This window comes from Panthera tigris, chromosome F3 (genome assembly GCF_018350195.1).
Source record: "Panthera tigris isolate Pti1 chromosome F3, P.tigris_Pti1_mat1.1, whole genome shotgun sequence".
Taxonomy (NCBI): Eukaryota; Metazoa; Chordata; class Mammalia; order Carnivora; family Felidae; genus Panthera; species Panthera tigris.
In genome coordinates, this window is record NC_056678.1 from 57,282,181 (window position 1) to 57,354,269 (window position 72,089).

Sequence of the window (72,089 nt, forward strand, 5' to 3'; positions counted from 1 at the left end):
CAGGGATGGGGGGGTGGGTGGTATAGATATTTCCTATGTCCTCTGTTGGAAGAGGGTAATAGTGAAATGTCCCAAAGAAGGACACATGAAAAGAAAAGCCCAAAACAACACAAAATTAGGCAAATTCAGTCATGAAGAATGAAGGAACAGAGGTTCTTAATCTGGGACCCAGGGATGCAGGTCAGAATCCCTGCAGGTGTGGGCAGGGCATATGCATGTATGCATCTGTGAGAAAAGAATCTGTAGCTTTTATCAGATCCCAAAGGGTCTGTGGCCCAATGAATACTACTCTACAGGACTTAAAAATGAAAATCAATGAAATTATGAGGCAAACAAAGCCATCTGTTTACACAACAAATATCTTAAGACACCCATGACTCTCGTTAAGCCCAGTACAGCGGACAGGGTCCAGCTTCCTGGGGCAGATAGGAGACCTGGTTATCATCGTCCCCACTACAAGCCTGTATCAACACGGCCACTCTGAGAATTTGCTCCCCGCCCCCCATCCCCTCCCTCCCCTGAAACAATGCAGGCAACAATACCACCAGCCAATTTCCTCCTGCATCTCCAAGCCTAAAAGAACCGGTGTGATGTGCCCGATATTTTTTTTTTTAAGGTTTTATTTATTTTTGAGATACAGACAGAGCATGAGCAGGGGAGGGGCAGAGAGAAAGGGAGACACAGAATCTGAAGCAGGCTCCAGGCTCCGAGCTGTCAGCACAGAGCCCGACGCGGGGCTCAAACTCACGGACCGCGAGATCATGACCTGGGCTGTAGTTGGACGCCTAACCGACTGAGCCACCCAGGCGCCCCAATCAGATATTTTTACTCCATATTGGAGCTCAGTGTTATGGCACAGCCATATTTGCGACCATGTGGTTGAAACTATGAGGCGACAGAGAGTCTGTTCTCCTTTTGCTTCACAAAAAGATGAGAAAATCACGGTTGTGCTTCCAGGCACAGGACACGTCCATTTCCGAGTGTGCTCCTGAATCAGGACCCCAGGCACATAAGGGTTGTAGTCTGTCATCCACAGGAAATCACCCTGTGTGGCGAAGTGAGACACTAACACAGAAAAGGAAGACATTGGCAATAAAACAGAGAGAGAGAGAGAGACCAGAAAGGAAGTAACTTAGTGAACGCAAGTTAAAACTCGAAAAAGTAAAATGTCTCTTGAGCATGAAAGGAATAGGTATGATGATATTCACCCCCCAACTCCCACAACCCTCTATTTACTGGTCTACACAGCCACCGTCCTCACACCCTCTGCTCGTCTAACTTCCGTGGGTTTCCTTGTGCTGGAGAAGATAAGGTTTGAGGGCCAGGCGGGTGAAGGAGCTTCAGTGACAGGCTGACTCTGTCCTTCCTCCCGGAGCAGAGGGAAGCAGGAGGGTTGACAAGAAGTTTGCAAGTGCGGAGGGGCTGGTGGAAAGGCCTCTGCTACAGCACAGACGTGAGGTGATCCAGCCGAACCCGAGAGATGGGGACAGGAACAGAGAAGCGGGGACTGACATCGAGTCCTTGAAGGAAACGTTCACTGAGCACGACGACTAGTTAGACCCAGGATGAGTGAGAGGAAGGCAGCATTAAACACGGCAGCGAGGTCCGAGCAGAAACGCAGCGAGCAAAGCTGAGTGGAGAAGTGGGAGAAACTCCCTGGGAACTGGGAGCATCTGCAGACCCGGAAGACGTGCACAGCTAGTGGAGCTCAGGACTCCCGGCAGGACAGGAGATGAGAAGGCAGAAGCTCCAAACACAGAACAACAAAGCAACACAAAGTTTGCGGGGGAGGGCGTTTGGATAAAACCGGTCCCCGTGAATATTCTAATCCCGGTGTTCCCCAATCGCCCCACCACCACCACCCCCCGCCACGCACACATACAGAAGCTTTGGGGCCAACTAGAAGAATGAAATCTAAGCTTTCAGGGCGGATTGTCCTTTCCCTCTTTCTCCACCCATGGCACTACTCCAAGGCCAATTTCAGTGCCAAGTCTCCTGTGAAGCCTTTCCTCTTCACCCTCACCCAGGTTGATTGTACCTAGTTAGCTTTAAGGCTAGTTAGCTTTAACCGGTGGCTAACTGGCAAAATGGAATTACAGAGATGGGAGGAGGCAGGAGAAGAACAGGAAGAGTGTGAATGCCCGCTGGAAAGTGTAAGAGAACAAAATCAATTGACGTTTAGCTCTGCTCTCCTGTTTCCTAAGGATTCCTACAACAAACCCCCAAGAAGGGGAACACAGACCATCATTTAAAAAAAAAAAAAAAAAGTGCAATGGAGTTAAATGATCTGTCCAAATCCTGTAACTGGTAACACCAAGAGTTGAAACTCTTCGTTCATTCATGTGTTTATTCATTTATTCATTCATTCAATAAATATTTATTGGTGCCAGGTCCCGTGGCACTGTTTCAAGCACGGGATAGGGGCTGAAGAACACAGCTGTGGATCATACACAGCCTTATTCTAGTGGGACAGACAGGAAATAAAGAAGTAAATGTATAATAGAATGTTACAAAGTGACAGTGCTACGGAGAAAAAGGGAGCGGCGGGAGACACCGAGGAGGCAGGGTTCCCCACTAGATGGAGTAGTCAGACATTCTGTACTCTGAGCCCTGAGCTCAGCCCTCTGTCCCTACTGCAGACTCTTCGTGCTGACAGAGTTGATGGTCACGAAACGTATACCTCCATCTCATTTCAAATGCTGCCCAGGGCTTGGCATGTGCACCCCTGAGCACCAGAACCATTCAGCACAAGATCCCCCCCACACACACCAGGCTGTAAGTAGGTCTCCTTAACCTCCCCCAAAGTTGTACTGCCTTACTTAGCTTCCAGTGTAGACTACAAACCCCCTGGAGGCAAGAACCCCTCGCACAGTTTCCAGTAAGGGTATGCTGGTTATCAGCTTATCAGATTAAATAAAAAGCAACTGGAAGACTGTCCCCCTCACTCAATATTCATAAAGGTGACAGTCAGCTCTTTGGAGAGTTCCCCACAGCTATAGGACTTCTCCAAAACAAGCCCAGCCTCTCCACCATTCCCTAACCCCCAGGAGCTCCCCTCCTGCACAAGCCCTATTGGGTAGCCCTGCCCCCAGGAAGCCCCCCTAGAAAACCAGATCAGTCCAGGCTGCAGTAAGTAGGCAGCTGGGTCACTTTGGGTCATTTTTGCCAACATGGGCCAGGTGACATTGCAGGTGGTGGACAGTGGCAGAGGGGTATGAAGAAACCACAAAATAAGGATGCAGAAGTAGTCCCACTTTACTAAAACCCATCTGAAGTGTTACTGAGTGATAAACCAACTAGACTCAGGGACAAAAACAAATGAGTTCAACCACTCTGAGCTTTCCATTTGATTTCCACAAACATCTCAGTCATGTGTTGTTGTTGTTTATTTATTTACAGCACCATTGAACATCTTTCGCTTTTACAGGTATGTGTATGTGCATACATTGCTGGGGGAGTTCACGTGCAATTAGTAATGCGCTATTTAAACTTGACATCTTCAAGTCTGAATAGTTCCCACAAATGTGACAATTACACTTTGGCAAAATCGCCTGTGAGGACAGAAGGAAGACTTCAAGCAACAAAACTCCATAATACTGTAACATAACTTCGGACCTCCTGGAAGGGTCACTCTCCCTCGAAAACCATCATCCTTCCTGGATTATCCCCGCTAGACAGCAGGCTCATCGCCTCTGACCTGCCTTTGTACCAAGAGGAGACATCCAGCAATATTGATCCATTCAGCGATATTCAAAAACGTTCCATGTAAACAAAAAGGTCCAGAATAAAACACCTGAGAAGAGACGCTCCTGAACATGACACATAATGCATTAGCTAATCTCCAAATTCATAAGAACATTTAGATTACGGTGAGGATTAGGGTCTGATGCAATTTCCATTTGCGCCACGGTTTCCCGATTCAATAACTTCATTCCTACCTGCGACGACTCACGTGCAAATACACTCAGAAGCACAAATAAGTAACAAACGATCAGGTGAACAGCAGAGTTACAAAACAGGCATAATCATTATTCAGTCTAAATTCAAAACCCAAATCAGGTCATGTTTCCTCATTATTTTTCTGGCACAGTCTTTTTTTGTAGTCTTTAACTGTAACGGTGTAAAGGTACATTTAAAAGCAGGAAATATATTTTGTCCTCCTGGGAAAAAAATGCGGTAGGATTTGGCAAAGGACTCAGTTAACCACAAATAATACAGATTTTTTTTTTAACATCTGAACTTGTCCTTAGCACCAAGATGAACTGCTTGTCCTAGAACCAATAAAAGACACATCATCAAGTTTAAAACTGATAGAGAATTAAACACCTTAGCCCCAAGAATCAATCATACCAGTATTTTCTGGTCTCCTTTTGTAGTTCCATCGTCAAACTGAAGACATTCATGAGTTGAAGAGGTCATGACAGAATAGTGGCAGCAAATGCTTTTTTCTTCATTTCATTCACGGTTATATTGACTGATCTGTATAATCAGATTTGTAAGCTATATCTTTTTAAATATCCCCAAGCTATATCTTTTTAAATGTTCAAAATTTCTATGTAGAGATAACTGTAATTTTGATGAGCAGTTTGATCTCACTTTGAAAAATATTTTTTTAAGTTTATTTATTTTGAGAGAGAGAGATAGCATGAACAGGGGAGGGGCAGGGAGAAAGAGAGGGAAAGAGAATCCTAAGCAGGCCCCACACTGTCAGCACAGAGCCCAATGCAGGGCTCGAACTCAAGAACCATGGGATCATGACCTGAGCTGAAATCAAGAGTTGGACGCTTAACCAACTGAGACACCCAGCCTAAAGTTCATTTTTTAAAGAATGAATTCTGCAGAACTGATACTATTAAAATGAATACAGGGCTCTCGAAGGACTTTTGTCAGCAATAACTCTCACCTACCCTTAGTTTAAGTCAGTAACTCAGAAATAGAGACAAATTTGCCCCCAGGGGATGTAGCAATGCCTGGAGACCCACAGAGGACGCCCTAGACTTTTAAAAAATTATTTTCATTTCAAAAAAAAAAAAAAAAAAGAAGGAAAGATTTCTGGAATGAACCTAAGCACACAGGAACACTAGAAAGTGAAATGACAGCATTTTTCTAATCCCAGAGGAAAACAGTGTTGGGTAAAGCCACTGTTCAGCAGGCCCTAGAGCCACCAGGCAGGACTGACTCAACGAGAAGAAAGTTCCTGCATTTCCTTGGGAGACTTGAAATGCAGGACAACTAAAGAGAGAGTAAAACTCAAGCAAAAATATCATACTGCAGGCATCATGATGACAGAGGATGTCACGATGACTGCCTGAGATGACAGAGGAAACCACTTATCCCATACAAAAATATTGCACTGAATGAGCTTGTTTGAACTCATTAAATGTACTCTAGCTGTCTTAAAAAGGATTATTTCACAATGACTCTACTCCATAATGCGGTATGTGATTAAGTGGTCGTCAAGCTACCTCTGTGGTAAATTTGTTACATTTAAATTTAGTGCCTTTTCCTTTCCTAAAAAATACTTTAGAGAGTAGAGAACATTATCTGGATGTAAACTAGTCTGCATTTCTTTAGCCAGGGGCAGAGAAACTAGAAAATTATCATCTTTTCCTTCTAATAAAAAGCAGAATGATGGGAACCAATTGGAAGTGAGGGCCAGACTTCCTCTTTGGCTCCAGTCAAGGCATCTCAACCAACATCTGTCTAGATTTTGGTCCACTTATCACCGTGGTGAGTTTCAAAGAGAATCCCCCGGTTTTTTTGTGAGTGCATGCCAAACTTTTAAGATTAAAGACAAAAATGTTGTCTTATATTTTACCCCTCTTTTGGCTATACACTATCTATAGACTAGTCCAACAAACTCCTAGGGACAAAAACGTATTCGACTAATTCATGGCCAATTTAAACTCAGATAATAAATTTTCAAGGAATGAAAAAAATTCTTATCCTACTGATCACAGATGCTTACTTATTTCAGCCTAAGAACGAACACTAAGACATTTGTTTAAACGGCGTTAATGCTGAAAAACGTGGGTGCTTTTCGCATTACCAACCCAGGATTTCTGTTTGAGTACCGCACAGATTTACAACAGGACTCTGTGTCTAGAGCCTAAGAGATGATCGCTGTCAGTCAATTTTGCAACCCATCGGGGTCTCTCTACACATAGACTTTTCCATGAAGTTACTAGTTGGCAACTATACTAAATACTTTAAAATATGTCTAATGGAAGAAAAGTCAATCCAGCTTATTTTTGGCAGGAAGGAATACTCAGTGTCATATATTATTCTCTCCCAGAAATACCCATTTTCTCCTGATAAATGCTACATATATCCACATGATCATATAAAAGAAGACTCAAAGGAAATTTGGACAAATAAGTCATTAAGCAATAAATGAAAACAATCCCAACTGGACTGATTCTACAAGACAGAATGTAAGTATTGTGTCATACTTCAGGAAGTAGAAATATTCCCACACTTCCAAGTGAAAAAAAAAAAAAGCATTTGTGTATTAAACATTTGAAGCACCCTATAGTTGTAGTTCAGTTCACAGCAGAAAGTAAACACTAGTTTTCTCTCCACCCTGCAAAATGAAGAGGTAGTCAGGAGGCATTTTCTTCCTGTCTTCCCCCAATAATCTCTCCTTCCTTTGATGTTCTGAGACTATTTTCTACTTTAATAGGTATTCATTTTGCATTTATTTGAAAACAAGTCAAAGAACAAAAATTCTGCAGTGACAGGACTACCCAACCTTCCTCTTTTATGATCTTATAATGGAATGAAAAAAACATTAGCTAACATGGTTCTTTAGTTTTTTCGATGTACTTGGCTATGAGCTCACCCGAGAGTCAGCCACAAAATCGAATCACTTTAAAACAAAAACTACTCTGAATCCTGTGTCCACAGCCATTGAGTCCCAGCCTTCAATGTCCCTGATACGTATGCTGGCATGGTTTGCTTTTTGAAATAAATGTTCAAACTAAAACAGTGAGTTTGTTGAAGAGCAGCATGAGATACCCAGGACGACGTAAAGGAGTTCACAGTCACATAAAAATTAACAGACACAGGCAATTAACATCCCAAACCACCAGCCCGTTGATGAACACACAGCGTGCACACCATGAATTTGACCAGTGCCTACAGCCCACAGAGGTCCTTCCACAAGCCCGAACACCTCGTCTATACTGTCTGTGTACGTCAGGACAAGATTAAAAATGTGTGCTGTTGACATAATGTTGGTCCTCCTGAGTGTTGCCCAGAGCTTGTCCATGGTCACTCAGACAGCTGTCCAAAGATACTTCAATAGCCACTTCTCTTGTTACTTGTCCACGGAGACCATCACTTGGGTACGTGTCCAGAGGGGGACAGCCATTGTGCTCTGCGCAGCCATTGACATGGGCCAGAGGCAGGGCCCCGGGCGGGCAGCACAGCTGTTTCTCACAGCCCCTGGAGATGCAGGGTGAACTACAGAGCAACAGCAGATCCTTCTGCTCCATGGTCTCCTTCAAGTCCACATGCTCAAACTGGATGGTAACATTGTGGATTCCCGCATGGTGGAAGATTTCTCGAATTTTCATACTGGCGTCCTGATAGCCCCTGTCCTTCCGATACTTGATGTGCAGGGTGGCGATGATCTTTCCGCTTATAAGTTCCCAGATGTGCACTTCATGTACACTGCTAATCCCGGGCACGGCCGAGAGTTTACTCACTAGAACAGAGGACAGCAGACAAACACTAAGGCGCGTGCTGTAGTGGAAACGTGCATGGCACCCACCACAGGAGGGACGTGGGCCCTGGAAGCATTCTCACCACCCCAATGTATTTCAAAAAACACGAAGAAAAAGAGCTGTACCTGTACGGGTACGTTTTCTAGCAATCTTCTTTCTCCATTCAGAATCTCTGTACCAATCCCTCATCAGCCCATAAGAGGTGATTCAAGAAAGTAAGTTTAACAACAACCCCCCAAATCCCCAAGGTTGTTGAGTTTACAAGGGAATAGACACCCACAGGGGCTGTGTGGGGAGCGTGAAGCAGGATGCCTTTCTGAAAGGGGAGAACCTGGCAATAGGGACCAAAAGCTTTTACCAGCATCCCTGGTGCCAGGAATTTAACCTAAAGGGAAATACCCAAATGTTGACACACAAAAATGAGTTGAGCGATGCTCTTTGCATTAATGAAGAAATGGAAACAAGGGAAGAGTTAAATCGATTATATAGAATATGATACAGCCATTAACAAGTAAGTTGCATATTTAAGGATATGAGAAAAGGCATATAAGCTATCTGTAAGTGAAAAAAACAAATAGTTTTACTGTGCATATGGCATGATATTTCTTCTTTCTTTCTTTCTTTCTTTCTTTCTTTCTTTCTCTCACAAACATCAGTGTGTACACACACACACACACACACACACACACACACACACAATTTTTTTAAACAGGAAGTAAGCTTCACACCTAGCACAGAACCCAGTGCGGGGCTTGAACTAATGACCCAGAGATCAAGACCCAAGCTGAAATCAAGAATCGAACGCTTAACTGAGCCACCCAGGCAACCCCCCACACACAAAAATCTTATGCAGATAAAGGCTTGTTTTATTGAATGATTGATACAAGATATTAAAAGTGGTAATTTCTGGGTAGCAGGATTACGAGAGATTTCTAGTTTCATACTTAGGCTCTTCCATATTTTCCATGCTTTCTCAAATGAGCACGTATATAGAGAAATGGTTTTGAAGACGGATTATGAGCAAAGACCCTGTAGCCAGCTAGGGTTTGAATCCCAGTGTAGTCATGACCTTGGGTAATTTACCTAGCCCCCAGTACCTCAATGTCCTTATCTATAAATTAGGAATAATGATGATAGAACCGCATAGGTTTACTTTAAGAATTAAAATGGGGGCGCCTGGGTGGCTCAGTCCGTTAAGCGCCCGACTTTGGCTCGGGTCATGATCTCACAGTTTGTGAGTTCGAGCCCCGCGTCGGGCTCTGTGCTGACAGCTCAGAGCCTGGAGCCTGCTTCAGATTCTGTGTCTCCCTCTCTCTCTGACCCTTCCCCGTTCATGCTCTGTCTCTCTCTGTCTCAAAAATAAATAAACATTAAAAAAAAAAAGAAGAATTAAAATGAGTGAATATAAAGCACTTAGAACATTACCTAACATGTAATAAGTGCCTTACAAGTGTGTTATTGTTATTACTATATTTTTTAATTTTTTTTTAAGTATGTTATTTATTTTTGAGAGAGAGGGCATGAGCAGGGGAAGTGCCAAGAAGGGAAGAGACAGAGATCCGAAGCATGCCCTGTCCTGACAGCAGAGAGCCCAATGCAGGGGTCAAACTCACAAACTGTGAGATCATGACCTGAGCTGAAATCAGATGCTCAATTGATTGAGCCACCCAGGCATCCCATTACTATCTAATTTTTAAAAATGTGTTTAAAAAATATATATATATATATCATTATATATATCTATATCTATATATATCTATATCTATATATCTATATATATATATATTATATCTATATATCACAAATATCACTAGATATCACAAAAGATGTGTATCTTTTTCTTCAACTGGAAAACAAGCTTCTAGAAAGTAGAGACGATGCTGTGTATCTGTGCCTGGGTATCTCCTTCCCCATCTCCTACCTCCTCTGCCTGTGGCATCGGGCAAATAGTAGGTTGCAGGAATTGAAGCCTGACTATTTTAATTCTGCAGTAAAGCAGCCAGAGAGTTGACCGCACCTACCAACTCTGAGACTCTAAACCAACAATGGTGCCAAAGAGGCCCCCAAAGGCAGAAAGAACATCCAGGAGAAAAGACTGCAGGAGAAGCTCCAGCTATTAGCAATGGCACAACCAACTGGTCCCAACACACACTATTAAACGTGGGTTTGGCAGGGCTATGGCCCTCATCAGACAGTCACACTGTAAATCACACCTTCCTTCATAGAGGAAAGCCTAGCCATGGCCATAAAATGTATTAAGACCCATTCAAACCTCAGTTCAGGAGCTTCTCATGAAGTAAGGTCTTCTAAGAGGCCTGGGCTCTATCTCAAGTTTACGGGCTCACTGGTGGGGCAGTGAGTGTATAACACAAATATGCACGAAAAACGTTTTTTTACAAAAACATAACCTCCGTTTAGAAACACTAGAGAAGAAGTTGCAAATTCAGTTTCTCACCAACATCTGGATAGTTCCCATTTAGAAATTCTGCCAAGTCTTTAAAATACGTATCCTCAGATACACATAACTAAGAGGAGAGTTTGACCTTCTGTTTGAGCAAAGCAAAGAAACAGAGTTCATTACTGAATGAGGTCATGAATTCAGGTTAAAACACGAACTATGATCCTTTTTACAGTGTTATAAGAGACCCGGTGACTTGCATGCCCATAAAAATCAATTAAATAGAATGCAAGATCTAGAATATAAAGGAATGATTTATGTTTTCAGAATAAGGAGAGTAAAAATCAAGCTCTTGGCAGGGTAGCCTTCTTTGCATTAAATCTTTGACATGAAGGTAAAAGCTGAGGAATAGTTACTGCCCAAGCACCATATTCTCAAAAACTTGCAGCTGAGTCAGAGCGCCATGAGTCGTAAAGGACCTTTGGTTCTTGGAGCTGTGAGTCATCTTACTAGGCTACAAAACATATGATGGATGTCTCTATTGCTTGGTGATTTGAAGTATTTCAGGATACATAAATCAAACACTGCTCTGAAATAATGCTGGCCCTTTGGCCTGAAGAACATCAAATGGGCATGGTTCTAGATAAGAATCATCTGACTTACTCAGCTCCTCCATGTTGACTCCTTTGGGGACCATCTGCAGCAGAATGGCAGCAGTCTCCTTGATGAGTGGGAAGGCAGATGACAAAATGATGGCGACCATGATGACGGTCAGGCTGGGGTCTATGTAGCACTGCCAGTTACATGGGTCCTCGCCTTTCAGGGGACGCACGTAGAATATGATGGCCGTGACCACCACAACCACTGACCCCAGGGCATCGCCCATCACATGCAAAAGGACACCTGCCAGGAAGAAAGAAAGACCAATGAAGCACAGATCCAAATTTGGGGGCCATGTGACACGCGGGGACCTGGGTTCCCAAGCCTATGAATACCAGTTGCTATTTGTTTTCTTTTTGGTTAGAACAGCAGGATGGGTTTGAATGGAAAGAAAAAAAGAAAGGAAGGGCAACTACTTCACAGAAAACAAAACCCTAGGCCACCATCCCAGGACCCAGAGAACCTGGAACAGCCTAGGAAGATTCTGAGCCGCACACACATCTGGGGAGAGGGGGAGAGGGACTGTGCTTGTTCATAGTGCTACATCATGGCCATCGGTCACCCATCAGAAGGCACCGAGCTGGCAAACAGAGGCTGTGCAAATGGTTTCTTGTTCTTTCAGACAAGTATCTGTGATTTAAATTGTTTTAAACATTTTTAAGAGGAAAGGGAACAAAGATATATCACGAAAATGGTTCCTTTTATTCCTTGTCTTGCCTCTCCCTTCATCCATTTTCTCCCTTCCCTACATGACTTTGCCTACTGCTCACTTAGCCAGGGTCATTCAAACTGGATCTGGTTCAGGAGATCCTTAGGAAGACACTGCAGCAAGGGCACCTGGGTGGCTCAGTCGGTTAAGCACCAGACTCTTGGATTCACCTCAGGTCATGATCTCTTAGCTTCATGGTTCAAGCCCTGCATCGGGCTCTGTGCTGACAGCATGGTTCCTGCTTGGGATTCTCTCCCTTCCTCTCTTTCTGCCCCTTCCCCACGCGTGCTGTCTCTGTCTCTCTCAAAATAAACTTAAAAAAAATTTTTTTAAAAAGGGGCATCTAAAAAAATAAAAAATAAATAAAAATTAAAGTAAAAAATAAAAAAGGGGCACCTGGATGACTCAGTCAGTTGAGCATCTGACTTCAGCTCAAGTCAAGTTCTCGTGGTTCGTGGGTTCGAGCCCTAGAGGCATACCATGTACGCACTCAATAAAACACTATTTTCTGGTTGGTCAGTCATAACTCCCGTGACATAGAGTAACTTCTGTCTTTTACTTAATAATAATTGTGATGCTGGCTAACATGTATGCATCAGACGCTATTGTAAGTATATTACACATCTTTACATATTAAGTCCATTTAAGGACTCTCTTAAGTGGTTATTCTCTCCATTTTACAAATGAGGAAACTGAGGCATGGAGTAGCTACATAACTTAGCCAAAATCACACAACTAGAAAGTGTTAGAGTGGGGATAGAAGTCTGGGTAGTCTGACGAGAGAACCAGTATGCATCCTGTCTCATATAACTCTTGCATTTCAATGCCAGGTTTTCCTTCTAAGAAATTTCACTATCGGCTCCTAAAAATTATACAAAATAGCTTTCAAACTTGTCTTTCCCATAATCCATGGTCGGATGCTTAACCGACAGCCACCCAGGAGCCCCCTCCTCTACCCCTGAGGTCTTTCTTACTGGAAAAACAATTAGAAAGAAACATCTCATCAAAGGAGACTTATTTTCAAATGATGTTAGGATCGCTGTTCATCTATTCATATTTACACCGAAATACAAAAGCTAATAATCTTCCTGACACTCTGTTACAACATTTTTTAGCGTATCACGTTTGATCCCATTAAATAAAATCAACCACTACGACTGATGAGAATTTTTAAAGGATCGTGCTTTCACTGTGCTTTGCGGAAGCTGGAGCATGTTTCTCAGAAGACATTTGTTTTACTCCATTTAAATAAGAGAAACAGTCATGAAAATCTAGAAATGATTTTTGTTCACAAGAATCCTCGTCAGTTGGTGTTCCCCTGCAGATCTGGGGTGGGAGGGGTTTCTAAAGAAGTGGTTTAAATGTCAAAAATGTGGGGTGCCTGCATGGCTCAGTGGGTTAGGTGTCCAACTTCAGCTCAGTCATGATCTTGCAGTTTGTGAGTTCGAGCCCTGCGTCGGGCTCTGTGCTGACAGCCCAGAGCCTGGAGCCTGCTTCAGATTCTGGGTCTCCCTCGCTCTCTGCCCCTTCCCTATTCGTGTTCTGCCTCTCTTTTCTCTCTCAAAAATAAATAAGCATTAAAAAATCTTTTTAAATAAATAAATGTGAAAAATGTAACCACTCAGTGGACCGTCTACGGTGGAGAAGCAAGCCACTGGGCGTGGGGGTGTACAGGCAGTGTGGGGCACTTGGAAGGGGCAGAAATGTGAAGTAGGAGCCCAGGAAGCCAGGCTTGCCTCTGCTTCGAGCCTGGGTGACTTGGGAAGTCACCAGACTCTCTGGATCCTGTTTCCTTATCTATAAAGTGCGCGGGTAGAGTCCATTCCTACTGAGGCCTTTCCAGCTGTCACATTCTGTCTGCCTTCTCCGAATCATGGCTCCAGATGGTTCAGACGCAGGCCCGAGGGGAGGCCAGCCTTCCTCATGGCCTGAAGGATGGAAAGTCTCCCGCCAGCCACAGCACGGGCACTGACGGGCACTCACCCTCACCCAAGAGGTGCAGGGGTGAGCCTGGCAACTCTACCCACTGCCTGAACGACAACGGCTCCCCCCTGGTGGGATTCTTACAAGTGTCAAGTGACTCCTTCAAGAACGGGGCCTGGCACAAAGCACGCACTCCACAAACATGGTGGCTGCTGTTCCTCCCGCGTCGTCACCCAAGCACTTCACGTGCTTTATCTCACAACAGCCTCCTGAAGTAGATATTACTATCCTCATTTTAAAGATGAGGGAATTGGAGGCTTCGAGAAGTCCAAACACTTGCCTAACATCAGAGTCTTAAATAGGAGTCAAGTCCCCAAACGGAGGCATCTTAAGCCCAAATCCCAATCCTTCAGCCACTGCATCATTCACCCCTGTCAGAGGCTAGAGGCTCACAGTCCTTGTGGACCACAGGGCTCCGCCACGTACAGCAAGGCACGTCACCTCTGACATCTTTGCACCCAGGATCTCCAACAGCTCTAGACCGAAGATCAGCCACATTATACAAGTTTCCCGTACATTATGCTTCCCAAACAAGGTTACGATATCTATCAGTCCTGCTCGTAATTCTTCGGCATCTTTCCACCTACCTGTTCTCTTTCTCTGCAACATAAGCATGAATAATTAACACAATGCGCTTTGAAAAGTTAACGTGCTGTGAAAAACCTATGATATATAATATATAGCATATATTTGATGGATATTATATATATGTGTATACATACATACATACATACATGCATACATACGTACATATAAATATATATATTTTTTAAACCGAACCTAAAGAAAGATAAAGGATAGTGATTTTTCATTACAGATTCTCTCTTTCCAACAAGACTGACCACCAAGCACTTTAGAAATTCCCCTGTTGCGGTTCAATTTTTTAAAACTGACTCATTTAGAAATGTTTAGGAGCTCATGTGTGGTTGTTACTATTGTTTGGGGGTTTGGGGTGCTTTTTTTCTGATTTTCCTTATAGATCCATTCTGGGTACCACTTTGTAAAATAGAGGGGAGCCTCTCAAAAATGAAAGTGTCTCCTGGATGATTACTTTTTCTGTATATTATTTCCAACCAAGTCCCATCACAGGCTTCCCCAAATCATCTGAAAGTAAAGGGTTGCATAATCTTCGTGGAAATACTCAAAGTCAAGATCGGGGCTTCTCGAATCACTCTGGAGCCAATTCTCCGCCCAAGAAGGTGAAAGAGAGAAATTCTGGATACAGTGTTGGCGTCTGGGTGAGAAATGTACCCTGAACTCCCTGACTAACCTTTGCCCAGCAGTACCTGTGACCTTGAGCACATGGTACAGGGAAGACTAGTAACGTGCCTTCCACGTGCCTCACCAGAACCTCCACTTTGGGCCTGGAAGTAGAGATTCAACTGAGCCAACAAACCCGTCCCAGACACGGATTTCTGGCAGAAATAAATGAGGTCTGAGGGTCACTCGGCAATGCCACCTTGGATGCAAGCCACCCACTCTCCTCTCACCTTTGTCAAAATATGTTCAACTGGAATAGGTCGCATTTGACATTAACAATGGCCGGGGGTGGGCAAAATCAAGCACAGTAATAGCATGCCGCTGATCTGCGAGGCTCTGGAGCAGGTGGCATTAGCATGGCTCTAAGTGGAGCAAAGATAAATCATTAGCGACCAGTGTGTCCCTCAGAATCAATGCAGTGATTAGGCAAGAGACGAGGGTCATAGTCTATTCATGCAACTGGCCTACTTTCTAAAACACTTTAAAAGGCAAACAGAAAAGAAGGGCACAGCACTACACACTCCTTTGACCCAAAAGTAATCCTACCTCTGATATTCAGGGCTTCCGACTTTTTCTCCTTTTTCATAGTCTCTTCTGGCTCATTCTGGGTGTTCAGAGAATCACCTGCATTCAAAGAAGAAACCTTGTGTTGTGTATAAGTTCTACAAACAAAAAGAACCAATGGACTCAAAAAACAGGTTTTGTTATTTTAAACTCCCACTAGCTCATCAGACCCCCTACCTCTCCCCCCGCCCCACACACACACACGCACACACACACCAGAATGGTACATTTTGGCCTTGACATCAGCCTTCATTCACACTCCTATTCAAGTTTAAAAAAAAAAAAAAAAAAAGAGGCAATTGGGAGCCTACCCCCATCCCCAAACCCGGTAACCCCCAGGGGGACAGAAGGATGGGCAAAAGGGGAGGGAGAAAACAAAGTGCAGACAGCATCTAAGGAAGGGGCAGGGTTTAGGGAGTGTTATCTGTTGCCCAATGATAACGGATTTTCAAGACAATCAATACTCCAAAGCAGATAGAATAAGGGGAAGGGGAAAGAGGCCAAAAAAGAGAAAAAGAAAAAAGAAAAAGAAACTGGAGAATACGATAAGTTAGAGGCAGAGAATTAAAGCCGGGCTGCAGAGGAAGGGAATTAAAAAAAAACAAACAAAAAAAACAAAAAAAACAACCATGGAAGCAGCATCCGCAGCCAAGCCAGAAGAAGAGGGCGTGAATGCGGAGGGAGGAAGGGACGCGCGGGAGGAGGGAAAGGCAGAGAGGTGCGGAGGATGCAACCGAAAGGCACCTGCTACGTTGGAGAACACTGTCGCCCCCCGCTCCTCCTTCCGGTCGGGCGAGGCCGCGCCGCGCGGGGACTGGCCGGGGCCGGGGGCGCCCCGCGGGGCCCCGATCGCGCGCGGGGTGCGGCCCTCGGCCGGCGGCGGCGGGCGGCGGCGGCGGGGGCCCCAGCAGGCGAGCCAGGCGGCGCAGTCCTGGAAGATGAGCAGCCCCAGCACGTTGACGGCCAGCCCCAGCGCGCCCACGATGAGCACCAGCTCGGGATCGTCGATGCGCTCGGGCCGCGCCAGGCGCAGCACGGCCTCCACGGAGATGGTGAAGCAGAGCGCCGTGAGGAAGACGGCGTTGCTCAGCGCGCCCAGCACCTCGGCGCGCGCGTAGCCGTAGGTGGCCCCCAGGCCCCCGCGGGGTCGCCGCGCCACGTAGCCGGCGCCCAGCCCCACGCACAGCGAGATCAGGTCGGACAGCATGTTGAAGGAGTCGGACAGCAGCGCGATGGAGTTGCCCAGGTAGCCCGAGACCAGCTCGGCCACGAAGAAGGCGACGGTGAGCACCAGCATGAAGAGCAGCCGGCACGTCTTGCCCGAGTAGCGGCCCATGTCGCCGGGCCAGCCGCCGGTGGGGGCGCCCCTGCGCGGCCCAGCCCGGTGCCCGCCTCTGGCCTCGCTGCCCGCCCGGCGCCGGGCTTCTTATAAGGCGGAGGCAGAGCGCCCCCGGTCCCGGCACGTCCAGAGTCTAAGGGAGTGGCCGCGGCGGCAGTCTCTGAGGGCCCTCGGGCCGCCTGCGGGGCCCCTTCCCCCTTCCCGCGTCCCGGCCCCACTTGGCAGGTGGCCACGGGCCAATGTCTGGCCTTCTAGGACAGCGCGGGGCAGAGACGGAGCTGCTGGGGAGAGGGGGCGTGTCTGCAGCGCCCTCCTCCCCGACCCCCTGAGGCCTGGGTGGGATTCACCCACCGACCCCGCTTCCCCAGTCCCTCCCATCGCAGTGCGCCGACTGTTGACTCTGGGCGATAAGGACCTTGAGCTGCGGGGTGTGTGCTCTGCGGTGAACGTGGACGCCTTCGCGTAGGTGCCCAGACGGGGCCGGCATTGTAGATTCCACATTAACCCGGGGAGGCCCCGGCCAACCCTGCCCAACCTTCAGGGCGCGTCCTGCTTTGCCTGTCGTAAAGCTGGAGCTGAGCCCTCACGTAGCATCCCCACTCCACTACAGCCCGTGGGCTATTTTATTCTCTCGCCTTGCGCATCGCCTTCGCGCCAAGAGCGGGTTATCGGTGCTGTCAGCCCCTCACGGCACAGTGTCGTCCCTGTACCCCACCCCCACCCCACCCCCACCAGCACCTTCACTCACAAGGCCTCCCACCAGGTGAACTGCGGGTGGCCCTGGAGGAGAGCACGGATCATACTTTTGTACGTTTTGTTAAAAAAAAAAAAAAAAAAAAAAGTCTTGAGGATCCAGGAGAAAACAAAAGAAACTGGAGAATACGTTAAGGTAGAGGCAGAGAATTAAAGCCGGGCTGCAGAGGAAGGGAATTTAAAAAAACAAACAAACAATCATCGCACCCTACAGCGCTCAGAAATGCGCTTGCTTTCCGGGTGGTAGGCACAAGTCCCTTGACCACCGAAGAAGCGAAGAAGCAAGGCCAGGCCTCCTCTGTGTACTTGCCTCATTTTCCATTGCAGAGAATATTCTACTCACCCCCATGTGTCCCTCAGAGAATGACCTGGTACTCAAAGTTCAATCGCCTGCCCTCCATGAAGGTTTATTCCAAATAAAGCCTTTCCTGTTGACCACAGGCTCAGTTCCAAGTAAAAGTTATCCAGAAGAGAGCTGTCCCCAGGACTCTGGGAGAGGCCGAGCACCAGAATCCTTGACGAAGGGTGTTTGCTGTTGGGTGTTCAGGGAGGGGTGGTGGGAGAGCCCACGATTTTCTTTCTTGGTTTGTTTTTGTTTTATGTTCTTTTCTCATGCCCAAAAGGATCTGAATGTGAAGTCTGGTGATCTCTATTCCCCCTCTCCTGTTCCTAACCCCTGAACTTTAACCATTCCTGAAACACATCTGGTTTGGGCTTAGAAAGAAATGTGTCCATTTAGCAGCACGCTCTGATTCTAGCCCCAGTCATTGCCTTAGCCTTATGAAACATGATCTTGTCTTTTAACATTCTCTAAGGGTCTCTAACAAGCATCCTTGATCCGAGGGTGCCACCTTACACAAGATGAGCACCCAAACTCAAGACGCCCATTAAGCATTCCCTCCTCGCCTCCAGGAAAATATCTCTACGCGAGAACTTGCAGAAACTGATCATTTAAAGTATCTCTAAAAATTAGTATTAAAATGGTCAATAATTTAAAAGAAGCAAAGAGATACAGATAGGTTGATGAAAGTTTTGAAGCTGTCTGGCCTTGGACAAGACCCTTAATTGTTTGGGCTGGTTTTCACTACTGTAAAAAGGGAATAATAATAGGGTCTTCTCATATGTTTGCGAGGATTAAATGGGTTAATAAGTATAAAGTGATTATAACAGTGCCTGGCACAGAGTAAGCACTCCATAAATTGCTAGCTGCTTATTAAAAAGAAAAAAACAACAAGAAGAAAAAGAAGGTGTGGCGTGAGGGGGAGGAGACTGGGCAGGAGGAGGACAGAAGGGCAAAGTGGTTCAGGGGGCCACGTTTCATCGTTAGCATGTTAGTATGGACATTAGCATCACGGCAGACGTGTAGCAGACTGTTGAACTACAGATGTCTTACTCTGATACGAAGAAAGATATCCCAGTTTCTGGCTTATACTGTCTTCAAACTATGAAGCCTTTGACACCCGTAAGGCAGGACAGCAAGCAAAGCAGTCAGAACAAGAGAGAAGCCTTGTGCAAATCCCTTGACAGTTCTCCCACAGTCCCTGCTGATTGCATTTGTCATTCACAACTGAAAGAAAAACCTGAGGTCAGCAGAAATATATCACTTGTGCCTGTTACCCAGTCGTTCTCCTAACTGAAGGCAGATAAGAAGAATCATGTCGCTGCCCCAGGAGGTCAGTTGATGGAACTAGAAAGCCAACAGGCAACTGAGGAAGCCTTGGGCTTGGAAAGCTGTGTCTGAGGGCCCCTGCCCAGGGCTGGGCCTTCGAGACAGGCTGAGGGTGTCAATAAAATGCACTTAAGAAAAATGTTTTGACTAGCTAACTGTGATTAGATGGATGGATAGGTAGGTAGGTAGGTAGGTAGATAGATGGGTAGACAGATAGATATAGTTTATATACAGGGAGAATATATATAATCTAAGTTAATTGACAAAAATTTAGGCTGTGTCTTACACTTTCCTGTATATGATGAGGTTTCGAAAGGTTTGTTTAATGGGCTTTGACTGTCCAGCCCTGTGCTGAGCACTTTATAGGCATTACCTCATTTCATCCTCACAACTGACTCATCCAATAAGCACTTATTTTATTGGTGAAGAACCCAGAACCCAGAGATTTTAAGTCACTTGTCCAAGATCACACAATATGTAACCGATAGAATGGAGATCTGATCGAGGCATCAGACTCTAGGGCTTACAGTCTTCACCCCCACATTATCCTGATTTGATCATTTTCAACACTCCTTTTGTTCTTTTTAAGTTTTACTTTTATTGGCATAGAACTTGATGCACTACAATTTACAAAGTCAGAGACTGTAACACTGAACGTTCTTCCTACACTGGTATTGACTCAGAAGTTAACAAACTTTTCAGGAAATTGAAAAAGCAGCTGTTTTGTTTTCATTTTTTTCTTTTTTCTTTGAATTTTTTTAATGTTTATTTATTTTTGAGACAGAGAGAGACAGAATATGAGCAGAGGAGGGGCAGAGAGAGGGAAACACAGAATCCGAAGCACGCTCCAGGCTCTGAGCTGTCAGCACAGAGCCTGATGCGGGGCTTAAACTCACAAACCTCGAGTTCACGCCCTGAGCCAAACTTGGACGCTTAACTGACTGAGCCACCCAGGAGCCCGTTTTCATTTTTTTTCTAGTTGACAAGAGATGATGCTAGCTTCGAGGAGGAGAACAGACATCTGGTCCAAGGCACCAAACTCCTGCTCTTATAAAAGAGGTAGCTCCTTTGCCCCCTAGCTCCTGCCTCCAGATTTTAAATACATCATCAGAAGCTGGATGCTCCTCACCCTTAGCCCAGCTCCAAACCCACAGAGCATGATATATCTGATGACTTCCCTGAAGAAAATTGCCTCTGTCTCTCAAACAAAACAAAAAAGGGTGGGGGAGGCACCTGGGTAGCTTAGTCCGTCGAGTGTCCGACTAGATTTTGATTTTGCCCCAGGTCATGACCCCAGGGTCATGAGATAGAGCCCTGGGCATGGAGCCTGCTTGAGATTCTCTCTCTCTCTCTCTCTCTCTCTCTCTCTCTCTCTCTCTCTCTCCCTCTCCCCCTCTGTCTCTCCCCCACTCACACTCTCTCTCAAAAAAAAAAAAAAAGAAGGAAATTACTTCTCCAGGCAGCTGAGAGATCGTGTGTACACATCAGCTCCTTGTTGGCAAATTTATATAACATGTATATTTGTAGCACTTCGTGACACAGATACTTTTTATACCCCAAAATGCACATTTTGCATAATGCACATGTCTCTCGAAGTGTCTTAGAATACAATTCCATTTACAAGATTCTGTACTTGAGGTGACCGCATTGTTTTTGATGATAGAGGCATGCGGTGTGAAAGAGGTAACAAGTAGGTGAGTGGTCAGCTCCACTGTGCCCGGGGCCGTTCGGGAAGGGATTCTTGGCAGCACCGTGAGCTGTGGCCCACTCAGAAGGGGCAGCTCCAATGTGACTTTGGAGCGTGCCCGTCAACCAGCCGTGGTCTCTCCAAAATGCCGCTTTCTTGCAGCAGAGTGATGTGTCTGCTCCTAGCACTGGGCCCGGAAGTGGTAAGAATGCAAGCCCCATCATAACATCAATGATACAGTGCTCGCTTCGGCAGCACATATAATAACATCAATGATACAACCTGCTTATTGAACGAACAAACAAGCTCTAGAAAATTTTAAGTTTGTATTCACTTTAAGAAACCTTGAAAGAGAGAGTAGCATCGCAGTTACGACTTGACCTTTGGAGTCAGACTTGGAACCAAATCCCAGCTCTGATGCTCACTCGGGTGACCCGGGGCAAGTTCCTGACAACCTCCTCTTTCCTCGTGTGTGAACTAAGGGTAATAATAGTATGCATCTCACGGGGTTGCCATGAGGCTTAAGTGACCAAACATCTCAATTGCTTAGTGCAGTGCCAAGTTCATAAGAAAGGCTCACTCAATAAGTGTTAATAAAAAATAACTACCACTTTGATTTGTAAATCCAAGTGTAGGGAGGGAGAAACATTTCCTTTCTCCAAAGGATCCACACAGAGTTACTGTTAGAGAAAAATGTGTTTAAGGAATGGTTTGCAACTTAATCTAAGGAGCAGTGAAACTTATGCAGATGTAAGATAAACTATTTTTGAGTTCCTACAGCTGGAAGGGGAGTGCCATGTTCCAAATGTTTGTGCTCCCACCCCAAATTCTTATGTTGAAATCCTAAACCCCATAGATGACGGTATTAGGAGGTGGGGCATTTGAGAAATGATTAGGTTATAAGGTGGAAACCTCAAGAATGGGATTTGTGCTCTTATAAAAGAGACCCGACAGAGCTTTCTAGCGCCTTCCGCCATATGCAGACACAGCAAAAATGCTCTGGCTATGAACCCAGGAAAGAGTCCACACCTGACCGTACTGGTATCCTAATTCCGGACTTTCATCCTCCACAAAGGTGAGAAATAAATTTCCGTTTGTTGTGAACTACCCAATCTGTGGTATTTTGGTAGCAGCCCAAATGGACTAAGACCTAGTGTAAGAACCCAAGTTACCAACTGTTGAGTGCACGGGTATAAAGGAATGACTTTGATTTCTATATCCCAGGGATGATGGGGTTGAGCTGTTTGACACATTTGGCCAGGACAATGCCATGTCGGTTGGGGTCGGCTTGTCTTTGTGGGCACAGCGGCTCTGGTCTGTGTGCTTCCTACCATCTGCAGATATCAAGGGCTCACCCAGGTACTCGTGGGGACGTGCTGCGCATGAGGTTTGAAGAGGGAAGGGAAGGGAAGTGAGAACAATCACAAGAAAGGGGATCTGGCTATTGGGACGAGGGGGAAAAGGATCAGAGGCAGAACTGGGGATTCAAGAAGCACATCATCCAAAACTCATCACTCACTGACAGTATTTGGGTGTGATTCCTTCTACTTGATGAACACGAGGAAAAAATTTTTTTTTTCAATTCAAATGGAAGCAAAACCAAAAAAGGCCTCAAAGTTGCAAGAAACAGGGAGAAACTCTCCCTCGATGTTGATTTCAAACCCAGTAATAGTTTTAGCTCTAAGTTACGCCCGCTGTCACTTAATAATTTACGGAAAGCCTTTACGTGTGTTGTTTAATTCCATCTGAAATATTCTCACACACACAGACTTCTTCACTGCTAGATTCACCTTAACTTTTAGACCATAGTCGTTCCACTTTCTACAGACTTGGTCACCTGCGGTCAGCCGTGCTCTGGGAGGTGATCCTCCTGACGTGAAGGTCAATGGCAGCCTGCCACTACGTCTTGATGCCTACGTCATTTACCTGCCTTCATCTCATCGCCCAGGCATTTTATCATCTCACATCATCACAAGAAGAGACAGTACAGTACAGTGAGATATTTTGAGAGAGAAAGAGACCACATTCACATAATTTTTATTAGTTCATTTCTATAATCTATTTTATTATTAGTTATTATTGTTCATCTCTTACGATGCCTAATTTATAAATTAAACTTTACCACAGATACGTATGTAGAGGAAAAAACACAGTTGATATAGGATTCGGGACTATCTGTGGTTTCAGGTATCCACTGGGGGTCTGAGAACCATATCCCACATGACTACTGTACATGAAAATGAGAAAGTCCATTTGCCCGAGAAGTCATAGGAATAATTGTGGGGGTTTAAATAAAACCTATAAATAATACCTTCGCCTTTATCTGCCAAACGGGGTGGTCCAATATTCAGGGTTCTGTAGTGGAGAGGTGTGGGTTTTGGAGCCACTCAAACCTGGGATACAATCTTGGCTCCATCAGTTGTTGGCAACTGGGCAAGTCACCTAACTTTTCTGAGGTCTATCTTCTCCTCTATAATCTGGAGGTAGAGATATCCTCTCACACAGTGTCTGTGAGAATTAAAAGGAGATAGCACAGAGGAGACACTGCATGATGCTCTCATGGTAGACAGCTGACAAAGAGCGGATCCTTTCCTTACCTTCTGGCTGTCATCATTCCCAGGACTACTGTTGACTTCTGACAGGTGCCAATGTGGAACCCCCTTCCCAGTTATTTAGATTACTATTTTTTATAAGATCGTCTATTTCCCTTTGGTTCCAATTATCCATTTGGCTTACAACTAATTAGCTACTGATTAATAAAAGGTATTATGAATGTAAAATTGATTAAATATGATTAAATAAAATATTTTAAGACTATAAACATATTCAAAACAAAATGTTTCATAAACCTAAAATTCCAAACTTCGCAGCTGTCATTATTACTACACTTCTTTGTCCATCATGGTTCTATCATCTCTTATCATGTGGCAGAAGGTCAGAGAGAATCAGCATGATGGAGAGACATAACTTTATGACTATCACAAAATCAGAAGCTATGTTAAATATTACAATGAGGTCTGGAGGAGAACTAAGATTCTTGACCTCTGACACTAAATTACCGTACAACTTAGTCAGCAACTAAACTTCGGAGCCTTGGTTTCCTAATCTGTCAAATGCAAATAAGAACCTCATACTACTTAGGGCATGTACATGTTTTGAACATCAAATAAGACAATGAAGATACAAACACGAAGACAAAGAGGAGGCATAGCTGTTGTTACAATTGTGGAGCCACAATCACCATGAGTTCTAGAAAGCGAGCACTGTTTTATCTGTAACCACCAGTAATGTACAAGGGTCAGCCAAGGTTTTAGGTTGCCTGACCCCCCCCCCCCCCCCCCCCCCACCGCTTCCTTCTGGTAAGAAGTTCTGTCCTTTTGGACACAGACATAGGCATATAACCGACGCTGAGCCAAACATAGCTCCTCATTCCCTGGCCACCATGCGTGATTCAAAGGATGGGCGCTTGATCCAAGGTGGACAGACCACAGTTCTTCTCTTGATGTTTTCAAAATATATCAGAGACAGACAGAGAGAGAGAGAGAGAGAGAGAGAGAGAGAGGTTCCTTTTCTTGACTGGTTACTAAGCAGTGAGGAGGTGACTCAGAGCCCCTAATAATCATGTCTCCCCCATGCTGGGCTCTGCGCTGACAGAGCTTGGGATTCTCTCTCCCTCTCCTTCTGCCCCTCCCCCACTCGTTCTCTCTCTCTTCTCTCTCTCTCTCTAAGTAAGTAAACATGTTTAAACAAATAAATAAATGGCAGACTAAATAGGATTTCTCCCCAATGTTGGAAATTATTCCCACTCCATTTTTCTGTTCCCTCCAAAGGAAAAACTCCTGAAAACACTGTCAGTCTTTACTTCCTCAAATTCCATTCTCTCTGTCACCCATGCAATGCCACCTCCATCTCCATGACACCACTGGAAAGGCTTTGTGAAAGCCTGACTCACGACTTTCTCATGCCTGAATCCACTGGTTTTCTGTGCTCCTCTCTTGGAATTCTCTGCACCAATTGTTACTGAAGACCTTGCTTTCCTTTTTGAAGACTTTCTCCACTTGATGGCTGAACGATGCAGCCTCCTGGTTTCCCTTCTATCTCATGGGTAGTTCCTCCTCCTCCTCTAAGTCTCTAAATGTTGGTGTGTCCCAGGATTCAGTCTTAGGCTCACTAATCCTGTCTGTCTATGCTCATTCCTTTGGTTATCTCACCCAGTCCATTCTCCAGGACGTGGCTCATGCTGTTCCCACCTCCTGGAACAGTCTCTGCCCTTCTCCTCCTCATGCCTTAAGCCTCAAAAGCCACTTCTTCAGGGGGCCTCCCCTGGTATCCACTCCGTCTGTGGCCCACAGGATGACAGGAAATAAAATAAAGAATAGATTAAATAATAAAAGAAAAAGGGAGGGAGGAAGAGCACGAATGAAGGAACATGGTTCACGCTGGAGCTCACAGCTTCTTGTGTTAAGGAGACTCTCCATTCCCCAAGCTTTGCATCTCCACAGACGCACCTCTACAGGAGTAACACTCCTGGTCTCCTTCTGTCGCTTACCCAGCTTTTCTTGGAAGCAGGGTAACTACTCCGAATTACTAAGTGTGGGAGAAAGACTGGAGCATGCTTGGCTGACCTTTTCTGGCCTTTCTTTTTCAGATTCGCCTTCCCGCAGAGACCTGCAATCCTGGTCTGCAGGTCCAGGAAGGAAACTGCCTGGGACAGGCTCTGCCTCGTGGAGGGAGGTCTGGGACGGGGTGGGTGAGTTTAGTTCTGGGATGAACTATTAAGCCTTTTGCTGCTATACGTCAAAGCCATAGTCAAAGCCAAAGCCATACCTCTAATAAAGTTGGTATTATGCCCAATTGTCACCTATATCTTATGTAATAATTGTTTCCAAACCTAGGAGAATAAGAAAGGGGTATCATTTATTACTCCTTAAAGCCTTAACATACTGGTGAGTGGGCAGAAGCCTGGAGAAGGATTAAGCTAAGAATGTACAGGCCAAAGTAACACAGGGTGACTGAAGCATCTGGAGGGACAGAGCGGGCGCTGTAAGGTTTTAAGGCTCCAGTAAGTGTGAGCCTGGCAGCATTTGACCGTGGCAATCACAGGAGCCTATTGCCTACAGAAAAAAAATGGCTGTTGTTATAGCTGCAGGGCTGTTTTAACAGGTCCTCGTGAGCATGAGTTTTCAAGACTGGTTTTACTCTATGCTTCAGACTTAATGTACAGTGAGTGAGAGGGAGAGCATAGTTTGCTCTCACAAACAATAAGGCTGCACCAGAGGAAGGGAGTTTTCCTGAAGTGAGACAGATGCAAAAAAGAAAGGGAAGTGCACACATATCTAAATATTCTTAAAGAGGGGATTAGATCAGATCAGACCGGGGTTCTTTAAATATTCTTAAAGAGGGGATTAGATCAGATCAGGTTCTTTGGTTCCCAAAGAAATCCTTCAGTTCAGAAGCAGAAAGGCAAGATTTCAGACAGCTGGCTGGGCTCTGGAATGCTTCCATCACCACCAGAGAGAACCAGATCCAGGGAACTACTAAAAGTCCTCCTCTTAAAGCTGTCAATACTGTCTGAAATAAAAGCAACTGGGGAATATAGGATCTATGTGATGTTCCTCACCCACCCCCATTGTGTGCTGGGTGTGCGGAGAACAGGTCTTTTGTATCTCTAGTTCACAGATTTTCAGATGGAGGGGAAGACACTCAAGGAACTTCACCCGAGGAACTCCATTCACCCGGGTCTTGAGTAAGATGGAAGGAGCCAGGGCCTGAAGCTGATGCCCCATGAGATGAGACTTCAGGGATCCTGGGGAGTGGATTTTGTACATGGGAAGTGATATGAACTGTTGACCTGAGGGCAGTCTGTGCCGGTTGCTTCTTCCAAAGATGGGCACAACCATATCTTCTATTCTACATGTTTTCCCACAGGGTGACCTTGATGCTCCTTCCGTCAGAAGTGGGTCCACGGGCTTGACCTCCTTCTATGTTATCACTTGCACGTAATCTATAGAATCTGAGGTTGGACCAGAAAAGGCATTGAAGCCTTTTACCTTCTACCTTGTTTGATGGGACACTCGTGTTTGAGACCCTGAGATGCCACATACCATGTCCTGAGGCCACCCCAGCGTGAGGAAGCCAAGACATTGAGACCTTCCAGCCCACGAGCCAGACAGATGATGGTGCCACCACCTGCCACCAAGTCACTACCTCACTTCGTAGTCTTCCCAGCTGAGGCCCCAGACATCATGAGGCAGAAAGGCTGTTCCCACTGGCTCCTTTCCAAGCGCCAGGCCACAGAATCCCAAATATCATAAAATGATTGTTTTGTATGCCACTAAATTTGTGGTGGTTCATTACACAGCAACAAGAACAAGGAACCACTGGGTAAAGATTGGCACAGACTTACAAAGCTTCCACAAAATTCGGAACTATTTGAGAGGAGAAGCCTAGGAAGATTAGAATAGAATATTTAAGGCATTGTTAGATGAGCTTCAAATCAAAACGGTTACTGTGGATGCAAGGGTTTGCTTGTGTCCTGTGGGAACAGGTCAAGAGATAGACAGTTAGGACTCCAGGACAGGCACACGGAGGATGAGACACACTGAAGGGGACTGAGGGAAGATAGGATAGTTTGACCCAGGTCTGGGTTACATTTTTTGTTTAAGTGGAAAATGCTTTTCAAATGAGGTGATCCAACTCAGAGAGGTGAGAGTTGACAAGATTTATTTGGACAACAGTTGCTTTTGGCAGACCCAGAAAACAGTGACTTCACTTTCTCACTGTGCTAAGAAAAAAAAAAAAAAATCTATGTGGGAAAAACACATGCCTGACCCAAAAAACAATGGCAAAGTAAAAAGAAAAAGGGTCAACAAAAATGCCAGCCTCACATGTGGTAGAGAAGGAAAGGGAACTATTTTAAGCAATTGATTAAACCATTTAATCACTGACAACTCAACTGAGCCTTTTTGAGGAAAGAACACAAAAAGGAAGCAAAACCCCAGAAGCACCTCCCAAACTTCAGAACAGAAGATTCAGCGGGATGATATGGCGCTCAAGGCCTGAAACATCTCACAGCTGTGGAAAGACAGTATCTGCAAGAGCATGAAGCAGGAGCTGGAGCAATGGGTCGATCTTCAAACCTTCAACATAGCTTCAGCTCAGAGGCCCGCTAAGACCGACACTCCGGCTGAATCACGTGTGGAATGAGGGAGAAGCTTCCTCAGGGAGCAGGATTCGCAGGTCTGAGTGGTTCTGAAGCTAGAGGCAGCGGCGATGGTCCCTGAGGTACAGGATGGGAAAAAGCCCACTCACAGGAGACTGAGTGTGAACAGAGCCAGAAACAGGAGGTCAAGATGGAAATGGAATTCAAAATCTTCTTCCCACCCTTCCTTCTTCCTTTTCTTTCTTTCTTTCTTTCTTTCTTTCTTTCTTTCTTTCTTTCTTTCTTTCTTCCTTCCTTCCTTCCTTCCTTCCTTCCTTCCTTCCTCCCTCCCTCCCTCCCTCTTCCTCCATTCCTCTCTTCCTCTCTCCCCTCTCTGTCTTTCTCTCTCTTACACACACACACACGCACGCACGCACGCACGCACACACACACACACACACAAGGATTAGGAAAAAAAAGTGCCACAAATAAAATATGGAGCCTAGGATGTCATTGCTGCAAATTTCTAAACTCTGTGAGTAGGCAGTAATATTTTAAATGTCACTCTCTGGGAAAGGATGCAGTGTGTTTACCAGATATGGAAATTTTAGTACATAATTAACCTCTTGTTGTGAGGTCTCTATTAGTGGAGTTAAGTACGCAGGTCTGGGTCGTGGCCAGTCTGGCACCATCTCTTCGGCATCGTGGAGACACAGAAAACAGGAGGGCGCCCTCTGTCTGCCGTCCTTTCATCTGACAGCCTTGAGTCTCTGCTATGGTCCTTACGTCGTAATAAGGGCCTGGTTTATCCTAAGTGTTGAGTTCTGAGAACCTGAATCTATCTATATTAAGGGCTCTAGGTTTGGGTTCTGTAGTTCTGTAGTTCCATTATGTAGTTCTGTCAGACTTCTTTGAACTCTTCAAAAAGTGTGGCAGGAAATTAAGAAAATACTCAGAAGCCAAAAATGTAGTAAAAACCAAAATCCAACCAGAAGAGTTGAAGCCAGAATCTGACTTAAAGATATCTTTCTGATAAGAACAAGTGATTTTAATAGCCATATAGACACAGATGGCATAAGAGACAGAACTTACATCCACGCAAATGGGAGAGTTGGATCAGAGATCCCCTCAAAGATCAATCACTTGGTGAAAGGTTGAAGTGAAACAAAACCATCAGACAAACAAAAACTCACCCCTTGCAAAGAAGACAACAAAGAAAGGGCATGTTTCAGACTTGGTTATGGGTGAAGAGGAAAAGTGGAAACCACACCGTGGCCTTCATGTGAGAATGCAGTCTGAGTTTACATTACCTATGTTGATAACAATATCTCAAGCAAAGAATTTTTTATGTTCTCTCAAGTTGGTAATACCCTTAGGCACCCGACAGAAACAAATGCATATTTGTGTGGAAGAATGTGTGTCATCTATTCCTCAAAGAACTCCCTCAGAGAAAGTTCCATTGAACATGAGTGAGTTCACACTAAAAAATAATGAAACACTTAAAACACAAGAAAGGAAGCCACCTTGAGAGAAGCAGCAAAAATAATAAACAGGAAAATCAGACATGTAAAAGTTGCCAATGTTGAAATATCAGATACAGAATATAAACCAAGTATATTTAATACACAGGAATAAAGGAAGATATGGAAAATGCGAGTAAAGATAAAAGCACTATAAATGAAAAATAGCTAAAATTAAGAACTCAGTAGAAGGTGCCCTTCTCCTCCCAGGCAGAGTGTTATCAGTCAAAGTCTAATGGTGATCCTGGACTCTCACCCCTGCCCAGTGTCAACAGAGACCAGGTGGGAATGTGGATTTCTATTCCCATCTTATAATGACAAACCCCTTCTTCTACCAGCACAGTGTCAGAGGACTGCTCAAACAGAAATTTTATTTATTTTTTTACTGTTTGCTTTTGAGACAGAGAGAAACAGAGCATGAGCTGGGGAGAGGCAGAGAGAGACACACATAGAATCCGAAGCAGGCTCCAGGCTCTGAGCTGTCAGCACAGAGCCCAACACAGGGCTCAAACTCATCAACCACAAGATCATGACCTGAGCCGAAGTCAGACAGCTCAACCGACTGAGCCACCCAGGCGCCCCACAAACAGAAATTATAAATAAGATCCACAGTCTCCTACTACCCCAATGTTCAGGACTCAACTGAGAATATTTCATTATACCAACACCAGGGAAATTTGTGCTTGAATGAAAAATAATACCAATGCTTGGATAACACAGATGTTAGTATGAGCTGACAAGGATTTTAAAGCAGCCATCATAAAAATACTTCAACAAGCAATTACAAATATACTTGAAATAAATGGGGGGGAAAAGGAGTCTCAACAAATAAAGAACTAAAAGGAAGTTTTAAAACTGAAAAATACAATAACCAGGGGCGCCTAGGTGGCTCAGTCAGTTAAGCATCCAACTCTTGAATTCAACTCCAGTCATGATCTCATGGCTCAAGCGATTGAGCCCCATGTCAGGATCTGTGCTGACAGCATGGAGCTTGCTTTGGATCCTCTCTCTCCCTCTCTCTCTGCCTCCCCCCTGCTCATGCACTCTCTCTCTCTCTCTCCCTCTCTCTCTCTCTCTCAAAATAAATAAGTAAACATAAAAAAAAAGAAAAAGAAAAATACAATAACCAAAATTAAAAATTCAGTGGATGGGCTTGACAGCAGAGTGGAAAAGACAAAGGAAAAACTCAGCAAACTTGAAGACAGAATAACAGCAATTACCCTACAACAGAGAGAAAGTAGGGGGAAACTGGACAGGAACTTCTGGGTTGGTGAACACATCAAGATGCTGGCAAAATGGTGCACCCCAAGAGGGCATGGAAGTTCTGCACACCTTCCCCCATACCTTGCCCTGGGCATTTCTTCTCTTTGGCTGTTCCTACATTGTATCCTTTATAATGAATAGGTAATAGACCAAAAAAACAAAAGACAAATCTCAATGACTCCTGTCTGTTTGCATCTGGTGAAGAGTTTGGTCACCTACTGGATGAAAATGTGGAATCAAAGTGTGATGACAATGGTGTGAATGCCATGGCTAACAAAAATAATGCAAGTCTCAAACAGCTCAGAAGAGAAGCTGAATGTAAATACTGGCCACACAACAGAGATGGGGGGGGGGGGGGGCGGGGAAGAAAGACACTTCAAAAAGAGGAGACTGAAAACCACTCAAAAAACTAAAAAGCAAAGAAAATAAATGTTTTCAAAATAAGTCATGGATTAAAATTGTATTCACTCCTAAAAAAAAAAGAGTGAACAAGGTCTCAGGAACTAGAGTAACTATATCAATTATAAATGGGGGATGATAAAGAGAGGTTAGGTTTGTACACTTCACTCAAACTGGTAAAATGCTGACACCAGTACTGACACACTGTGATTAATTAGGTATGTGTAATGTAATGATGAGTATTAGGTATGTGTAATGCAACCACATTAAATATGTGTAATGCAACCACGAACAAAGCTATGCCAAGATGCCCTCAAAAACTCAAAACAATAGGAAAATCAAAATTGAGTTCTAAAAAATGTTTAAGGAAGATAGGAAAAGGAAAACAGAAATGAAAGACAGAAAGAACAAACAGAAAATAAAGATGAAATGGTTAAGCCCTAACCTCTAATAATTGCATTGAACATAAATGGTATAGATATAACAATTACAAGGCATAAAATTGGCAGAATGGCTTTAAAAAAATCCAACTACATCCATGCCATGGAATACTACTCAGCAATACAAAGAAACCAACTACTGATATGCACAACTTGGATGATCTTAAGGGCATTATCCTGAAAGAAAAAGGCCATTTTTAAAGGTCACGTATGTATGATTCTATTTACATAACATTTTTGAAATTATAACATTATGAAAATGGAAAACAGATTAGTGGTTTTGAGGGCATAGAGATAGGGACTCAGAGTAGGAATAAAAAATAAAATAAAATAAAATAAAATAAAATAAAATAAAATAAAATAAAATAAAATGCAAGAGGGGTATCTTCATGGTGATGTAATCATTCTGTATCTTGATTTTGACGGTCACACAAATCTACACGTGGCAAAATGGCAAAGAAGCACACACACATGTTGTACCAGTATCAGTTTCAGAAAAAGTGAAGACAAATCTTAAGAATTACCTAGAATCTAAGAATACAACACAGAACAACAAGAAGTGGGAAATATGACAAAGCGTATACAAAATAACGGAGGACAGAGTAAGAAGATCTGATATTACGTAATTAGTGTCGCAGAAGGAGAAAATAGAAGGAACAGGGGAGGGACAAAACAGAAGAGATGGTATCTGAATGTAAAAGAAATTAAAATGCTTAGATTTGGGAAGCACAGTGACTCTCAGGTGGGATAAATAAAAAGAAATTCACGGAGGGAAATATTGTAGCAAAACTGAAGAAAACCAACGATGGAGACCTTTAAAAAGTGGAGCACATGGAAGTCTTGGTGCCAAACTTACCCAACCTGGATGTCCTGAAGGAATGACATCCACCCCAGTGGAAGACAATTCAGGCTGAAACTACTGGAGGAGCCCTGTGTCTACCAGGCAGGACTACACTCGAACAGAGACTGAGCTCAAAGTGAAGAAGATTAGGGGTTTTATGGTTTCATTGTTTTAAAATTTTTTTAATGTTTATTTTTGAGAGAGAGAGAGAGAGAGAGCATGAACAGGGGAGCGGCAGCGAGAGAGGGAGACACAGAATCCGAAGCAGCCTCCAGGCTCTGAGCTGTCAGCACAGAGCCTGACACAGGGCTCGAACCCACGAACCATGTGATCATGACCTGAGCCGAAGTCGGACGCTCAACCGACTGAGCCACCCAAGCGCCCCAATTACGGTTGCATTTTGACTTGCCTTTGGTCTGTCCTTTAAATTAATAATCACAAGCTTTGATTTCTCTGAATAGTAACTCAGAAGGTCAAACATACCTAATTTGGAATTTTAATTTTTCTCTCATAATTTGATATTGTGAGGAGAATCATGTTTAAATTGGGGGCATTTTTACATTGTTGACATTGAATTCTTAAAATATCTCGATGCTATAATTTCATGTCACAATGTAATTTCTGAACACCTGTGGAGGTTCAGAGTTGATTTCACTAATATGCTTATTCTTCTAATCCTCTTCAGTCATTGGGGGTGGGTGGGATCAAAATTGCCAAGCCTTTGTCCCAAGAAGAATACCCAAAGAAAACATGGTTGGTATTGGGAGCACACAGCTTAAGAAAGTGGGCCACACAGACCTGTTCATCTAGTCCTTCAAGGAGAGTCATGAGTGAAGAGAACACATAGCAGCTGAGAGTAGGGGGAGACCTCCATTCCTCTTGTCTCATGTTTCCATGAGGGACACTCTCGGGTGGTCTCTGTCTGACCCCCTTCATTCCCTCTCCAACTTTCAGGTAAGAAGTCACTCCTGGAGTGGGAAGTTCTTCTCTCAGTGGTAGGTTTAGTTGAAAGAATGGAAGAAGCCTGGCCCAGCCCCTCTTGGGCTTTACCCTTCCAACTGTTTGCCTTCAGAGAATGTACATTCTGTGTGTGTAGGGACCCACCTCTGCTCCCCAAGTTGTTGAGCTCTGCTTGCAAGAGGAAGGGTATGTTTACTACTGAGATGAGCGCTAGGAAGTCTATTACGATACTGAAAGTACCTTCTCCCATCCGGCTTTTGTCAAGAACTGAACTACTCTTCTTATTGCTATCTGACCATCTTTGATTCCTTCATCCTCACCTAGCTCAAGCCTCAAGGTGGAAGTTATTTATTGGCTCTATAATGTCCAATCTCCTCAATTGACTCTAGTCACCAGCTATAGAGCTGGATGTTGGCTCCGTTCTTACTCTGTCCTACAAAATCTCAAGGCAGTTTCTTCAGGTAAAGAATCCTACAGAAAACAAGTGGACCCTCCAGACAGTACCTCCTTCAAACCTGACTTCTCTGCCGCTCCCCCGTAAGGAACAAATCTCTAGTTCTCATTGGTCTGAGTTAGGATCATCTTTTTCCTATTGTCTTTTGGGTTGATACATTTTTAGTGTTGTCACTGCAGATAAAGAGCAAGAGCATAGATAGGCTTCATCAAAAATTACTTCCGGGGCGCCTGGGTGGCTCAGTCAGCTAGGCGTCCGACTTCGGCTCAGGTCATGATCCCACGGTTCGTGGGTTCAAGCCCCGCATCGGGCTCTGTGCTGACAGCTCAGAGCCTGGAGCCTGCTTCGGATCCTGTATCTCCCTCTCTCTCGTTGCCCCTGCCCTGCTCATGCTCTCTCTCTCTCTCTGTCTCTCAAAAATAAGTATTTTTAAAAATTAAAGAAAATTACTTTCCTCAAAATTCTCTCAAGACACCTTCTCAAAGGTAAACAATAAATATCAGGATGTGGACTTTGGAAAACATTCTAAGAAAAAGGAGTCACTAGATTTATGGCCACTTATAAAAAATGATGGCACGTCATAGTCATCAGAGACAGTTACACATAATGTTTTCTAAAAACTGTGTTGACTACTGTCTCTGTCAAAAGACCAAGACAAAGGAGAAAAATAACAAATATGTCTTTACATCCTGTAAGCATCTGGCAAAAGAAAACCAAAAGAGTAAGTTTACTCTCACCCCACCTTCTTGGAAAATTAGGCCTATGAGCAAGGTGAATGGGGATGTCATTACTCACTAGTCAGAACTGTAGGGAAATGTTTAAAAGGCAAATCACCTTATGGCAGGATAGAGGTATGGAAATGCAAAGTCCTGGTTCCAGCACCAACTGTGAGTTAACATTAAAACATTTGGTGCCTCGGCTTCTTCATTTGCAACTTGGAAATATGAACTACACTTGCATTATTTTCATGAATGTGATAGTCTGATGTTAATACCATGACAAAGGTTTAAAATATATAATTTTTTGGAGCACCTGGGTGGCTCAGTCGGTTAAGCATCTGGCTTTGGCTCAGGTCACAAGTTTGTGAGTTCGAGTCCTGCCTTGGGCTCTGTGCTGACAGCTCAGAGCCTGGAGCCCATTTCAGATTCTGTGTCTCCTTCTCTCTCTGCCCCTCCCCAGCTCATGCTTGCTCTCTCTCTCTCTCTCAAAAATAAACATATTAAAAATATATTTAAAAATAATATAATTTTTAACAGTTGAAAAATATAACCAATGCCCTTCTACAAAGTGTTATCTTGAACACGGAAAACGAGGAAAGTAACATTTACAAGAACCCTTTGAAAAATCGTGCATCATGAAGGTATCACTTAACAAAAGAAAAGCATATTGATTCTTTAAAGTCGGTGTAATGATACATGAGATGAAGCTCAAAATGGTTAAGTATCTTCTCCATTATCAGACCCAGTACATGAGGGAAGAAGGGCTAGAACACGTGTTTTCCAGTGACTGGTCCATGTTCCCTTTGGTTCATCCTAGTAAGGATGCTACTAACTTGTCATCAGTAAGATACATGTTTTGTGTGGTTTTCCAGGAGTAGCGATGGGTGTGTATTGGTCAAATGCATAACTAACAGCAAACAGTTATGAGTGTTGGTCCAGGATAAGGTGGGCTCTGTGTCATGGCTGTGAAGTAAAGCAAGGGACTTGTCCCCAGAGGGGTGTTACTGATACTTCATTCATTCTTTGCCCTTCAGTCCTTGGACAATCACTACCATCCACTACCACCAAGCACTGTGTCGACAAGTTCACACACACAATATAATTTCATCCTTGCAACATCTTAAAAGATAGACACTACCCACTTTACAGACAGAGAAACTGAGGTTTAGAAAGTTTGAGTATCTTTCTAGAGGTCAGTCAGCTACTGGGATTCAATTTTTAGTGTATTAATTGGCACTGTTTGACATGTTATTTTGTGATTATTGCTGAGCAAATTTCCAGTGTTTTTTTTTGTTTTGTTTTTGTTTTTGTTTTGTTTGTTTGTTTTGGTGAAGCAGAGTAGGTCTTTAATTAAGGGCCTAGACTCAACCTTGTAATTTCTTTGTGCCCTACCATGAACTACCTGTATGACCATGGACCTGACTCTACCTCTGTTTTCTTGTCTGTAAAATGTAAATAGCAAATATTCTGTCACAATACATACAATTCTGCAAATCAATGCAATACGTTCTAATTATTTCATAAGACATGCAGCTCTCCAAATGTATGCCACGCAGTGCTGTGACTATTGTCTGTACACTTCCCGAGTGCCCGACAACCCATGGATGTCAGTAAACACTTGGTTTTCATTAACATTTAACTCAGATATCAGAATAGCCTCTGCATGTTAGAAGAAAATGGCTGAGAACAAGGAACTGGTTTATCCTTTTTTTTTTTTCCCCTTCAGTTGAATTTGACTTCACAAATGTGAAATAGCACCTATTTTTCAATCTTTTGTTAATCTTTCTTATTCACTCCCTAGAACTGACCCAGAACGCTGTAATTGGGCAAAAAGAGAGAGGAGGGGCTCACCAAGCTGTCATGAACACATAGAAAGAGATGTAAGGGAATATAAAGAACATCTAGCGTGGGAGAGACTCTGTAATCTATGATAGGGGTGTGTGTGTGTGTGTGTGTGTGTGTGTGTGTGTGTGTGTGCACTTACCACTGAACCCTCATGTGGAAGTTAATTGTTCAAAATCCAACACAGTGCTTGGAAAACAACAGCGTCAGGTATGGACAAGTGGCAAAGTAACAGGTTTGGGAATTAAGCATGATTCTTAAAATGATGTAATAATATTGTAAACTCCCAATCATTCCTGTGAACTAGACACAGAACTCAGGGAAGCTCTGCCCAGAAAACTTTCCCTTTCCAGTTTGAAAAGCTGTGTTCCATGGTGCAGTTTCTGACCTCTTATTCACTCCCCGGTATTTGCTACTGGGAGATAGGAAGCCGATTCCCCCTTGCCTCTCCTAAAATCTCAGTGCCTTGCTTATTTTGCTGGTTTCTGGATCAAATTTGCTCTACAAGGAAAGGAAACCAGATTTGCTTTCAGGGTCTACAGGACTGTCCATGTGAAAGTCTCCCATCAGGCTATGGTATTGAGTCTTAACTAGTACTGAGTCTAAATTAGAAGCTTGTGAGAACAACCAATCAGCAGTGTGTTACAACCTTCCACAACAGTGTGTCTGGTTGATTACTGTGCTGTCACTGCCTCCAGCGATTTGGTTGGAGAAACATAATGCCAGAAAGGTGGCTAAAGGGACAGGGACAGGGAGGGTGGGAGGAGGAGGCTGGGGGATGGGGGGGGGAAGAGGAGAGAGACAGAGAGAGAGAGAGAGAGAGAGAGAGAGAGAGAATGAGCACAATTTGGACTCAAAACGAAAACAATTTAAATAAATTCAAAGGAAAGGCATTTTGTAAAAAAAATAAAATAAAAGTAATAAGCAGATATTTCAGATATAAATTGTTCACCTATAAATTATATAAATGGCAAGCCTAATATATCCCAGACAGATCTACACAAAATTGTCTTTGGTTTAAAATAAGGCCAATGTATATAAAGGTATCTGTTCAATATAGGGCGAGTGCATAGAGAGTTACAGTAGTTATATTTTAAAGAAAACTCAATTTTTAAAAACAAAACAAAACATAAAAGACAATGTGAAAGTCAAGGAAAGTCAAGGAAACAAGGAGTAGGAAAAACTGTAAGCACAGCAGATTTAGTCCTTAAGTCTAGAGAAAGAAAGCTGGTGTCACATATTTCTTGGGATCTGAATCTACATGTTGTTTTAACCTCTTGCTCTTTCCCCAAACACACACGTAACCATCTACATTTCAGACTTTCCCCCTTGTTTGTTTTTTCTTCCATGCTTGTGATTTTTACTTTTTTCATTTTTTCCTTTTACTTTAGCCAAAAATACCTACTCCCCTATCACTTTTCATGTCAGGGATGGACTCATGCCAGCGAGGGATTGACCCAGGGTTTCCGGGGTCCTTCAGCTGAATCTTCTACATTCTTTTCTCCCAGGGTTTTTTGTTTTGTTTTGTTTTGTTTTATTGTTTAATTTCTGGCTCCATCTGTCTGATTTTCCAACCTTTCTTACTCCTTGAAACTCACGGATATTTTAAAGTCTTAACAGTTTAGACAGTCTATTCTATTAATATTTAGAGTTAGTGATCTTATATTTTACTTTCCTATGACCTCAGACAGCAGATGTAACTGATACAATTCCCACATCAGATGGATCCAGCAGAACCAGTTAAAGATCCACAGAACCAAAAGAGACTGAAGACTTGCTAAGTAAAAACTTTCTGGCCACAGATCCCACAGAAGCAGTGATAGATTATCCTGACTCTGATCACTAACCCAGGAGGGACCACAGCACTGCAAGCTAGGGTTCTAGGCATACAGAAATTCTTTATCCTAAATGGACGTCAAATCTTCTGAAGTCAAGAGTCATTGTTCTCTCATATTGTATACCTCCTGGTATCAATTAATGTGTATGGATTAATCAATTTCTCCTTGAAATGGAAGACAATTAAAATGGGGTAATGTCAGTTTCTGAGATTCATCCAAATGTTTACTTTAAACTTTTTTAGGTAATGGGAAAGATACCAAAATGTATGTTTTACTAAAAGTGCTAAGTACATAACTCAATAAATGCAAAACAAAGTAGCTATCTTAAAATTACTTGGAGGGTTTACACATTCTAAAATTTCTACCAGAAGAATGCAATACCAAAAGCTATCAAAAGAAAGTGAACACAGAATGTGGATCTTAAATCATTAGCTCTATGTGTATACCTATCACTGTACTTAGTTATATAAAGTAGAATATTGTATAGCATCCAACGCTTCAAAAGAAGATAGATATTCTGGAATTTAGGCAATAAAAACTGATATGATCAGGGTGAAATATTTGTCTTAAGCCTCTTTTTGTTGTCTTAGCATGGACATAAACATTAGAAAGCAGCACTTCCCAAACAAGAGCTAATCTAAGACCTATATGACAATAATTCAATTTATAAAAATAAAATTATACTTGTCTATCAATTCTCACATTGGTCAGAGTTAAACCTTTTGCCTAAAATTTTTTTATTGTATGTATATTTTTGCCTAAAATATACCATATGTCTGAAACACAATGGTAAGTTTAGTGATGATGACACTTCCAAAGCTGAAACTAACCATTTGTTTGAAATCCACTTCCTTGCCTTAAAATTATACTTAGCAATAAGAAATATATTTTTCTTACATCAGATATGTGAATTTTATAATCTGGAGTCTCAAGTAATAATTTCTACATGATGACTGATGTAAACAAGGCTTAGGGTCTCAAATTAACTAATTGTCTTTTTAAAAGGATAAGGTTTTAACTGATTCATTAAATTGAATAAAGATATAGGTTCTATTTTCTTCTTTGTTCCCTTTTATCCTTAATACATACTATAGGTGCTCTCATAACATACATTCTACTAATCGGGAAATTTAGACAGAGATAGCATAAAAGACTGGACCTAGTGGACATAATTTACACTGGGAGCAAAGGCAGAAGGAATAAAATGAAAAATCCAAACCCAGAGAAAACTGATCAGCATCAAATAAGGAAAATCTTAAAATTTCTTCAAATCCAGATGAGCAATTAGAATTCAATAATACTGGATTATTACATAATTCAAAAGCTTACATTGTGATTTTTTTCTAAGTTTATTTATCTTGAGTGAGAGAGAGTGGAAGAAGGGCAGAGAGAGAGAGAGAGAGAGAGAGAGAGAGAGAGAGGGATTCCCAAGCAGGTTCCACACTGTCTGCACGGAGCCCAACACAGGGCTTGATCTCACAAACCATGACCTGAGCCAAAACTGAGAGTTTAACCGACTGAGCCGCCCAGGCGCCCCATGCATTGTGATTTTTTTAAAAAACAGGTTACTCTTTACCAAGTGCCTGTTAAGTGCTAAACACTCAGGATCACTTGGTGCTTCCTACTTTCATATTACCTGTGGGCAGACAGGCTAGCTGAGCTAACTCGAATGCTGCCCTGTGGTAAAGCCATGATTTGAATCTGGTCTGTTCATGCTATGGGACTCTTTTAAAAAGCACTGGAAATTTCTCTCTTCTGCAAGAAGCTCTTTATATATATGTTTAATTCGTACTGTAGGAATAAAGAAGCATTTTCATCTAATGATTTATCATTTGGATTCATTGCTTTAGAGTCAACTGCTCTCTCCCAAGATTTAACTCCATTTTTTGACAGATGGCCCAATGAGTGGTACCCACTCTTAAGCCCTTCCAAAAGTTTCATGTGTAAATAGTTTTTCTTTTTGTCAAATAGAATGGATGCATACAATAAGTCCAAATATTTCCATCTTAAAAAGAACTAAGTTCACTAGATCATCTCCTTTATTTTTTCTCTCCCCATTTTCTGTAAATTCTTCCAGTATATAGTCCTATGAATTTGTCAGCCAAGACACTTGTTTGACCCTTTGCTTGATATCAGCTGGTTAGAGGGCCCAGTATTTTCTTAAACATATTTTATGGGGACTCTAAAATATTATTTTTAAATTCAAACACAGCCGTGTCGCATCTGGCCACTTATTAAAGGAGACTGTTTTCAATGCCACATCCACTTTCTTTCAAATTGCTCCCTTCATGGCCCTGCTCAGTACCTTTACTCCCTGTCTACCTCTCTGAACACTTTTCATTCCTGGTGACTAAAAATTAAAGCCCCCAAGATGAAAGCGGCTTGTGGCCACCCAGCTCACCAGCAAATTTGGCCTGGAAGCAACTCCTTTGAGAAAGATCTTTTGTGAAGTCATGGACACGAGGCCGACCAAACGAGCTGGGCCTGTCTCAAAAGCACCGTCAGAGGCCCCCGCAGACGGCACCAGCCACGAGGCCGACCACATCTGCTATAACATCTAAGGAGCTATTTACCTGTTTCAGTGTCTCCCTGGGGCCTGTGTGCCGTGCAGTAACAGCAGTCCAAGGTGACATAGTTAAGGACACTGAAGAAGAGGCCAATAACTCCAGCACTGAGAACCAGCAGTGGCTCCTCTGTCTTCTGGGGATCGATATACCTTTTGACAGCTTCCACCAGGATGCTGAACATCAGAGCCACGGCAAAAATGGAGTTGCCAAACGCTCCCACCACATCTGCCCGGAGAAAGCCGAAAGTGCTCTTCCTGTGCCGTTTTATCCTGCTGGCCCTCACGCCAAGCCAGGCGATGATCATGGAAACAAAGTGGGAGAGGACGGCGAAGGCATCGGAGGCCAGGGAGAGGGAGTTGCCTATGTTGGCGATCACCAGCTCCATCACGAACAGGAGGACGCTCACCGCGCACAGGAGGACTAACCGGAAGCTTCTTCCCGAGTATCGCCCCATGGCACCCCGCTCTCGGGCAGCTCCTCACCCCTCTCTTGGGAAGGGTAACTCTCCCCTTCAGCCTTGCAGCACTTGTCATATTTGGAAATCACCTTTTATAGGCTGCTATAAAGCCATAAAACAGTTTAAAGGGCAATTAAGCAAGAGATGTCACGTGAGCTGGGACTTACGGAAAGTGAAGGCACGGGCGTCCGATGCAGACTTGAGGGGCTTCTTTCATTCATTGTGTGTTTATGCACAAAAGCCAGGAGCCTCCGGATCTTTGAATCGGGCAGAAGTTCATCTGTGGCTTTGGCCTTTCCAGCCTCGGTGTGTGCAATAGCTACTGTGGTGGGTCAAGCCTTTTGTCATAAACAATCAGGTCTTGTCTGCCTGGTGGGTAAAAAATATGAATTCTGTTAACCACATGGAACAAGGAACATTCTAGGGGTCTCTAATCCACAGATCAGAGCTACAAGAAGTCAAAGCCAAAGAGGCTAGGGTGATTTTTCTACTGTCGTGTCCACTAATCCGGAATAACAAGCACCCTACTTCCAAGCATTCTCCACAAATAAGACAAGAAAAACATTCCTCATGTTCAGAAAAGATAAAACACCGTTAAGCCGAAGGAGCTAAAGCCATGATCCCAGTTAGCTTCAGGAAGAAAGCTAAATTAGAATAACTCAATTTAGCTGATGCAAGCAAATTTTTTTGTTTTTAATCTTATCAATGTGTCACTTATAAATCATAACGATTTTCCAGGTCCCGAATATCTAAAACAGTAGCGGCCTCTATTGTTTTGAGTAGACTCTCTACAGTCAATCCTATAGAGGAACGCAGATTAAAATTACTATACCCAATCTTTTCTGAATTAAAAAAGTGTCTGACTGCGATGGTTAATTTTTTGTGTCCGTTTGACTGGGCCACCAGGTGCTCAGACATTTGGTCAAACATCATTCCGGCATGAGATTGGTATTCCAATTGGTAGACTGAGTGCCACAGATCGCCCTTCTCTGATGTACAAGAGCCTCGTGCATTCACTGGAAGGAATCAACAGAACTTCCCCCCTACAAGTAAGAGAGAATTGGTCCTGCGACTGCCTTCAAGTGGGAACACTTGGCTTTCTCCTGCCTTCAGGCTTAAACCCCTACATCAGCTCATCCTCAGTCTCGAGCCTGTGGTCTTTCACTGGACCTGCTCCAGTGAGTCCCCTGGTCCTCGGGCTTGCCGACTCACCTTGCAGATCTTGGGACTTCTCAGCCTCCGCCATCGCATGAGCCAATTCCTTTTAATGCATCTTTCTATTTATATACACACCATATTGGTTTTTTTTTCATCTGGAAAACACTGACAACTTAGATGCAGCCCTAGTAATTTCCTCAGCATCTCAGAAATAATCTCCTGGTCAGCTGATACTCTAATATTGGGACTTTGAATGAGATTATGAAAATTACTGCACTAAGACTACCTCACTCGTCCATTCACGCAACAGATACTAAGTTCCTACATGTCACACATGGTTCTAGACTCTGGGGAGACGGCAGTGAATAAAACAGAGGAAAGTCTCTGCCCTCATGAAGCTTACATTCTAGTGGGGGAGGGAGATTAACAAATTAATCATAAAATCTACTGAATGTCAGATGGTAATAAGGATAATGGAGACAAATGAAGCAGAGAAGAGGGATACAGTGTTGATATAGGGGTGGGGGTGTTATTTTAAATAAAGTGGTCAGGGAAGAATTGACTGAGATGTTCTTGAGTAAGATCTGAACGGGGGACGTGGGTGGGCTGTAAAAAAAAAAAAAAAGAAAGAAAGAAAGGAAGGAAGAGACTGAGCCATGAAGATGCCTGAAAGCAGTTCTTTCTTAGGCAGAGGAAGCAGAGAGCATGGGAAGTTCAAGGAGCAGGGAAGGAGCTCAGTGTGGTTGGAGAGGAGTGACTGAGGGAGACAAACGGGATGTGGGGTCTGAGAAGCAATGGGGGGGGGGGGGGGAGGATCATGTAGTATCCTGAGATGGGAGAGCTGAACAATGACAAGACCGAATTCACGTTTTAAAAGAATCTTTGGATCCTGGGTTGAGATGACATGAAAGCCGAGGAACCTGTTAGGAGACTGTGGCAATAATCTAAACAAAAGGCCGGTGACTTGGACCACGTGGGAAGTGGGAAGACCCAGGCAGAACCGGCCACATAATCCATGGGCTTGGGTACCAAATGAAAGCGCAAAGCCCTTTGTTGAAAAATTACTAGGAAATTTTAAACGGTGTGGTCACTATGAGAAATAGTATGCCAGTTCCTCAAAAAATGAAAAATAGAATTGCTGTTTGATCCAGTAAGTCTACTTCCTGGTTATAAAACCGAAGGAATTGAAAGCAGGGTCTGTGTATCATAACAGCACTACTCCCAGCAGCCAAGAGACGGAAGCAGGCTACGTGTCCATTGACAGATGAAAGGATAAAATGTGGTGTGGGTGTGTGTGTGTGCACATATGTATACATACAATGGAATATTATTCCACCTTAAAAATGAAGGGAATTCTAACACGTTACTATATAGACGGGCCTTGCGGACACCAAGCTACGTGAAATAAGTCAGGCACAAAAAGACAAATATTGAAGGATTCCACTTTTATGAGCTATCGAAGGCAGTCAAATTCATAGAAACAAAAAGTTAGAATGGTGGTTGCAGGGGCTGGGGGGAGGGGGACATGAGGGAGTTGTTTAATGAATATAGCTTCAATTCTGTGAGATGGAAAAGTTCTGCTAATTGGCTACCCCAAAATGCAAATATACTTAACACTGAAGCATACACTTAAAAATGGTTAGGATGGGGGCGCCTGGGTGGTTCAAGTCTATTAAGGATCCGACTCTCGATTTCGGCTCAGGTCTCGATCTCAGGGTCGTTAGAGCCAATAGCATTTGCTGGGCAATTGGATGAGAGGTATGAAAGAGAACAGTCAAGGTGACATTAGGGCTGTGGCCTGAAGTTGCAAGTGAGATGGAAGTAGGACAAAGGTGACAGCTATAGGATTGGGGGTGCAGGGGAGCAAGGAGCAGAAATGACATTGTTTGGTGTATCTATTAGACAGCCAGGCTGAAAGGCTGGGAATATATGAACTTGAATGCTGACAATATACTGCAGGAGGTCAACCAGGGAAATGAGAGAAAATTGTAAAGAGAAGACAATGCTAAGAGATGAGAGAGAAGGACCAGAGAGGCGGAAGGGAAAATGGGAGGTATAGTATTCTCAAGGCCAAGGAAGAATGTGTTTCAAAGAAGAGGAGGAATCAGCCGGGCCAAACGCTGAGAGTAAACGGGAGGAGGACTAGAAGTGATGGCTCGTATTTCACATTACAGACGCCACTGGTGGCCTGAACAAGAGGGCAAATGAAGTGGGTTCAGAACAGACAAGGGAAACAGGAGCTGGCAAGTACAGATAGCTTTATTTTAAGGCTAAAGGGATAAGGGAATCGACAAGTTGGGGAAGATGACAGCATGTACCCACACAAGAGGGTAGATGCAGTGGCGGGAGGTCCTGGTGGGTCCATTTTTTTTTTTTTATTAAAAAAAAATTTTTAACATTTATTTTTGAGAGACAGAGCATGAGTGGGGGAGGAACAGAGAGAGAGGGAGACACAGAATCCAAAGCAGGCTCTAGGCTCTGAGCTGTCAGCACAGAGCCCAATGCGGGGCTCGAACCCACAAACTGTGAGATCATGACCTGAGCCAAAGTCTAACACTTTTCCAACTGAGCCCCCCAGGCGCCCCTGGTGGGTCTATTCTTATTGTCTCTATCTTCTTGATGAAATCGAAATCGAGATGACCAACTCGAAGTCAGAAAGGGGTAATCTGGAAAAATTGAGGGGAAAAATAAAGGAAGGAAGGAAGGAAGGAAGGAAGGAAGGAAGGAAGGAAGGAAGGAAGGAAATAATTGTCCAGGAGAGTGAGAGAATGAATAAATGAGGGAAATACAGTATAATGACATTTTTACCACATAATTCTGTTGTTAGCACCGTCACCAGCCTGTATATCCCCCAAGCTCCTCGCTCATTCAACACATTCTTCCCAGTCACAAAGTTTGCTTTCGGGAACATAACTAAAATATATTGTGAGATATCCCCATTACATGAGACTCCTTTAAAACAGTTTTGTATCATTTCAGCACTACGGATGTTTCAAACTCTTGAATCCTCCAGTAAAGTGAAACGGAGGCACCGTTTTCACATCGCCTGCTGAGCCAGGGGAATGTGTTTGTCTCTGTGATTTCAAGCCTGAGGTGTGGCAGGATCGGGTGGACCTCATTCTCCAGCTATTATCATCTTGAGTACAGGGGTTGTTGTCAGCACGCTGCTGCGGGCAAGGATGATCCTGCCATGTCTCCGTGAGGGTCACCGAGGCAATGGCCCCCTCTTCACAGTGCTCAGCCCCAGTTCCCTGCTCCACCTCCCTGTCCACTCCATTGCCTGCTTTTGCAGCCAAACTAGATAACTTCAAGGAGATAGAGCCAAGAAGAGGAAAACTCATGTTTGGCTCTACTCGCTGCTGTCTGCTTAGGCACTTTGCACAAAGCAGGCGCTCAAATTTATTAAATAAATGGCTGGAGTTTTCTAGACGCGGCGAAAGTAACAAGCAAAAGGCCGAAGATTTGGTAGCGGTAGCCGCCTCCCCAAACTTCTGATGCTCCTGACAACCCCTGAAAACCACAGCTTTATGACAGATGACTAATATTTATAACTACAATCAGATACCAAGTAGGGGGACAGGCACAGACTCTCCAGTCAAAATGCCTTCTCTCTGCTTGTTGCTGATCTCAAGCCTCAAAGCCTCCCCAGCAGCAGGCCAGAGAAGTTGCTGTTACTAATTTTCATGAAGGTGTCAAATGATTTACTGGCATTAGGAACTATTTTGAACAGCCATGGATGAACCTAGAAATTGCTATCCTATAATATACACTAGCAGGTCCTAGTGAGCACAGCCAGCAATAATATACCTTGACCTATTTGTTTTCTTCTTGTTGGAACAAACACAAGGCACACAATCACTTTTGTGACTGTTGGTCATGTATCTAATTAATGGCTGTCATCTGCAAGTAAAATACTGATCATTTCTTAAAGGATATCACTTGGATTCAGGTTTAGCACCCTCTTGAAAAGCACCACCACTCTTCAGATGTTTGAAAAAGTTTTGGTATTTTAGTTGAACCTCAGTTTGAGAAAGAAAGCAATTTATCACAAGCAGATTTTGGATGAAGGATTCCTTCCTCAACATAATTATTTGGAGGTTCCTTTAAATAGTGAATACCTTTAAAGCAGCAAACTTCAAGCTTTTCTGTGATTAGTTCTACTCATCTGAAGCTTCAAAAAATAGCCTGGGGTTTGTCTTTGCTCCGATGATTGCCACTTCCTCCAAAATGGCCTTGGGCTATGGGACAAAATGTGGTTATTAGTTTCTGATCTACTTTTCAGGCTTTTGTCATGGATCCACTAAAAAAAACCTTGTGTTTTAAAGCATTTATGTTTGCAGGACAAAAAAAAATCAGAGGCTAAAGTAATTATTGTTAATTAAAGCTACAAATTAGGAGCAACTTCCAGTTGACTCTGTAAGGTCATTAACTAACATTAGCTATTATTTTTTAGTGTGTGTTAGGCATTGTTCTAAGTACTTTATAAGGTCGAGTAACTCTGGTGAAGCTATTAGACGTCTCTCCATTTTATAAATGAATAGGTGGTTTACACAGCTACTAAAGGTAGAAAAACAAGATAAAGCATTCTGTATTGCCATAGCTTAATAAGAAATTGATTCTGACAGAAATGTGGCTTATGTATTTATCTCATTCATCTATATGAATACATACTCAAAACATCAGTCTTGAAGATATGCTATATTTAATCTGCTTTGATAATTTCCTACCAACTTAATAACAGTTTTGCTGTGTTCTCACACATAGCATATACCAAAACCATGAGGTTTTGCGTATGCTGTTCCCTCTGCCTGGAATGTCCTTCCTTTTCTATGTATTAAAATTCTACTTATCCTTGGCACAAGAACAGACACTCAGATCAATGGAACAGAATAGAGAACCCAGAAATGGAGTCACAAACGTATGGCCAACTAATCTTTGACAAAGCAGGAAAGAATATCCAATAAAACAAAGACAGTCTCTTCAGCAAGTGGTGCCGGGAAAACTGGAGAGCAACATGCAGAAAAATGAAACCGGATCACTTTCTTACATCATACACAAAAATACACTCAAAATGGATTTAAGACCTGAATGTAAGACAGGAAGCCATCAAGATACTCGAGAAGAAAGCAGGCAAAAACCTCTTTGATCTTGGCCGCAGCAACTTCTAACTCAACGTGTCTCCGGAGGCAAGAGAAACAAAAGCAAAAATGAACTATGGGGACCTCATCAAAATAAAAAGCTTCTGCACAGCGAAGGAAACAATCAACAAACTAAAAGGCAACCGACAGAATGGGAGAAGATGTTTGCAAATGACATATTAAAAATAGAACCTACGACCCTACAATTGTACTACTAGGTATTTATCCCAGGGATACAGGTGTGCTGTTTCGAAGGGGCACAAGCACCCCAATGTTTATAGCAGCACTATCAACAATAGCCAAAGTATGGAAAGAGCCCAAATGTCCATCGATGGATGAATGGATAAAGATGTGGTGTATATATACAATGGAGTATTACTCGGCAATCAAAAAGAATGAAATCTTGCCATTTGCAACTACATGGATGGAACTAGAGGGTATTATGTTAAGCGAAATTAGTCAGAGAAAGACAAGTATCATAGGACTTCACTCATATGAGGACTTCAAGATACAAAACAGATGGATGTAAGGGAAGGGAAGCAAAAATAATACAAAAACAGGGAGGGGGACAAAAACGTAAGAGACTCTTAAATGGAGAACAAACAGAGGGTTAATGGAGGGGTTGAGGGAGGGGGGATGGGCTAAATGGGTAAGGGGCACTAAGGCATCTACTCCTGAAATCATTGTTGCACTATAAGCTAACTTGGATGTGAATTTAAAAAATAAAATTAGAATTAAAAAAAAAACATTATAAATGGTATGCCTAGTAATCTTAGACATGTAAATATGCAATACTCAAATAGTAATTTATCTGGGTTTTAGAATTACCAATTGACTTTTACGGTCTTATTTTAATTTATATTTTCTTTTTTAGCAATGAGTATGACTTTTCAATAAGCAAAATTATTTCTTTGAAAAAATAAAACAAGTTCACCCAGAAAAAAAATAATAAAATTCTACTTATCCTTCAAAACATGATTCAAAATTCAAGTCCTTTTGAAGCTTATTCCTTATATTGGTGTATTTATTACTACAACGTGGGAAAGTGTTTTGGAATGGAGCCCCAGAGAGATTTACCTAGTTGACTAGAAATGAGTAAAAGGCATTCCAGGCAAAGGGACAGAGACAGAGATGGGAAATGGCGCATTGTTCACAAGAAACCCCAAATGGTTAGGTTGCAAAGGACTTTGCTGGATTGGTTGAAGAGGAGAGACTGGTCAGATAGGCTGAACCAGACTTGGCTATAGCATTAATATTGTATTCTGTTACTGATGGTGAGCCCTGAAAAGCCTTTTAAGGGGAAGAGAGACATCTTGGTACGTTGTACATTAAGGAAGAAAACACCTGTGGCAACGTGGGGCCCGCCTGAGACAAAACTCCGGAGGCCAGTGTAAGTAACTGATGTCAGAGGTTAACAGACATGAGGCAGTAGAGGCATCTGCGAAAGGGGAGACCCAGGAGACACGAGTGGGAATGGCGGGATGTTGTGCTGGCCACATGAACACAGCAGACGGTGTGTTGGAGAGGCTAAGATGACTCCGGTTCTGGTTTAGGTTACCAGGTACATTTTGGAAACGTGAAGCCCTTTAGCAGGAAATACTGTAGGAAGAGCAGGTCTGGGAGTGGACGGTGAAACGAGGGTTTTGGGACAAATAGCCCGAAAATATGATGGGAACATTCGAGAGGCCTGAGGACGCAGCTGGAATAAGGTCTAGAGCTCAGACCTAGAGAACGAATGTTGGCTGGAGTCATCCTGTTCGTGTTCTCTGAAACCATGGGATTAGAGGAGGTAGACTAGGCAGCACCAGAAAAGGGCCAGGTACAGAAGTTTAGCCTAGGAATGCCTAGGGAAGAACGAAGAAGAAGAATCAGAGTGGGAGGCCAAGTCATAGGAGTAATTTAGTAAAAAAAAGAAATGTTTTATAGCAGCAGAAACGCAGCAGAGTGATATGGGAAGACAAGAGACTGAGACGTTAGCTTGGGTCAGAAGTGGCATTAGGGGTCGCAGGGAAAATGGCGGTGGGGCGGAGGCAGGGCGGGCGCAGACAAGTGCAAAACAAGAAGCGGAAGTGAGAGGGTTATGCCTCCTTCAGAAACCATGGCCTGTTGGTGAAGACCCCACAGAAACCAGCAGTAACGAGAGGGAGGAAGAAGCTCACGGGAAAGGTATGGGGTTTCTTTGGTTTTCGGTCCATTTGTGGTTTTGTTTTGTCTTCTAAACAGAAAGATTTAGGACAATTTTAGATTCAGGAGAAGGAGTGTAGGAAGAGAAGGACTTCAACATACAAGAAACGAGAGGACTGCTCGTTCGAGGTCTGAAACATGAGGGAGACTGGGTTCCCAATTTTCTTCATCTCTTTGTAAGGACGCCCTGTGGTACATAAATCATGTATTTCAGAAATAAATGAATACATAAAACAGTATTAATTCATGATATTTATTACTGGGGTTGTTTACAGAAAAGCCTTTTTCCCACTGTTAATTTAGGCCTAAGAAGAAGGGGTCTGTGTCTCATGTGACCTCCTATTAGAACTTTTATTTTAAAAAATCATAAAACTGTCTATATCTGGGAAGATATTAATATCAATTTTTTTAAAAAGTAGGGAGGGTTGGAGATAGGAGTTTTGCTTTATCCCTTAGTAACTACGACCAAACAAGGTATAGAACTTGGCAGGGTTCTTGCCACAGACGCATCTGGCTCCCGGCTGCAGCTCACAGAGCGGTGTGAAGGGGATGCAAAGGCTTTTAGCTCCCATGGATGGAGCCCCAGGTTCAAGATCTTGATCTCTGAAATTAAAAACAAATTAAGAATTCCACTCATTTATGCTCTAAATTCCCATTCTTTTTCACTGCAATGCTCACAAGTTCTGTTAACTACATTTACCTAGCAGTCGTCTTTTTGATCCAGTCTTCACAGTCAATTTCCCCACAGAATGGAATCTGAGCAATCTAATAGAAAAGAAAAAATATTCTGGGTTTAGAATTCCATTCCGTAAAAGGAATACCTGAGTTGAAGCAAAAAGGACACGTCTCCCATGGTACCTGTTTCAGGCCACGGTACCTTTCCAAACCTGCAAGAAACTCTGCTCAGAGGTGTAAGGGATGGGAAAATGTTTTTGTCCCTCTATCCAAAACCCATACACCGTAAAGCAACACGACAAAACATCTTTGCCATACACGTCAATGTCCAAATAAACTGGCTACAACACAGTGCCTGAAGAGAGGAAAGAAAGGATCGGTAGACCTGAGTCCAGCCTCTCACTGTACTGCTCTCATTTCAGATCTGGACACTACCTGCTCTGCCTAGGTGACCAGTTACAAGTAGGACAGAGGAGAGATGACGAATAATAAACTGATTTTTAAACTGCCGTTAACGATAACAATGAACAATCAGGTAAACCTCGCTTTATGCCATAATGCGATAGGCAAGTGAATCACTTTTAAAGTCCAAGGGTACTCAAAGTCAAAAATAATTTGTATCAGAAAAAAATAACTTCTCAAATTTTCTTTTATAGATCATACAGAATAACGGGCAGAATCAAGAGAGCTAGGATTTTACCCTAATTTTGAAATTCATTGCATATTTGAAACTCTCTAGCTCTGAATCTTCTTTTGTAAAATGCGTGTTGGACTAGACAAGAATTAAGAGTTCTCTCAGCTGTAAACCCTAAACTTTTCATAGCATGTCTACTTCAAAGTGAGGTTTGTATGCAAGAACAATTGTGTAACAATCCTACAGAAAGTTCCTGGAGATCAAGATTAGCAGCGGGGAGATCAAAGATGGGGACAATCCCCAGACATTAGTTTAAAAACAGAAAGTTATCCAGCTCCCTCATCAATTTTTTTTTTAATGTTTATTTTTGAGACAGAGACAGAGACAGAGACAGAGAGAGAGACAGAGGGAGTGTGTGTGTGTGTGACCAGGGGAGGGGCAGAGAGAGAGTAGGGGACAGAGGATCTGAAGAGGGCTCTGCAATAACAGCAATGAGCCCAAGCTCAATGCAGGGCTTGAACTCACGAACCGCGAGATTATGACCTGAGCCAAAATCGGACACTCAACCAACTGAGCCACCGAGGCGCACCCCCTCATCAATTTCTGATCAACTACTTTGAGCCACACATTCCATACTCAAATCATGACCCTCTTGCAAACCCCTTATAAGGCACTGGGAATTTAGTTAAACATACTTTAAAAGGTTTCTCTAAGAAGTAAAGTGAAAGTAACAGTAGGAAATTATAAAAAGAACAAGTAATTCATCAGGTGAACATTCTGCAGGATAAGGAATAGTTAGTTATCTGTCTCTTATTCAACAAAATGTGTTAGCCTAATTCCCAAAATTGATCAACTGTTATTTTGATAATCTGCCTTAAGACAATAAAGAAGTGATAACTTGCTAGGAAAATCCCGGCAGGGTAGTGGGGGGGTGGGAGGGAATGAGTGGGTGAAGAGAAGGTGTAAGGAATGGTATTAGTAAGAATTTTGAAACATTTTAATAAAAATTGTTTATGCGATGAAAGTGGAAGCAAAATAAACTTAGATATATAAGGGCTGAAATAACCCAAAGTTACCCCCCTGTATTGAAATTTGGTAAATCATTAGCATTTGTACAAACAGAAAGCATGAAAAGAATGTACATTCATAAAAGTATTGTTTAAAATTCATTACGAAAAACAGAATGGGAGGAAAACTTGGAACCACTGTCACTGTGCAATGATAAAAATATTAAGACTTAATTACAAAGAGGGTCTTTGGATTATAAATTTAAATTTGGTCTCTTAGAAAATTTTGCTTTTATTTTTAACCCACAACACAACTATATTTTCATTACTTTAACAAATTCTACAGTAAGTGGTCTTATTTTCTTTTTCCCTAAGAAAAAATTACTGAGCCTTGAGAAGGGATTTCTAAAATAATTTTTAAAATTTAAAAATGCCATAGTATGGAAAAATTCAACTGAAGTTATTTAAACTCATAAATGGTAATTTTGTAAAAATGCATGTTTTAATTCTTTGTAGCTTCAAAGTAAAGTGTAGGTGGTAAGACGTGAAATTTCTATTTATGCATATAATTCATTAATATGAAAGGAAAATATATATTTTTAGCCTATTTATTCAACCACAGAAAAGTTTTTAACTTTTATTTTTTATTATTTCTATATGCTTTAAAAAGATACAATTTTCCATAATGTATAATATCTTGAATTCTGAAGCAGAAAATGTTAATGACGAGAAATAGCAATACTCAAAAATCACAGTGATCAACAGATTAGTAACATACATCAAGACTAAAAAAATTATACATAAATAACATTTGTTTTTCATTTAATTATACTTTTGAAAAAATTTACTGAAGTTCTATAAATCAGATCTAATTTTTTTTTCATTTATACCAACAAAGAGTAGAAAATCAAACTTTCACCTACATGCAAGTTCCAAAGATCCCTTTCTCCTTCTCCCCACCTAGTAAATACAGTTTTATTTACAAGAGCCTCAAAGGTTGCTTGACGGTCAGTCAACACACAGAAGGTGACCAACATGAGGGGAGGTGGGGGACAGAACTGGCTACTGATACAAGAAACAAAATCTAATCTCTACGTGCTCTTTGGACATACAACTGACATCCCACTTTGTGCTTTAGAATAGATGTTGAAATCTCTAATCTGATATTAGAATAAAAGATATGACTCTACTGATATCTGCTGAGATTCCTTTCTTTGAAAGCAATGGATTAACTGATAAGTTACTCTATTGATTTATTAACTCTTACATAATGTCTTTACCAGACTGGACTGCAAAAGTGACTACTATATTTCCATAATAAATGAAACATTATTATTTTTTTTTTAAGTTTATTTTAAGAGAAACAGAGAGAGAGAGAAAGCAAGCAGGAGAGGGACAGAGAGAATCCCAAGCAGGTCCTGTACTCTCAGAGCAGAGCCCGACGCTGGGCTCAATCTCACAAACTGTAAGATCATGACCTGAGCTGAAACCAAGAGTCAGATGCTTAACCAACTGAGCCACCCACCCATGCACCCCAATAAAGGCAATTTTAAAAATTCAGTAATTAATGGAAAAATAAAATCATAAATAAATTACAGTGAAAGAAAAAATAAACATTGAATCTTTAGCCTTCTATCGGAAGTATGTAGTCTGAGGGGCTCCTGGGTGGCTCAGTTGGTTAAGCATCCGACTTTGGCTCAGGTCATGATCTCACAGCTTATGAGTTCGAGCCCCGCATCGGGCTCTGTGCTGGCAGCTCAGAGCCTAGAGCCTGCTTTGGATTCTGTGTTTCCCTCTCTCTGCCCTTTCCCCAGCTCTCTTTCTCTCAAAAATAAACAAACATTAAAAAAAATTTTTTTTTTTTAATTAAAAAAAAGAAGTACATAATCTGAACCAAGTGACAACTTCCAGAAACCAGAAAGGTGGAAGATCACAAAGGCAAGAAACCAAGAATAATAGAAACCTACTGAAGAATTATGGATCTGAAGGGGATTTTAAGATTATCTATCTTGTACTCATTTACAGATTAGTAAACTGAGAGCCAGAGAGATTAACACATTGTCCCAGCTCATGCAATGAAAGACATATTAAGAGGTTATGACCTGGGGCGCCTGGGTGACTCAGTTGGTTAAGTGTCCCACTCGATTTTGGCTCAGGGCATGACCTCACCATTTGTGAGTTCGAGCCCTGCATCAGGGTCTGCGCTGACAGCGCAAAGACTGCTTGGGTTTCTCTCTCACCCTGTCTCTCTGTCCCTCCCCCGCTCTTGCTCTCTCTAAAAATAAATAAACTTAAAAAAAATAATACATAAGAACAAAAATATACAGAAGAAAGTGCGTTAAACTTAGTCAAAATGACATCTAAATTTTAGGACCAAGTTTGCCTCTGTAGAGCTCGGGGTAATTCATTTAGACTCTGGCCCATGGTTTTCTCATTTATAACCTGAGAACACAGGATTGGTTGTAAAATCAAGCATGAATACCAGAATATTGAAGTTCACAAGTGATTCATTGCAATAATTAATAATTGTGCGAATCAGGACACCTCTTTTCTTTGAAAATTAGAGAAGTTTCAGCTAGGAACATCTGCATACTCACAACACATAAAACTGATAAAATTCGAAAGAACCACTATGTACCCACCTGATTAGAAAGACCTAGGTTTTTTAAAGGAGCGTGAAGTACCCGTTCATTTTGAAAAACAGGCTTAGACACGAGCAATATTTTCCCCCTTATTATTCAGAAAAGTTCAATCAATTAAGATCAGGGAATTGAAAATTTTGACATGGATTTTTAACCTTATTTTAGGAATATGCACATTATATTTCAATATTACATTATGTTAACGCTTACTTCAGGAACTTAATTCAAGATGAAAAACACCTTCAGCAATTAAAACATTAAGGGTCATACAGAATGAATGCTGTTTAGCCAGTATTTAAAGTGAGAGAAAAAGTTTTTACATAATCAGTTCACAGTGTTATCCAGAAATGATATAATGCTGTAATGCTTTAGGAAAGCCAATGGAAAACAGGATAAAATGTGGAGGAATATATAATCCTGTTGCGTGACTGGCCTTATAAAAGGGATTAATATCATGCATAAATTCAGTGAGTCTTAAAATACCATTACTGAAATATTTTATATTCAAAACTTTCCAGAAGTCTCTTACCTTCCCAGAATCTAGCATCTTCTGAAAGTCTTCCATTGTATTAGCCACGACCATATGAGTCTTAAGGTCTTCAGAAGCCCTATCAAAACATAATTGAAAAAGAATATATTTTTTCTTACTAATATGACAAAGTTTTCTTTAAAAAATAAGCATAATCTAACAAAGGAGTTAGATTCCAGAGAGTTCTGGAAGTGAGAACTTCTCAATTTGAATCTCCACTTTGTCACTAACAGCAACACGCAGTAAGTCTCAGTCAACTCATCATTGTATTACCATTAACACTAAATGAAAGGGGAATTTCCCAAGCATACAACAGGTAATACTTTTTTTTTTTTTTTAAGTTTGATTTATTTAAGTCACTTCAACATGGGGCTTGAACTCATGACCCTGAGATCAAGTCACAGGCTCTCCCACTGAGCCAGCCAGGTGCTCTAATTACTTTTGTTACTGCCATTAAATCTCTACTAACCAACATTCTATTCCTGTCTATACCACTACCATCTATGAGAGTCTGTATCATTTTTTAAACCTCTTTGGTCTTAGTTTTCCCTTCCACAAGACTGGAAAAACACTCAAGTAATCTAACTACCATATAGGATTATTGTAAGAATCGAACACAAGGGCATGAGCATGTTTTAAAAAAGGAAAAACAATAAATACACAATATTCGAGCAGTTATCGTATACTACGTAACTCCCTTATAAGAACTTCTAAACTACATTTAGAAATGGAAATAAGTATTTATTCTCTTCCACATTCAAAGCCACACAATACATGAGGACCACTCATGGGTGGTGACAAAGAAAGAGAAAGCATATGCTTCTTTTCTGACTCTCAGGTCTAAGACCATGTGAATTCTGTGCCAGTGCCTGCTAGCTCTCCACCAAATCCCCTCCTGTGGACTTCTTCATATTGAGATAAGCTTATGTGAGTAAGTTACAGCCAATGAGATCGAGAAAAACGAATACACGCTTCCCAGGCTTAAGACTTAGGTGGGAAAAAAGTGCACCTTTATGCAACCTACATTGTTAACAAATTTACTGAATAAAAATGCCAATGAAAAAAACTGCTTTTTAGCCACTAAAGCAGTTTTCCAACCAGGCGTGTGCATCTGAAATCACACAGAGAACACTTTAATACTACAGACAACCAGAATCTATCTTAAAACCTGTGAGGCTCAGGTATCTTTCTGTTCCCAAAGTTCCCAGGTGACTCTGAAGAGAATCCCTAGAAAAGAACCACTGTCCTAAATACATTACTTTCTTACTTACTTTTTAATGTTTTATTTATTTTTGAGTGAGAGTGCATGCGCTCAAGTGGACGGGCAGAGAGAGACTGGGACAGAGGATCTGAGGCGGGCTCTGCACCGACATCAGAGAGTCCTGTGCGGGGCTCGAACTCACAAACCGTGAGATCATAACCCAAGTCAAAGTCAGACACTTAACCAACTGAGTCCCCCAGGCACCCCCAAATGCACAACAGCATTAAATGGCAGCAACAGAGACGGGCAGCCTTCTGATCTTTCACCTCTGACAGTATTACCTGTTCTGAGTTCAGATGGACTTCAAATGCACTATTCATTAGCTGGTTAAGTAAATCCTTGAAGTCAAGAGACTCATTATCATTCCATTTTAGGGCAAGCAAGCCCAGAGGAATGAAACCACTTGCCCAAAAACGTAAGCAAGCACCAATGCCACAGCTAAAATTAGTTCTTTCCTTAAATGCATGATTTATGGGAGCCTAATGAGTCCGGCACAAGGCATCAGAAGATACAGGAATAAACACGATGCAGGCACTACCTTCCCCCAAACTGAACCTCCATCCCCAGGGGAAGTGGGCCTTTCTCTCTGCCTCGGGTGGGTAGGAGAGAAAATATGGTGCCACACACACACACCAATCTTCTAGTGCCTCTGACTTGAAACCCCTGATTCTAGAAGACCCCTCTCCACAGGTCAGGGCAGCCCTGAAGCTTCCTCTCATCCCGGACCTACAATCTCAACCGAAAGGTTCTTAGCCTTGGCCACAGGTCATCACCACGTGGGCAGCTTTTAATACTACAGCTGCCAGGCTCACTCTAGACCTACTAAATTAATATTTCTAGGGAGGGTTCTAGGCACTGGTATTTTTTAAAGCTCCCTGGCTGCTGCTAATGTCTACCCACACAGGTGACAATCAGTGCCTTAATCCCCCAAATTCATATGTCATAAAAGCCTGCATCTAAAGTTAACCCCAATTAGTCCATGGGACAGAGAGGCCACTGCTGCAAACCTATTAAGCAGAAAGCTCTTGGAAAAATCGTCATGCTACCAGTCAAAAACACAAAGAGAAACGTAAATGAAGAACCATGGGAGCTCAGAGGGAAAGATGGCTTCCAGTTGGGGCGCTCAAAAAATCCCTCAGTAAGTTCTCAAAAGCTGAACAGGATTTCAAGATCAGAGACAAAAGCAATTCTAAGGACTAACTTTGTAAAAAGGTTCACATGGATGTCTTCCAAAACAGCTTGAAGTTTAGTCTCAGCCTCATTATCAGCAAATGTCAGCTTTTCTCCAGTATCTCGTCTGACAGCTACAAACTGACGGCTCTTCATATCACGTGGCCCAACTTCAAGTCTGATCGGAACTCCCTAGAAAACAAAAAAGACAGTTAAAATGATACATGCATGTCTCCACTCGAAGATAAAGAATTATTTCATGGCTTTATCTACCATAAATCATAAAAACCCCGAAATCAAAGGCATTAACAAATAAAGGCAGCAGGCAATATTCCTAAGATACTAAGGTGATCTCCAATAAGAATGTATGAACCTAAGAAAAGATGTAGTGCCCAAGTGGTTTTGAGCTAATAAAGTGTTTAATGGAGAAACAGGAGGGTAGTGCTGTCTAGATCAGTATTCTTGACTCTTCTCAAATGACAGCATGCACAGAAAGTTACATTTGTGTGGCACGAGCTGGTAAACAGAGGCGGCTTCTTGAACCTAAGGCCACCAAACCATTGATTAGCATACCTTGGCACATCTGCGACTCTTATGGGGCACGATGGTGTACTCTGGTTGGTCTCAGGTCTGGACACTCTACTGTGCAGCAGAATCTCTGAAGGCTTGTTAAAGCAGAGACTGCAAATTCTCTGCCCCCCAGAATTTCTTATTACACTAGGCCCAGGAATGGGGCCTAAAGATTCATATTTCTCACAAGTTCTCAAGTGATGCTGGCACTGCTGGTCCTGGGGCTACACTCTGGGAACCACTCCCCTATTCAATACCTTTGGATTTTACAAAGACGCTGAAGGACTAAATGCAACTTTAAGCCTGTGAATGTTCAACCCTCATGAATGCTCCAGGAGGGGATTAAGGCTCAGGGAAACCTTATTTTTAGGGTAGAGTACCTTACCTGATAAACAGTAGGGGTTTTTTTCAAACTGTTGTTTTTTTTGTTTTTTTTTTTTTTTTAGTAAATGAGCTCTAAAACTAATTTGGGGTTTTCAAATTTAAGTTAGGCAACCTCTACATATACAGTTTTGCTGATAGTAGTCCTCCAAATCAAAGCCACAGGAAAATTTTAAATGTTATTCTAGAAAAAATGATTTACCTTTAGAGAAGCCTTGTTTTATAAAATAATGAACACCATCAAATTGTTGTATACTAAGTATGACATTATTTCATTGTATTCCTTTATTTACTCAATGTACATGCATGTGTAACAGTGTTGAGTGTAATGAGATTTACAAGAGGGATAAAAAACAGGTCCTGTCCTCCAGGAGCTTCCCATTTGCCAGGCAAATAAGGCACGCATACAGACAGTAAGTACAGAAAATCAGAAGTGGGAGACCACCCTCAGCTGGAAGAGAGAAGAACGTTACTACAGAAGGCAAAAATTAATGAGGGATTTCATCAAAACTGAGGAACATTCTATGAAATAACTGACCTATATTTACAAAAATGCCCATTTCATGAATGGCAAAGAAAGGCTGATGAACTACTCCTGATGAAAGGAAACTAAAATGACACTGACAACTAACAGCAATAGATGGATCCTATACTGGACAAGGAGAGCCGTGGCAGCCCAGGGCAGGGCGTCAGAGCCTGAGTGGGGCGAGAGGGCCTGAGAAGAGCCTGGCATGGAGTGACACCACCCTTGTGGGATGGGAAGGGCATTCATGTGGGGAGTGGGTGGCAAAGGCAGAGAGAGACTGGTTGCATACAGAGGGGCTGATCAAATAAATCAAGGTATTAAGGATAACTGGAGCTAGGTGTTTCACTGTCAGAGAAGGGAGTGAAAACCTGGAATGGGAGAAAACTAGAATGAGTCCTGTTTTTTTACTGGAATTGAAAGTATTAATGTGAACTCCCAGTTATCAAATTACATAGATATAGAAACACAGACGTAAATTTGTGTGTGTGTGTGCGTGCATGTGTGCGTGCACATCCCCAGTCTGCAGCCCCGTCTACTGAGCAGGTCTGGAAAGAGGGACAGCTCAAAAGTGATGAGTGCGTCCAGCACGAAATACCATCTCTGCTCAGAGAACCAGGGCTTCTGTGAGATACGACTAATTCTAGTACCAGACAGCAAGGAAATGCTCAAAAGCCAGCTTTAAGGGATTTTATGAGTCGTATCAAAGATACTTTGAGCCTCAAAATAATGACTGTACTAGATTATAATCCACTGAATGACATGAGAAACCATGGCTCCACAAAAATATTTTTTTAAAAACAAAAATATGTATTATTTGATTAAAAGGTGAATGTGGAATGTGCTGTGTCAAGATCGTGATAATCAAAGAAAAGCCTAAGGCATTATTCCAGAGTAAAAAAGACTAACAAGATGTGATAACTACATGTAGCTCAGTTTTGAACCAGATCCTTCTGCTATGAAAGATACTAGGGGACAACTCAGAAAATTCGATGGGGTTCAAAAACTCACTGGTAATGGATCAATGTTAACTCTCCAATTTTGTGTTCATAGAGTGAAGAGGCATCAGGCTAGAATCTTACTTTCAACTGGTTCAGGAAGGAAAAATTAATTTTTTTGTACTATACATGCTTGCCACAAAATTGAGACTGTCTGGGGTGCCTGGGTGGCTCAGTTGGTTAAGCGTCTGACTTCGGCTCAGGGCATGATCTCACGGTTCGTAGGTTCGAGCCCCGCGGCGTCGAGCTCTGTGCTGACAGCTCAGAACCTAGAGCCTGCTTCGGATTCTGTGTCTCCCTCTCCCTCTGGCCCTCCCCTGCCCGTGCTCTGTTGTTCTCTCTCTCTCAAAAATAAATTAAAACATTACAAAACACATTAAAAAAATTTATGATTGTTTCATGATAGCAAATTTTACAACCGAGGTGGAAGAAATAGCACAAGCAAAGACATAAAGGTGGAAAAGAGACTGTCTGAGAACAGAGACAAGGATGTATGAAAGGAGGTTAACAAGAAATAACAGCTAGAAAGATAATCTGAGGCCAAACCATAGCAGAGGCATAGATTTTGTTGATAGTTTTTTCTAAGTAACAAGTTACGAATTTACTCATAAAAGGCTGTTTGCTTGTTTTTCTTTTCAATAGCAACACAACATGATCCAACACAGTAAAAGGAAAAGTACTGAATTCACTCACATTATTTTCCCCCTTTCTATTTTCCTACTACAGGAAGAGGTATTAAGGAAGTTGTGGGGGGTCGCAGGGTCTGGTCTCACCACCAAACCGTACCCCCAGTTATTCAACGGAGTCTCACAGTACATATCCCGCACCACCCCGACCGCCTCTCTATATAAAATTAATTACTACCAAATGAGTATGAATCTAGATCTTTCAAAATACTTTCTTTTCTCAGGAATCCTAGGACTAAATGGAGATTAAAATGGCATTAAAAAGTGCCATCACTACTTTTCACTAACTGGAGAACTCTCTTGGTGTGCTTTAGTTTTCGGAATCATGTTTGGAACACAGGGGCTTTGTTTTCTTTCCTGAGAACTGTAGACAAGGAAGCTGTGGGGGAGCCAACTCCTACTAAGAGGTCCCCTTCACGGTACAGGTTCAGCAGGATATGAAAAAGAAGAGTGACGAGGACAAAGTCAAGTCAGTTCTAAGAGAAGAAGGGAGAACAAAGGGGAACAACACAGAAGGGAGAAGGGAATACGGATGCCTTTTTTTCCCCTTTCAATCCAGCCAGCAGCAGAGTAAGTTTCTCCTCTAAGTACTCATGGGCTCAGACGAGCTGCCACCAGAATCACACAACAGTTACTTCTAAGTAAGCAAAAAACACTGCAGGTAAAGGCAAGTCATGCAGAGAAAACATTTATCTTTAAAGTCTTCATTAAACGTAGGAGAGTAAGTAAAGGAAAAAGCATTTTACACAGAAGGGAAGCAGAATGAATATAACTACTAAGTTTTAGCACAGAAGATTTACCTTAGGGGCCAGTTAAAATAAAGTGGGCCGTTAATAGCAATTTGGGGAACCCTATGTGTGTTCACACCGAATAATCCCCCTCCTGCTGAGCTTCCACACTTGGGACCAGCTTGCAGCTGCAGTGTCACTACTCTTCTCGCATGTTTCCTGGATTGTAAGTTTATAAATTCCCGACTCCTCACTGCTAAATCTAATATGATTCCCTTGTTAAATAAAGCATATGAAATCAAGTTAAATCCCAGAAGTTTACAAAATGGAATTAACAGTATAGATTATTCTACTAATGACAATGTGCAATAAATGAAATTCGTCTTAAAACATTAAGCCAGAATTTAGCCTTGAATATACAAAATAAAAACCAACAAATTGGTGTTGAAAAACAATGTGGTGTGAAAAACCAAATTCGATGATAATCTCTCATGTTTTACAATGTCAGCTAGGTGATAACCATGCACCGTTATTCTGACAGTCTTACTGTTTAAATAGCTTAAATATTTAAATAGCTTATTATTATATGAATTCTTGGTGTAAACATTTTTGTATAACAGTCTTAAGTTTATTAATCATATAGAAGGTCTTTAAGATCATTTTTATTCTAACGATAAAAATAAGCTTCCACAGAAAAGATTTTAAATTTAGAAAATATGTAAGCTTTAGGTATCCCTCGCTGTAACAAAGATCTGGACTTTGTCTAAGTGAAGTTTAAGTGAAGAAGAAAAAAAACAACTATCCAAACAGAGAAATGTAATGAGAAGCCTTATGTCTCACAAAAGCATAAGCATAAAGAAGCTCTAACTCCAAACTGGGAGTGTGGAAGGGAAAGATACAACTGAAGAATTTACCTTGAGCTCCCAGTGGTTGAACTTCCAACCTGGAGAATAGTTATCTCGCAAATCAACTCTAACTCGAATATTAACACTCAGTAACCGCCTTCGATAATCATTGCATTTCGCAAGCAGAGCATCTCGGTCTTCTTCAGAAAGTGCATTTGTAATGCCACAAGGAATAACCACCACCTAGAACCAGCACAGTGTCACAAATTTATACAAAGAAACAGTGTACAAAGGTAATGAAGTCTTACCGCTGCGGGACACCCAGATGTCAAAACCAACTAGGGACTATAAATTTTAACACGGATCAACTTAGGTGATTTCTCATCTCCACTGAACGTGTAGCACTCAGCTGCATTACTTTTCTATGCTAAATGCATTTTTACTTGACCTACTATATTTCATTAAACCTATTGTAAGTCATTTCAAAAAATGATTTCTAAAAGAGTTTTACGTAAAAAGCAGCTAAAAATTATGAGCAAAAAAAACAATAACAGAAATGATACACGTAGTTACACAATACTAACAGATCATACTCTATGTTGTTTCTATATTAGCAAAATCTACCTGAATGATACTCAGAAAATCACCCTTTCAAATTTCCTTTAGTAAACAGGGCTTGTATTTTATAAAAGGAATGATAAGCAGAAATATTTTCCTTACCTGAACACAAGCTACACGGGGTGGTAATACTAAGCCCATGTTGTCCCCATGAACCATGGTCATAACACCAATAGTGCGAGTTGTCAGGCCCCAGGAGTTCTGATAGGCAAACTGCTTCTCTCCTGGTGTCTTTGGATCTTCAAAAATAATTTCAAACATTTTGGAAAAATTCTGCCCTAAATGATGTGATGTTGCTCCCTAAAAATAGAAATATAAGCTTTAATTTTAATAACCCCAATCATGCCTCTGAAAATGATTTCTATAAGATCACACACTCAAAATGACACTAGATATATAAACTTAGCTTCTTTGCTTTTTTTATATTAAGTAAATTCTTAAGGCATAAATGATACAACAAAGAGACTAGGATTAGTCAAAAAAACACTACAGAAGTGTATTTGCTGGGAGCAGTCCCTTTCATAGGATTAATTTCAACTACAAAGGCTAAAAAAGAATCCGTGCTTTGGTAATTCAGGATACAAGCCTTTGCTTAACTAAGTGACCTCAGAGATTTAGAGAAGAATGGGACAGAGAAGCCTGAAATTATATGGTCTAGGAGGCACATGAAATGTACTGATTTGTTTGAAAATGGTCTACTTCTCTGACGACCTGCAGTCTGTTGGATGTGCCCAGAGGCTATGCTCATAGTCCCTATGAACCGTTTGTGCACTTTGCTGATACCTGGATGGCTCTTCCACTAGCAGATATAAATGCTTCTACGGTAGTTGTATAGTCTCCTCCTGCAAATTTTTCTTTTTCAGTCTTTCTGCCTTTTACAACAGGAATTGCCAGGAGCTCTTCGTACACCTGAGCATATAAGTCAAGTATCTGCAAGACCTGTAACAACATTTTAAATGTGAAAGCGATCAAAATTCATGGTGTATTTATTTCTTAAAGGTCTATAAAACTGTACTATTTAAAACTAAATGTGGTGGAACAAGCATCTCAAACAATAAATACCTTTTTTTTTTATGGGAAGGCTAAAGCAGCTAGTATTTATTATGGAAAAACATTCAACCAAGTAGGGTAAAAGAAACTGAATAATTTTTTTAAATGTTCATAAGTTTAGAATACAAGAAAAACAGGGGCACTGGGTGGCTTAAGCTTCCAACTTCAGCTCAGGTCATGATCTCACAGTTCGTGGGTTCCAGCCCCGCGTCGGGCTCTGTGCTGACAGCTCAGACCCTGGAGCCTGCTTCGGATTTGGGTCTCTGTCTCTCTCTCTGACCCTCTCCTGTTCATGCTCTGTCTGTCTGTCTGTCTGTCTCTCTCTCAAAAATAAACATAAATTTTTAAAAATTAAAAAAAATAAAAAGAAACATTTATGAAAGGTATAAAAATATATAGTAACCAGGGTGAAAATCTTCTGAAGAATAATTAATTTCACCCCTGGGATTATAATTTCCTCTATACATGGAAGTCCGAAAAAACTTTCATTTGAAAATATAAGGGCTGCCTGAGTGGCTAGCCGGTCAAGCATCTGACTCTGGATTTCCACTGAGGTCATGATCTTGCACATCGTGAGATCAAGCCCCACGTTGGGCTCCATGTGACAGCACCGACCCTCCTTGGGATTCTCTCTCTCTCCCTCTCTCTTTGGCGCTCCCCACTCGTGTTCTCTAAATAAATAAGTGAATAACTTGCTTTTTTTTTTTTCTTTTAACAAGTAATACATAAATTTTAAGTAACAAAACAATTATACCAGGAAATTATCTTTTAAAGTTATTTTGAGATCAGATTATATTTCAACTTGTATTTATTTGTTGAATGATTTCTATACAAGTAGACAGCACTGTGTTACTTGCAGCTGGGGGAAAAAAAAAGCACAGCCTGGACAAAGAAATGGAACATAATTAATATGGAAGATAACTTTTTATACCTCTTCTGCTGCTTCTTCAAATGTAGCAAACGCACTGTGCCCTTCCTGCCAAAGGAATTCGCGAGTACGTAGGAAAGGTTGAGGATGTTTGAACTCCCAACGCTGGAAGAGGCAGGAATATAATTTCACCATTATGGAGAGCATTTCAATTTTTATTAACAATTTCATGTGGTAAGTAATCAGAAATCATAATTGTAATCCATAACTGTAATAAAAAAATACTTCCATTCTCCCAATCCCTTGAATATAAAAATCAGGAGAAACAAAATGTGCTTTAAAAAAAAATGAGTAAGAAGAAGAATGAAAGAACAGAAGAAGAAAGAGTGTGTACCTACCACGACATTACACCACTGATTGAGCCTGATGGGCAGGTCTCTGTGTGACTGCACCCATTTTGCATACGCAGGATACATTACTGAAAAGATACAGGCAAATACAGGCAAATACAGGCAGAGTTAATCACTGAAGATTTTGTTTCTCTTTGAAGGCTGCTAACAGTTACACCAACAACATAATTACCAGAAATTAAAATGATGTTTGTGTAAATGTGTATCTGACGTATGTAATGGTAAGTAAAAGGTATTGTTATATTTTGCATAAAGCGGATTAGTCAAGAAAATCTATCTAAACTTGACCTTATTTTATGTTCTTTTTACATTGGGATTTACATTTGACATTAAATTTGACTGCTTTTCAGCTGTTTTATTTTCAAAAACACTAAGCAAAGATCTTAGAGTATATATCATGTTCTATGTCATGTTCTTTGCATCATTATACTGTTCAATTCTCATTCAATCCACAAAGTAGATACTTGAATCTCATCATTAAAGATGCAGAATCTGAGCATAGAGAAGTTAAATAACTTGCTGAATCAAGTTAGATTTTATCTATTTAGAGTAAACCTATTCAATGCATCTATCCAAAGTATGGAAGCTCTTATCATGAACTGCTAATTTAAGGGAAGGTGTCGGTCTTATTATAGGTACTCACGACTACCTATAATTACTAAAATAAAACTCTGCCTATCTGAAAACAGTCGGGGTCATAATTTCAATAATGCATCCTTATATTATACAAGAGTTATCCCTAGAAGTATGAAATAAAGAGCAAACAATCCCTCATTCTAAAGATGGATAATCACTTCGCAAAACACTGACGAGCCCCAAAACTCAAAACCTCCAAGTGGCACTCCTACTCACTACATGTAACTTTAGAAAAACCACTCAACCTCAGAGACCTCTTTTTACCTCCACAACTGAGACAACAGCTGCCTCCACCTCTCCCACTCACTACTTTAAGAATAACACACCATGGAAATGAAGTCACTTAGGAACCTATAAAAACCTATACAAATATGAATGTCGTGTTAAAATGACTAAAAATTCCTAAGAAAATATGGCATAAAACATTAGTGCTTGCAAATTTATTATCAATTCCAAGAGAGGCGCATGGGTGGCTCAGTCAGTTAAGTGTTGGACTCTTGATTTTGGCTCAGGTCATGACCTCATGGTTCGTGGGTTCAGGTCCCATGTCGGGCTCCGAACTGACAGTGAGGACCCTGCTTGGGATTCTCTCTCCCTCTCTCTCTGCCCCTCCCCTGCTCGTACTCTCTCTCAAAATAAATAAATAAACATTAAAAAAATATTCCAAGAATCAAATTCTTGGCAAGTTCTGAAAAGTTACAGCATCAAATAAAAAATGATTAGTGTTTTTTATTTTAAAAAGACCACCTTCGTCCTAATGACTATTGCACACAGAATAAAATTCTACACAACTTCAGTATACATTCACCTTTATCAACATTCGTTCAACTCTGTACCGTCAACAAGAATTCTAAATATCACAGAACAGACACGGAGACTCGACTCTAGAAGCCACCTCTAGTGTCCCAGTGAGTGCCCTCCTGCTCCAAGGCCCGTCCTCACCTGTTTCGCTAGTAGGACGAACGGCAATTGGTTCTGCCAACTCTGTTTTGCCAGATCGTGTAACCCAAGCAACCTAAGAAGAGAAAATCATTTTCCACACATTTTTTAAACAGCAGTTTAGAAAAACAGCACTAATGCAGGCAAATCTCTACTTCAATTTTTGCTAGAGAAATTAAGGCAAGTTAAAATAATTGCCGCTGTTCATGGTAAGAAAAGTAGACACTTACTGTCCTTATAAATGTTTAGCAAAAAGTAAGAGCCAGTTAATGTAACAAACAGAACTGTAACTTGCCCTGAAGACAGAAATATATATATATATATATATATATATATATATATATATATATATATATACACACACTTTTAAAAATGGCTGTGTATTTATCTAAACTGGTTGTTGTAACTTGTCATTTAAATTACCATTCAAGTGTGAACTGAAAATACACTTTCGAGTTGATGAGAAAACTGTAAAAATAAATAAAGCAAGCTGACTTACCTCAGGGGCAAAGTCAGCAACATGAGTCTTCTCTTTCTCTAATGCACCTTGAGACACAAACATGGGGAAATAGCAGTTTTCAACACCAAGTTTCTTGATCTCAGCATCAAAAAAGTCCTTGATGGATTCCCAAATGGAATATGCCCAGGGACGGAGAATATAGCAGCCACTTACATCATAGTATTCAATCATTTCTGACTTTGTGATGACCTTTTTAAAAGAAAAATACAGTCTGTGAAGCCTAAATTAAACCAAAATTACACTACAAGTGCCAAGTGAATGATAACCAAGCTTCAAATCTGAAGGCTTCCACTGTTACTGTGCCCGTAAAATGGACTTTCCTCGGCTGAGAAACACCAAGCCCTAAACACTTAAGATCTGAATTCCAATCTTGCTTCTCCTGTTTACTGTCTTTGTGACTTTGGATTAATCCCTTTACCTCACCATTAAAAAATAACAACAGGGGCGCCTGGGTGGCTCCGTCGGTTAGGCATCCCACTTCGGTTCGGGTCATAATCTCGCAGTTCGTGAGTTCGAGCCCCGCGTCGGGTCCTGTGCTGACGGATCGGAGCCTGGAGCCTGCTTCTGCTTCTGTGTCTCCCTCTCTCTCTCTGCCCCTAACCCACTCGCATTCTCTCTGTCTCTCTCAAAAATAAATAACATTAAAAAAATTTTTTTTTTAAAGCCTAAGTGCCCCATGGGGCACCTGGGTGGCTCAGTCGGTTAAGCATCCAACCTCAGCTTAGGTCATGATCTCACAGTTTGTGAGTTCAAGCCCTGCCTCGGGCTCTGTGCTGACAGCTCAGAGTCTACAGCCTGCTTCGGAATCTGTGTCTCCCTCTCTCTCTGTTCCTCCCCCACTCACACTCTGTCTCTCAAAAATGAATAAACGTTAAAAAAAAACAAACAACCTTGAATAATGACTATCTCATAGGGCTACTTCTCTCAATTCAATGCTTTATGTGAACATGCTTTGAAAACTGGGACACGTTAAAGGACTATACTATATATTACTAACAACATTACACATTATTACTTTGTCTGAACGTTAGAACCTAAATACAACGTAGTCTTTGAGAAATTGAAAACATAAAAATCAACTGAATAAAATACTCACTTGAGAATACCAATCTGCAAGATTTTCTTCTTTTTTTGCCTCAAGGCCCAACCTGCAGGCATGAAAAATAAAATATGAATCCCTTCGTTCATCAATTGCTTGTAGGTTGAATGAAAATAAGCCTCAAAACAGATTAGTTTCTCTTCAGTATGAGTTATTTCCATATGTATCTCTCTTGTACATTCATTCCCAAAATAAAGTTTTTAACCTAGAAAACAATTTCACCATCTCTTAAAGGTGGTAAGGTACTGTCCACAAAGAACTAGGAAAGTCAAGCCCAAGAACAGCTATGATTTTAATGCAGACATCTCTTTTACAAAGTCCTTTATAATTTATAAGGCAATGTATCTGTAATAAAGAATCTACTTACATGGGATTCTCTCACTAAAAAGAAGAATCTTTGACCAACCTCAATCCAGAAAAAAAATTATAATTAGCCAAGATCAGTGTCCCACTGAAAGTAACATACAAAAAGTATAAAACCAATAGCTGTCTGTGTATAAATAAGCTTTACATGGTCTACAATTTTTTTTTTTTTTTTTTTTAAGAGACAGAGCACATGAGTGGGGGAGAGAGAGGCAGAGGGAGACAGACTCTTAAGCAGGCTCCCAGCTCAGCACGGAGCCTGACACGAGGCTCAATCCCAAGGCCCTGGGATCATGACGTAGCAGAAATCAAAGAGTCGGACACTCAATGGACAGAGCCACCCAGGTGTCCCTACAAATTTTTTTTAATTGCAGTAAATAAAAGTTGCAGGGGTGTCTGGGTGGCTCAGTTGGTTAAGCATCTGACTTCAGCTCAGGTCATGATCTCGCAGTTTATGGGTTTGAGCCCCGAGTCAGGCTCTGTGCTGACAGCTCAGAGCCTGGAGCCTGCTTTGGATTCTGTGTCTGCCTCTCTCTCTACCCCTCCCCTGCTCATGCTGTCTCTGTCTCTCAAAAATAAATCAATGTTTAAAAAAAAAAAAAAAAGTTGCACAGACAGATGCTTCTAAAGTAAGTTAGATCTGCGATTAAAAAAAAAAAAAACAAAAAAAACAAAAACTATTCCAGATGAGAATCCTTTTCTTGGAACATCAGTAATTATTCAAGCACTGTGGCTTATGATCCACATAGGAAAATTCACCCATTAGTTACGTTTTAGAGTTACCAACAAAGCATACTGGTTAAAATCTTAATGTATTTATATCTGACTTCTCCTGCTATTTCACTTTTGACACAGCTCAACAAGATGCCTACATGAAACCTGACCCTTTCACAAAGAGGTAAAAGGTGAGAGATTCTGTTCTCTCTTCTATTATTTTATAATCTATAAATCTGACCACCCAGTCAAAAGGCAAGAAAAACCACCGTTATATTCTGTTTAAGGAGATACTGCATGTATGATGTGAGAACTAAGAGGCAGAATTTTAAAATCAGCTAAACAAATGTAAAACCAAAAGACCTCACAATAGCAGTTGCTAATGGCAGCTTTCTCCTCTTATTAAGCCATGAAAGGAAGCTGGCACAAAGTTCACTCTAATTTTGCCATGGGGATTACAGACAGGGGCATCACATTATTCCTACGAACTGGAACATACTGAAACACCATCTATGCCACTGTTTTGTCTTTAAAACACCTTCGTTTTGTATTTAACCAACCAAATTTAAAATCCTATTGAGAATGATGTTGTCATTCCATAAAAGATTTTCATTCAAAAAATTTGCTTAAGGTAAAAAGCAATGACTACTGTCAGGCTACCAATTGTGTTAAAAGGGAGGAAAAAAGGATTGTTTACATATATTTGTTTTTACTGTGTGACCAAACGAACACCTGTCAGTGGTTACAGAAGAGACTAGCTGTGGTTACCAACTCATTATGGCGGTAGGAGAAACTGGGAAGAAAGGACAAAAAGCCTAAGAGTGAGACTTCACTGAGCTTTTTACATTCTGAGATTCCTGAACCAAGCAAACGAATCTGTTACCTATTTAAATAAACAGAAGATCGACAACAGCTATCTGCTGGCACTATACTTGCAGCGTTCTCCAACCTCATGGGACAGTTAAACGAAGCAAAATTTGGTTTTTAAAAAAGCCATTTAAGAGCTGAATTCATTCAGAGCCTTGCTTCGCTCCTACTGAAGCTTCCGCGCTTTGTTACCTGGTCTGTCTCTTGGGCCCTTGCCCTTCTCCTGCTCCACTTGATGACAGTCCACTTCCTCGGTTTTTTAAGGAGTCTTTCTTTGGGCCATCACTTTGTTTCTGAGGTTTATTCTGCTTTTCAGATTTATTTTCTTTTTCTTTCTTTCTCTTATCTTTGTCCTCAGCCCCGGTGGCAGAGACAGGCTGATACTCCACTCCTGTCAGAGATGTGTACTGTGCCTTCAGCCGCAGGAGTTCTTGGACAGCCGTATCTACCTGCTCCTTCAGTTTAACAAAAGAGGAAGAGAGAAGATGATATTTAATTCAAATCACTGACTAAGCACCCATCTCCGAAGCTTCAAAAGCAGATTTGAAAACACAAGTAAAGGTAGAGGGGAATAGGGTAGGGGTGGCGAACATTAAATATGCTAACTACGTAGAACAAAAAAATATGATAAACAGGAACAGAATTATGCAAAAGAGGGACTGAAAAACAGTATTATAACTGCACTATCCGAACGGCAGTCACCAGCCACACGCGGCTATTTAAATGTGAAGTAAATAAAATTTGAAACTCAGTTCTTCAGTCACAACAGCCGTATTTCAAGTCTTCAATGGAGACACACGGCCAGTGACTGCTGTACTGGACAGAGCTGCTACACAACACGCCCGCCATCAGAGAAAGTTCTGTAAGAAAGCACTAGTATGTAACAAGCACTCCACTGCAATTTAAGTCAGGAGCCATTAAACTATACATGTTGAGCATTTCACAATCATAAAAATAACAGTAATCAAGTTTCTGTACTACTGGTTAAACTTCAAAACCTGTAATGACTTACTCTTTCCCACTCACAGATCTGTACCCAAAAAAATCCTACTCCTAGGAAGTGAATATAATTAGCACAAACTACACCAGAGCTCAAAATAAATAAAACCTGCCATTTGAGACTGATTCAGCTTTAGGAGAATGAGTAAAACAAAGAGCAGACATCAAGGGCCTACAATGAGCCAGGCACTGCTAGAGTCTAGGGCCCCATTCTCCAGGATCTCACAACCTAGAGAGAAACGGACAATTGAACCAACAGCTAAAATACACAGGGTTTAAGTACTATGCCAGACAAAGGCAGAGTCTTATATAAGAGACTGTCCAGTCAAATCTAGTTGGGGAGAGAAATGGTCAGCGAAGGCTTCTCTACTACACAGAATTGAGAACTGAAATACGTGAGCAGAACTTAGATTTGATGGGCCAGAAAGTGTTCTGGGCAAAGAATATAGCCTGAAATGTAAAAAACAAAAATACAAACTAAATATCCCACGAACCTTAGAAGCTTTTTCAGCTTTAAGTTTTCGAACTACTTCTCCTTGAGAAGCTACTTTGTCAAAAAGAACTTTGGCTTCTGGTGTTTCTGGACCCCTAGGCTCGGAGCTGTTGGTCGCACTTGAGTCTGAACTTTGAGATAATGGGGGCTGACCAGGAATGTACTCCTTCCCAGTTTTTTCCTTGTACTGAGCT

General features: G+C 41.9%; 2 protein-coding genes across 4 annotated transcripts in view; both read right to left on the reverse strand.

The window, feature by feature from the left end:
* Positions 1 to 6,757: 6,757 nt before the first annotated feature.
* On the reverse strand, positions 6,758 to 41,196 carry SLC30A10 (solute carrier family 30 member 10). 2 transcript variants are annotated; one of them, XM_042976789.1, is made up of 4 exons: positions 40,740 to 41,196; positions 15,284 to 15,361; positions 10,789 to 11,028; positions 6,758 to 7,708 (listed from the first exon to the last, which is right to left on the reverse strand). In XM_042976789.1, exons 1-4 carry the CDS (start codon positions 41,185 to 41,187, stop codon positions 7,209 to 7,211), a joined length of 1,266 nt encoding a protein of 421 aa, XP_042832723.1. In that variant the 5' UTR covers positions 41,188 to 41,196; the 3' UTR covers positions 6,758 to 7,208. The 2 variants fall into 2 exon arrangements, with proteins under 2 accessions (XP_042832723.1, XP_042832722.1); XM_042976788.1 differs by lacking the exon at positions 40,740 to 41,196 and adding an exon at positions 16,046 to 16,637.
* Positions 41,197 to 49,909: 8,713 nt separating this feature from the next.
* The window catches only part of EPRS1 (glutamyl-prolyl-tRNA synthetase 1), a 72,109-nt gene continuing 49,929 nt past the window's right edge, over positions 49,910 to 72,089 (reverse strand). For both annotated transcript variants that reach the window (XM_042975947.1, XM_042975948.1), the window contains 14 exons: positions 71,897 to 72,089; positions 70,596 to 70,858; positions 68,457 to 68,508; positions 67,340 to 67,549; positions 66,844 to 66,916; positions 65,254 to 65,333; positions 64,919 to 65,020; positions 63,721 to 63,876; positions 63,040 to 63,237; positions 62,389 to 62,562; positions 57,620 to 57,780; positions 55,158 to 55,236; positions 50,371 to 50,435; positions 49,910 to 50,273 (listed from right to left, as the gene is read on the reverse strand). The exon at positions 71,897 to 72,089 is cut by the window's right edge and continues 41 nt beyond it. In XM_042975947.1, coding sequence (XP_042831881.1) covers positions 50,123 to 50,273; positions 50,371 to 50,435; positions 55,158 to 55,236; positions 57,620 to 57,780; positions 62,389 to 62,562; positions 63,040 to 63,237; positions 63,721 to 63,876; positions 64,919 to 65,020; positions 65,254 to 65,333; positions 66,844 to 66,916; positions 67,340 to 67,549; positions 68,457 to 68,508; positions 70,596 to 70,858; positions 71,897 to 72,089 — 1,957 coding nt within the window. In that variant the 3' untranslated portion in view covers positions 49,910 to 50,122. The remainder of the gene's footprint in view (positions 50,274 to 50,370; positions 50,436 to 55,157; positions 55,237 to 57,619; positions 57,781 to 62,388; positions 62,563 to 63,039; positions 63,238 to 63,720; positions 63,877 to 64,918; positions 65,021 to 65,253; positions 65,334 to 66,843; positions 66,917 to 67,339; positions 67,550 to 68,456; positions 68,509 to 70,595; positions 70,859 to 71,896) is intronic.

Excerpts from the sequence above, each read along its gene's own strand:
- SLC30A10 (XM_042976788.1), bottom strand. The coding sequence starts at position 16,637 with ATGGGCCGCTACTCGGGCAAGACGTGCCGGCTGCTCTTCATGCTGGTG. Across the intron at positions 15,362-16,045 it reads AGTGTTCTCCAACGTAGCAG|GTGATTCTCTGAACACCCAG; the intron begins GTGCCTTTCGGT and ends CTTTGAATGCAG. Across the intron at positions 11,029-15,283 it reads GGAAGCCCTGAATATCAGAG|GTGTCCTTTTGCATGTGATG; the intron begins GTAGGATTACTT and ends TCTTCCTGGCAG.